Raw genomic sequence first — 72,089 nt, forward strand, 5'->3', positions numbered from 1 at the left:
GTCCGCCTGCCGATGCAGGGGACACGGGTTCGTGCCCCGGTCCGGGAAGATCCCACATGCCGCGGAGCGGCTGGGCCCGTGAGCCATGGCCGCTGGGCCTGCGCGTCCGGAGTCTGTGCTCCGCAACGGGAGAGGCCACAGCAGTGAGAGGCCCGCGTACCACAAAACAAAAACAAAAACACTGAGGTTAACCTCCATGGGTGGTGATGTCATTTATCCAATCTAAATTATATCAGTTAACGAGCAAAATGCAAGTTCGTCTGTCACTTTAAAAACATTATTGACAAACACAGAATTGATTCAAAATGTGCATACAGGAGTTTAGTACGGGGATTGTTATTTCAGTAATAACCTTTGGTGAAAGTTGGAGGACAACAAAAAGTTACAACTGTAACAATATTTCCTTTATTAATTACTTATGTGCAGAATTTCAATGAATAACATGTATAGTTTTGCAACAGTTCTTTTTTCCTACTATATATTTGATTGGATTATTGAAATGTGATCTTATGTCTGTTGAGTCTAATAATAAAATGGTTCTGGTTTCATTTCTCTTTTTTTTTTTTTTTTTTTGGTACACGGGTCTCTCACTGTCGTGGCTTCTCCCGTTACGGAGCACAGGCTCCAGACGCACAGGCTCAGCGGCCATGGCTCACGGGCCCAGCCGCTCCGTGGCATGTGGGATCTTCCCGGACCGGGGCACGAACCCGTGTCCCCTGCATCGGCAGGCGGACTCTCAACCACTGCGCCACCAGGGAAGCCCTAGGTTTTTTTTTAAGATTTCAAATATTGAGGTTTTTAGCTATAGACTTTCCTTTTATTTTTTAGTTTTTATTTCTCAACTGAAATATTCCATTTTTCAGGTATTGCAAATTAAGCTTCCTTTATGCCATGGAGCATGGTTAAAACAGCTGCTTTAAAATCCTAGTCTGCTAACTCAAAAATCTGGATCTTCTCATAGTCAGCCTCAAAAATATTGTCTTTAACTTCGAGTATGGGTCACATTCCTCTGTTTCTTCATATATTGTGCAATTTTAGATTGTATCCTATGTGCTATGAAAAGTATTTTGGTGGAGAATTTAGATTCTGTTACTTTATCCTAAAGAGACATTTTTGTTTCATTTTTAGTAGGCAACTAGTTTAGTTGTTCTCAGATTGAAAACTCAGTCTTTTGAGTATCAGGTATTAACATTAAATACAAAATGGAGACCAGACTTGAGAATTCCCTGAGAAGACTAAACCATTTAAGCCATGCAGACAAAATTAAATCTATTTCATGAACATAAGGGAAACAACTTAGGTTATTTCCTGTAAGTGCCTCTGACAATCATAAAAGAAACTTAAGTCATCTTCCTAAAAACAATATGAAATAATCACTCTTAACCAATCCCTTGCCATCTGGAAACCCCCGTTGTAATAACCAATCTCTGTAAAGGGTAAACAACTTCCTCATTTTCACGTTATAAGCCATCCTGTAATTTAATGAAGCCCTTTGAGCTTCACGTCAGTTTTTACTTTTGAAAGCTCCTGGTTTGCAAAATGTTCTTATATGCATGATAAACTCTTACTAAAGACTGTTCATTGATTTAGTGGCTTTAATTCTGCTAATTTCTGGATTTTTGACACATCAGATCTTTGCTCCATAATTTCATTTTTATGTATACAGCCAAGACTCTGCCCTTAGCTCTTGTGGTTTAGGGATAGGCCAGATATGTAGGCAGAGTTTATGCATGTAATTTGTGCCCCCAATCTCTGGCACTCCCTTTTTCCAGTTTCCTCTTTCACTGGAAAGTGGCATTTTATTGTCTATTGGCATTTTAGCTTCCGTGTATCGTGCAGGCGAGGCCTGCCTTCAGGCTAGAAGTGGTGAAGTGAGAAAATCACTAGTGCCACTTCCTTTTTCCAATGGTGAACTTCTTTCAAGTTTCTGCTACTCTTGGATCACTGTGCGGTGTCTGCCGGTAGTTGTGTGTGTGTTTGTTTATTATTTATTTTTTAAAATTTTCTCCAGAGTTAATAGCTGCTGTCTGTGAGAGGGTTGAGGCAATCACAGCTTCCTTGGCCCTTATCAAAAGTGAACTAAGTATATTTTGGAGATTAATCCCTTGTTGGTCACTTCATATAAAACAAGTCTATTCAATACTCTGTAATGACCTATATGAGAATAGAATTTAAAAAAGAGTGGATATATGTATATGTATAACTGACTCACTTTGCTGTACACCAGAAACTAGCACAACATTGTAAATCAACTGTACTCCAATAAAAAAATTAATTAAAAAAATAAATAAACTCAGGCGTGTAAATGTTGAGTCGTAGTTAGAAAGCCTTTTCCTGTACCCAGGTTGAAGAAAAGATTCTAAAGTAATCAGATAACTCTAGCACGGAGACATTTATCCTAATGCTTTCTCAAATATTTATTTTCTCCAATTCTCATTACATTTTAGTTTTTTTAAGAATTTACAATCTATGCTCTTACTTTTTCCCATATTTATTGAGATGCAATTGGCATATAACATTGTATAAGTTTAAGGTGGACATCATGATGTACTTGTTTCAGAATATGTACATATTGAGAAATGAGTACCACGGTACGGTTAGTTAACACATCCACCACCTCACATAGTGATCATTTTATTTTTGTGGTGAGAACATTTAAGATCTATCTTAGCAACTTTAAAGTATATAATACAGCGTTATTAACTATAGTCCCCATGTTGTACATTAGGTTCCCAGAACTTATAACTGAAAGTTTGTACCGTTTGATCACCTTCACCCATTTCCCCCATCCCCATTCCCCTGGCAACCACCATCTACTCTCTATTTCGATGAGTTAGACTTTTCTAGTTTCCACATATAAGTACTATCATACAGTATTTGACTTTATCTGACTTATTTCTCTTAGCATAATATCCTAAGTTTCATCCATGTCATCGAAAATGGCAGGATTCCTTCTTTCTTACGACTGAATAATTTTCATATATATATATATATATATATTTGTCACATTTTCTTTATCCATTCATCTTTTGACAGATACTTGTGTTGTTTCCATGTGTTAACTATTGTAAATAATGCTGTAATGAACATGGGGGAAGGGTGCAGATTTCTCTTCGAGACACAGATTTCTTTTCCTTCAAGGCATATGCCCAGAAGTGGAAATGCTGAGTATTATGATAGTTCTATTTTTAATATTTTGAGGACCCTGCATACTGTTTTCTATAGTGGTTGCACCAATTTACATTCCCATCAACAGTGTACACGGGTTCTCTTTCTCCACATCCTTGCCAGCCCTTTATAAGTCTTATGTTTTAGTAATAGCCATTCTAACAAGTGTGAGGTGATATCTCATTGGGTGTTTTTTTGTTTTGTTTTGTTTTGTTGTTTTTGTGGTACGCGGGCCTCTCACTGTTGTGGCCTCTCCCGTTGCGGAGCACAGGCTGTGGACGCACAGGCTCAGCGGCCATGGCTCACGGGCCCAGCCTCTCCGCAGCATGTGGGATCTTCCCGGACCGGGGCACGAACCCGTGTCCCCTGCATTGGCAGACAGACTCTCAACCACTGCGCCACCAGGGAGGCTTTCTCATTGGGTTTTGATTTCCATTTCCCTGATGATTAGTGATGCCAACTACATTTTCATGTACCAGTTGACCATTCTTCTTTGGAAAAATAACCTATTTAGACCATCTGCCCATTTTTTAAACAGATTTTTTTTTTGCTATTGAATTGTACAAGTTCCTTGTATAGTTTGGATATTAACCACTTGTCAGAGATATAGTTTGCAAATATTTTCTTCCATTCCGTAAGTTTCCCTTTCATTTGGTTGATTGTTTCTTGTGCTTTGCATAAGCTTCTTAGGTTTATGTAGTCCTGCTTGCTTATGTTTTCTTTGTTGCTTGTATTTTCAGTGTTATATTTAAAATATCATTGCCAAGCCCAATTCAAGGAGCTTTCCCTATGTTTTATGTTCCTCTTCTAAGAGTTTTAGAGTTCCACGCATTACATTTAAGTCTTTAATCCATTTCAAGTTAATTTTGGGGAGTGATGTAAAATAAAGGCCCAATTTCATTCTTTTGCATATAAATATCCAGTTTTCTCAACAATATTTATTGAAAAGATTATCTTTTCAATAGTAGCCTTGGTTCCCCTGACAAATATTAGTTGACCTTATATGCATGGATTTATTTCTGGACTCTCGATTCTGTTCCATTGTCTATGTGTATGTTTTTATGCCAGTAACAATATTGTTTTCATCCCTGTAGCTTTGTAATATACAGTTGACCCTTGAACAGCATGGGGGATAGGGGTGCTGACCCACTCACTGTCAAAAGTCCGAGTATGGCCCTCCATATTGTTGGTTTTGTGGATAAGGCTATGGTTTCAGCCAACCACAGATCCTGTAGTAATGAAATAATGTATTTTTTTAAAAAAATCCAAACATAGGTGGACCAGTTCAAGCCCATGTTGTTTAAGGGTCAGCTTTAGTTGGAAACCTGGAAATGTGATGCTGCCAGCTTTGTTCTTTCTCGAGATTGCTTTGAGTATTCAGGCTCTTTTGTGGTTCTATTTGAATTTTAGGATTTTCCCACTTCTGTGAAATATACCATTGCAATTTTGACAGGGATTTGCACGTAATCTATAAGTGGCTTTGGGTAGTATGGGTATTTTTAAAATATTAATTCTTCCAATCCATGAACATGATAAACTATATCAGTTATTTAAGTCTTATTCATTTTCTATCATAAGCATCCTGTAGTTTTCAGTGTACATATCTTTCACCACCTTAGTTAAGTTAATTCCTAAGTATTTTATTATTTTATATGCTATTGTGAAAGAATTGTTTTTCTTATTTCTTTTTCAGATATTTTATTTTTAGTGTGTAGAGATGCAACTGATACTTGTGTGTTGATTTTGTATCCTGCAATTTTACTGGATTCATTGGCCCTTTTCAAGTTGTTTTTGCTGGAGTCTTTATGTTTTTCTGTATATAACATCATGTCATCTGCAAGCAGAGATGATTTTACTCCTTTTCTGATTTAGATGCCTTGTCTCTCTTTTTCTTGCCTGATTGCTTCTGACTAGTACTGTGATGACTAGGAGTGGTGAGAGTGGGCACCCTTGTCTTCTTGTTCCTGATCTTAAAAGATTTCAGTCTTCCACCATTAAGTATGACGTTAGCTTTGGGCCTGTCATATATAGACTATTAATGTTCTTGCACATTCCTTTTACACCCAATTTTTTCAGATTTTTATCACGAAAGGAATTGAATTTTGTCAAATGCTTTTTCTGCATCTACTGAAATGATCATATGATTTTTATTCATTCTATTAATGTGGTATACCACATTTACTGATTTTTGTATGTTGAACCATCCTTGCTATCCAAGGATGAATCCCAGCTGATCATGGTATATGATCCTTTTAATGTGCCGTTGAATTCAGTTTGCTAGTATTTTGTTGTGAATTTTTCATTTGTATCCGGGAGATTGTCCTGAAGTTTTATTTTCTTGCGGTGTTCTTTTCTGGTTTTGGTATTAGGGTAATTCTGGCCTTGTAAAAGGAGTTTGGGAGCATTCCCTCCTGTTTTATTTTTTGGAGAAGTTTGAGAAAGATTGGTGTTAATTATTCTTTAAATGTTTGATAGAATTCCAGTGAAATCATCTGGTCCTAGACTTTTATTTATTGGGAGTTTTTTGGTTGCTGATTCAATCTTCTTATTATTGGTCTTTTCAGATTTTATATTTCTTCATTGATTCAGTCTTAGCAGGATACATGTTTTTAGCAATGTATCTATTTCTTTGAGGTTATCCAGTTTATTGGTATATAATTATTCACCATAGTCTCTTAGGATCCTTTGTATTTCTGTGGTATTAATTTTAATTTCTCTCCTTTTACTTCTGCTTTTATTTATCTGAGTCCTCTCTCTTTTTCTTGGTAAATGAAACCTAAAGTTTTTTCAATTTTGTTTATCTTTTTGAAGAATTAGCACTTAGTTTTGTTAATCATTTCTATTGTTTTCCTATGCTCTATTCCATTTATTTCTATACTAATCTTTATTATTTGCTTCCTTCTTCTAAATTTGGGCTTGATTTGTTCTTTTTCTAGCCCCCCTTGAAATATACTGTTAAGTTGTTTATTTGAGATTTTTTTCTTAATGTAGTCATTTATGGTTATAACCTTTCTTCATAGAACTACTTTTGCTGTATCCCATGAGTTTTTATATATTGTGTTTGTCTCAAGATATTTTTTGATATCCCTTTTGATTTTTTCTTTGAGCAGCTGGTCTTTCAGGAATGTGCAGTTTAATATCCAGGTATATGTGAATTTTCCAGCTTTCCTCCAGTTATTGATTTTTGTTGATTGGTACAGCTCTGCAGATGTGCATGGCCACTGGCTGGGATCTCTACTCATATACCACTATAAGCAGGAATGCGGTCCACCAAGATCTGAACACTGGTTGCTGTTAAGTCCCGCCCCTCTTCTCCATTTCTGATCCCCAGTTATTGAGCTCCGCATATTCCTCCAGTGATCCCCATGAGGTGAGACCGGAGTGGGCCCCCTGGAAAGTGCCCTGCAATGACAGGGAAGCTGGATATCCACCTTGGGCTTTTTTCCCCCACTGGATAGCTTGCAGGCCCAGGGCGCCCTCTTCATGCAGCAATGTGCCAGCCTTGGGGCCCAGTTATGTGGTCAGAGTGTAGCCTCTCCCCTTACCTTCTAATGCTGTCCCTTCTCAGTCTCTGGAGTCCAGAGGGCTGCTTCAGCCTCTCCCCCACCCCAGGTTCTTGGATTCTTATAATGGTATTTTGTCTACGGATCATTGCTAGTTGTTCTTCTTGTGAGAGGGACTGAAGTCGGGAATGACCTTTGTCGTCACCTGCCTTGAGGACTGACTTGCAATGCACTGTGGTTGAGTCTCTGGACACAAATCTGGGTGGTGGTCTTCCTGTCCTGAGTGGCCTGCTGCCTTGCAGGCTGAAGTTGCTCAGCATGAGAAGGAGCTGAATTCCCTGAAGCAGAGTCTTGTGGCAGCTGTGTTGGCAGAGCCAAAGCTGGAGCCGAGCCAGAATGCATGGTTCTGGTGTTGCAGCTGCCACCAAAGGCCGCCATATTCTCTTGTTGACTTTTAGTACAAAACCAATTTCATTCAATTGAGAAAAAAAACATGAATACTTTTGCTGCTAGTTGCAAAAGTTCAATCTCTTTTTAACAGCCTTATGTTAATAGCTGAAAAGTATGTTACCTGCTACAATGCCTTATAAAGTAATATTTCAGTGACTTTCAGAGATATCCTAATCACCAATAGCAAGTAACCTAGGTTCATCTTTACTGAAAAATTTGGGCAAAATGTTATTTAGTCAATAATAATCTGTGCTCAGGAGGGCATGCATACATCATGAAGCCTCTAAATGATTCAATTTGGGAGTTACTTTTTCATTCATATGAAAGATGAAAAAAAAAAAAACCTAGGAAACAAAAGTGGCAAAGTTAATGATGACACCTGGGATTCATCCTATTCCTTTGCATTGAGTGTTCCAGTTCTTTACTGATGTGAGAGAGTACTTTCAAGGATACTTGTTTAACTGGAGTCTGTTTGATTAGGTACGAGTCTCCATGCTGAATGGTCCCTAAATGCTGTGAATAGTTATCACTAGCATATCAAAAAAAAACCCAAAGTGTTTGGGAGATTTTTTCTTTCTTTTATCTGCAGGTTTCCTCTGGAAGAGGCTGGTAAGGAGTATGTCCTGGGATATGAGTTTTATTTCAAGGTTACTGAAGTATCACAAGAGTGCAGTCAAATGAGAAACTGATGAATAATATCCAGAGGGCACTGACAGCAAGGTAACGCTATAGTTTCAGGAAACTTGAGAAATGACGATAAAGAAACACTTTACATCTAGTTTGTTGTTAGTGAGAATAAAAATATATTTTGACAGACAACCAACATTTTTGTCCAAGTTTAAGTTAACTTATTTGTAACTGTCTAATTCACAATGAATACCTATCATTTTGTGGTAATAAAGTCTCATGTTCAAGAGATATGTAGTCTTTAAAACACAGATTTGTTGCCTAAAAAATACTCTTAAATGAAATACATTCAAGACCATTTAGGATATTCATGTATTTTCCTTTAATAGTAAGTACTGGGGTGACTTTCAGGGCGTTCACTACCAGTTTTGCCATTAACAATGTGCCAGTTAGAAAGATCACTCGTGTTACCTAGGTATTATTTTCTTACAGCCAGACTAGGTGATCATAAAGATTCTTTTCAACTCAAAAATTCTTTCCTTCTACTTTAAGGCTGTCTACTATTTACTCTTGTCTACTAAGTTGAAAACTCTAGTAAAGCAGCCGTAAGATATACGAATTAATAAATAATCGCACAAGAAAATAAATGAAAAAGCGAACACACATGTTCTCATCACTCAGCTTAAGAAAAGTAAATATTATTTTATGTTTATAAACCCCTGTGTGGCTCTAAGCAAGTTAGCCTTATATTCAGTGGCTAAAACTGAGCCAGAAGCCTGCGTGTTTACTCTCAGCTGCTGTCAACAGCAGGGAGACAGAATTTGCAATTTGAGTTTAGCCAGGTTAACCTTTAAAAATGAAAGGTTATGTACTCCCTGTAAATTTAATCCTAGAAGAATAGGAGGGAAAATATATTTGAAGAAGTAAAGGACAAAATTTTCCTCTATTTGGCGAAAGACATAAATTTACAGATTTAAAAAATTCATCAGTCTGAAGGAGAATAAATACAAAGAAAACAGCCTGTACTCACATCATCATCAAACTGTTGACCGTTAAGCTTAAGGAGAAAAATCTTCAAAGGAGAGATTTTTAAAGAACATTTTAAAAGTACATGGGAGAAGTGATATGAATGCAGACTTTACATCAAAAATGGTGGAAGACAGAAAACAGTGTAATAACGTTTCAAGAGTCTAGAATATTTTTAACCTAGATTTTTATGTCCAGTGAAAATATCTTTCAAAAAGTAAAGCAAAATGAAAATATTTTCCAGTGAGAGAGAGAGAGAGAGAGAGAGAGAATGCTTTGTCAGCATATCTGTACTGCAGGAAATTTTAAGGAAATCCCACAGGCTGAAGAGAAATTAGTAACAATATATATATTATGAACTGACTTGACCTAAACAACTTTAAAATATTTCACTCAACAGTGTCAGCATATTCATTTTTTCCAAGTGCACAGAGCACATTTATCAAGACAGACCATATTCTAGGCATAAAGGAATGCTCAGTAAATATAAAAGGATTGAAATCATACAAAGCATCTTCCCTAACCACAATGAAATTAAATTATAAAATAAAGGAAGATTAGAAATGAAAACTCTTAAGTATTTGAAAACTAATCACACACTTCTAAATATCCTGTGGTCAAATAATGAATAATAAAGAAAGAATCAAAAAGTCTTAAGAGCCAAGAGCACTTAACCTAGTCATGTCTGGGTCTGCTGTAGTGTAGCCCTTTTAAAAGCAGCCGACATAGAGCACCCAGAAGTAAAAAGCTAAAGGAAGCTAGGACCGTAGGAAAATCCTATCCTAAGAACAAAACACAAAATAGTAAATCAGGAGTGACAGTGGTTGTCAACTACATTCTTGATGTACTACTTCCTTTTTCATTCACAATACCTTAAAAAAAAATAAAACAACAACAAAAATGACAACCTAGCTCATTTTCTAAGTTTGGTGCTAAGTACTTACTTTGCTTATTTTTGACCACTGGATGGGCTTGGAATTGGGTTGGGTTGTTTTCCGGCCATTTTATTTTTCTAGCTATTTCCTGGAATGATCTGTATCAATTTCCTTATTAATCTTTCATTTTATCCCTCCATGATTGTCATTTCATCATTTCATAAATAGTCATTGAAAGAGGATAGGAAGAAAAAAGAAGGAAAGAAGAAATTAAATGCCTCTATTTCTAAAATTTATAAAGAAAACGTCACAAGTCTAATTATCTAAGCTTTGAATTACTTCCTCTGAAATATTTTTATATTAATGAAATAGATTTATTTGGAACTTTGTATTGGAAGTGCTGAATGAAAAAGTATTCACATTTTTAAGCTTTTAATATTTATTGCTATTTATTAGTTATGAAAGTTCTGTGAAGAGAAGCAGTATTTAAAAACCCAATTTGATCCATAATAATCAGAAGTGTGTGTGTGTGTGTGTGTGTATGTGCATAAAATGTTACTGTATAAATAGATAATATGTGTATATGTGGATATAAACATTAGATTGAATAATTTGAAACTACTGATATTTGATCACTGTTGACCTATTATAAAGACCATTTGACATAGTTCATTGGACTAGGTGGATATAAATTTTATTTAATATAAAAATAAGATCATTTTGTAGTTGTTTTGTAATCAATTAATTTTTTAAAGTATCAGGATTTTTCTAATAAGCTAGTATGCATCTTCACTGATTTTTTTTCCACCTTTAAGAAGTTTTCATGTCCTGATATTATAAATGATGCTATAATGAACATCCTTTTGTATACATCTTTCTATATATTTTTTTCTCTTTTGTTTTCCTGTGGGATAAAATGATTGAAATAGAAGTAGTGGGCCAAAAGGCAAGCTTTGCTGGTGGAAGAGGGGAATCTTGAAAATATCTGGCAAACAGCCAACTTGTTTTTTGTTTTCTTTTGTTTTGTTTTTTGGTACGCGGGCCTCTCACCGTTGTGGCCTCTCCCATTGCGGAGCACAGGCTCCGGACACGCAGGCTCAGCGGCCATGGCTCACGGGCCCATGGGGATCTTCCCGGACCGGGGCACGAACCCGTGTCCCCTGCATCGGCAGGTGGACTCTCAACCACTGCGCCACCAGGGAAGCCCCCCAACTTGTTTTTAATGAAGAATATACATGTATATTACCAAAGCAGTAGCCAATAATTTATTCTTTGGTATATTCACCAAAATGGATTTTCTTTTTATTGGTTTATAAACTGATACAATATTGATTTCTTTTTAAGTTAAATTTATATAGTTAATAATGAGATTTATGGTGTTCATATTTCTTAGTCAGTTGTATTTTTTTGACTTTCCAAATTGCTTTTTATCCAGGCAGGTGTTGTTTTCTACTCCCATGCTGTGTAAACTAAAAAATAAACAAAAGAAACACAGTTTTGACATAACTTTAGAGTTAACATAAATTTGTGTCTATTAACTTGAGAGAAGGAACCATTAGTGGGTTGAAAAAGTAAGTCCCTCACCTGTGGCTGGGTACCAGGCTGGTCACTGGTGACTGCTGATTTCTTTCCTGAAGGAGCCCAGGACATTTGCGGACGTGAAGTGACCTGTAACCAATCCCTCTTTTTCAAAATTTGAAAGTAGAGAGCCCTTGAAAGTTGGTTCAGCATGACCCTCAAAACAATTAAGTGTGCAAGAAAGGACAAGAAAATATCTGAAATAATGTTCCCCTGAGAGGGGATTTTAGGCTGGTAATCCAGGCACAACAAAAATGTCTAATGGTTTTTGCAAGGGATAGGGTAGGGGGGTGGGGGGGGGTGATTTCTGCATAATATAGACCTAATGTAGGCAGCTTTTCTAGACCCAAGAACAGTGGACCAGTAGATTGTGCTTTTGAGAATAAAATTAAGCAAAAAAAAAAAGGAAATAAAAGGTGAATTAAAATGAACTGGCCTTTTGTACACGGGTCACCAATGTGAACTGTGCAGAAACAGTATAAGCATGTGATTCTAGTCTCTGTAGAAAAGTGTCATTTGTTGAGTTGGGCAGGACTGATCTTCTACAGTGACACTTTATACCAGTGAGAAACAGGGAAAGTTTTGGTCACATGGGATTATAGTTCTTTCTTCATTTGTTTGGAAGTAGTCCTAAACCTTTTGATTAAATCCCAAGTAATTTTAGACTTTTTTTTCCCCTGTATTTCTTTTTTTTCCCCCCATTTATTTAGTAGTTGGAGGACAGGTCTTAAGTAGAAGTAATTTGGAAGCTGAGATATGAATTGTAAAATAATAGGAAAGTGACAGTATTTGTACTTTGAATTGGTGAAACAGATTATCTGCTTTATGCATGCTCTATCGCTTTTAACTTCTCTCTTTTAAAGTTGTAATCACTTTTGCTTACAGATATGTAAAATCTTTTCCACATTAAAGATATTAAATCTGTACTTGTGTATAGTAAAATCATGTTTTCTAATTGGTGCTCTTTTTTATTTTTTCCCGTTTTTTTTTTTTGTTGTTTTTTTTTTGCGGTACGCGGGCCTCTCACTGTTGTGGCCTCTCTCGTTGCGGAGCACAGGCTCTGGACGCGCAGGCTCAGCGGCCATGGCTCACGGGCCCAGCTGCTCTGCGGCACGTGGGATCCTCCCGGACCAGGGCACGAACCCGCGTGCCCTGCATCGGCAGGCGGACTCTCAACCACTGCGCCACCACGGAAGCCCAATTGATGCTCTTTTTTAATGCTGTTATTAGTTTTTTTTTTGATATACAGCAGAGCAAAGATGTACTATTTAAATACCTCTTACTGTAATAAACAATAAATCCAGTTTGCTCCTGGCGGTTTTGGCTGGTGGAGATTGACAAAAAATAGTGGGGCATATAATTAAAGATAAAAAAGAGAAACAACAGAAGTTAGAGTAAATAAAGGAAGTATGTAAGATCAGGAGCCAGTTATGCAATGCCAAATGGACATAAAATATTAGGTAAGAACAAAAAAGGCTAAAAATTAGTCTCTGAAAAGGCAATTTAATTTATGTAACTTATATAGAAGGTAATTTTTGGCCTATTATTGTCAATATCTACCAGCCAAAACCCCCCAGGAACAGAAAGAAATAAGGCACACATACTCAGTATTAGGGATGGAAAAAACATGTGTAGGGGATGAATATTTAGAGGCAACAGAATGCATTTTGAGCAAATTTAGGTCAATAAATGTGAAAAAATTAAAAAAAAACCAAACAGGGCAAATTCTTTAAAAACATAACTTGCCAAAATAGGCTTCAAAATAAATACATGAGGTAAGTAATATAAGCCTATAACCACCAGGTAACATCTTATATTTAGTTAAAGTGTTCCCACAAAGAAAACAGAATGCTCAGATGATTTACAAATGAGTTTTAACAAACATTCTTGTATTAGATCATTTCAATCCTATGCAAACTCACCTATAAAATATAAAAATAGAACATCCTCAACTTACTTTATGTGACAAGTATGTTGACTTCAAAATTAGCCAAGTTTATTATGAGAAAAATCACAATTACAAATGTTGATATAAACATCTTAAATTAATTATTAACAAACTCAATCCAGCAACAAATATAAATTTAATGAATCATTCCCAGGCTGGTTTTATCACAGCAAGCCAAGTTTGGTTTAATCTCAAAAGAAAAAAAAATTTCACAAAATACACTACCTTAACAGATAAAGGCAAAGAAACATATGATTATCACAATAAATGCAGCAAAAGCATTGAATAAATCTCATCATGCTTTGATGATAAAAATTCACTTATCAACTGGGAGTACAAGGGAATACAACGTCCTGATAAAGTGAATCTATGAAATACACACAGCATCCATTCATTTGCTCAGTGGTGAAGTGTAGAAGCACTCCATTCACATTAGGAACAGTACAAGAATATTCACATTACCAGACTCACTCAGTATTTAACAGGATGTCCCAACAAATCCAGTAAGAACATTAAAAAGTTATAAGAGTAAAAGGAAGGAAATATATTCTCATTACTTGAAGATTACAAAAGCATCTGTATAAGTATTTTGAAAAAATTTACAGGTAAATTATTAAATTAGTAAGAGGATTTATAAGTTCCCTGATACAATATAAATACACAAAAATCAATCGTATTTTCTATATACTATCATCAGAACATATAATTAAAAATAAATATCATCCACTGTAATAACAATATATAAAGTGCTTATACTTAAATCTATCAAAGAATTAAAAATATTGTATAAAAGGAGAGATATACCATGCTTATGAACAGGGATTAATGTAAAGAGGTCGATTCTCCCAAAATTGATGTAATGCATTTATCATTAACATGTATTGTTGTTTGCTTTGGGGGACTACGCAAACTAATTCTAAAATGCACATAGAAGAACAAAGCCTAAAGAAATGAAGAAAAAGAAAGGAAAAAGCCTTGCCAGATTTCAAGGCTAACAAAACGACTATAGTAATTAAGATAGTGCGGTATTGTCACTGGGTAATGGAATTTGCCAGAAGAATACAGTAGAGAACTGAGAAATCAGCTCACACAAAATATAAGGACCTGATATGTAGGGAAGGCAGCATTGAAGATTAGTGGAAAAGAAAAGGGTACTGAATCTCTTCAGTCTAGGACAGCACGTTATTTATACAGAGAAAAAAATCTCAGAATAGACATAACAATTAATATAAAGCAGATTAAATATTTAAATATAAAAGACAAAATCTGTGGCAGGGACACTCTGAAATAAGCCCGTTCTTCCATCTCCTGGGATTCATGCCCTTGTGAAGTCCCTTTCCCTTGGGTGTGGGCGTAGGGGGACCTCTGACTTGCTTCTCACCAAAGTTGACTGGGTGTCACTTCCATGATTATGGTAATGTGTTAGCAGTTTCTCTATTGATTCTCTCATCTTGGCTTTTATGAAGTTACCTGCCAATGGAGAAGCTCACATGGCAAGTGACTCAGGGTCTCCAGCCAACAGCCAGAAAAGAACTGAGGCTTTTAGTCCAGCAACCCACAAAGAACTACATCTTGCCAACAACCACATGAGCTTGGAAGTGGATGCTTCTCAGAGGAGATCCCAGGCCCAGCTACTTCATTGCAGCCACATATAAGAGCAGATGACGCAGTTCAGCCACGCCTGGATTCCTGACCCACAGAAATTGTGAGATGATGAGCATGTGCTGTTCTAAGCCATTACATTTGTGGTAATATTGTTTTGCGGCAATAGATGATGATGAGAAAATTAAAATGCTTGGAAGAAAATAGAGGAGAACATCTTCAGTGCCAAGACCTTAAGAAAGATTATTTAATAAGATGCAAAAAAGTACAAGTAATAAAGAAAAACACATATTTGTTTACATTCAAATTAAGAACACCTGCATATCAAAACATATCACAAAAGTCCTAGTAGAAAGATCATGAAAATATAAGCCAAGAAGTTATTCACGAGTATAACCAAAAAAGGATTAGTATTATTAATATACTATAAATGTCAATGAATCAATGAGAAAAAAAAAGAATGCAATGGAAAAATGTATAAAAGACATGAACATGGATTTCATTTCACAAAAGAAGAAACAAATGGAAAAAGGACTACTGTGTGTGTGTGCACGTGTGTGCATAGTGCGCATGCTGCATGCATGTGCTATGTTATTAACAGAACTTCAAAAAAAAAAAGAAACGTAATATCCTTTTACCCCACTAGACAGAAAAACATCTAAAAGTATGAAAATGTCAAGTACAGGAGAAATTTTGGAGCAACACAAACTTTTCTACAATGGCTAGAGTGTCGATTTGTACAAACAATCTGTAAAAATAATAATTTGGTACCAAGAATAGTTGAGGATGTGCTTTGAGCCCTCAATATACTAGGCTGGAGTGTGGCTGGGTGGGAAGGTTCTGGGTACAAACAAAACACAATGACAAAATTCTTGTATGTGTGCATTATACAACATCTATAAACAGTTTTATATATAATGTTTGAAACTGCAAAAATTAAAAATATTCCCAAAATCCAACAAGATGAAAGATACATAAAGTATGGTATTTCAGATAATAGCATATATTGGAACCTACCACGATGAAAATAAGTGATCTCCACCTACAAACATCAACATGCATTAGATAAAATTTTGAGCAAAGAAAAGCAAGTTGCGCAAGAATAGATGCAATATGTTACTGTTTACGTAAAGTATACAAACATGCAAAAACATACAATATGTTGATAAGGATAGAGACATATGTGGTGGAGCTATAAAGAAGAGCAAGGGGGTGGTAAACACAAAATCCAGGATAGACGTTACCTCTGGGATCGCTGGTGAGAGCAGGAGAATATGGTAATGGAAGGTCAGACATATATGCTTTGTACCATATTATAGAGTGTGTGAGTATAGGAATTCTGACTCTAAGCCCCAGCTCTGGCCACAGTTACTTATCAGTATCATAGAGGAGGGCTTCTGATAGGGTCAGCACATCTTTTCAGTGTCAACATATTGGCATAACCTATCTTGCTTATCCATAATACCTACAGTTTGATAAGTAGGGGGCAGTAGAGCTGGCATATGCAAGAATCAGCAAAATAGTGTCTTCTAATTTGCATACAGTGCACCTCAGCAGGGATGTGGACAGCAATATCCAAGGAAAACCAATGAAAGAAAGAAAAGGAATTTCTCTCTTCAGTGGTATGAACCCTACTATCATAGATCTGTGGCACCTGGTCCCAATGCAGAGGTGCATGCTGTCTTGCACTCCTTGCTGGAAGGCTGAGTTTCTGGCTGGAGGCTCTGGAGTTTGCTGCTCAGTTGTCATCTACAGGCATGGAAAAGAGAAAGCATCCAGACTTACAAAGCACCAAGCAGAAGATAAAGGACCGTAGAATTTTACCCCAACCCGAGAATATGTGTGAATGACACATGAATTAAAAGGAAATAATATTCTATAAAGATGAGATAATTTTATATTGATAAAATCATTTGTTATGTATGGTGTTAAGGTATATAATCATGATATGTGTAATTTGGATATGCTACCTCAGATGGGTCTTCACTTATTCCATCATAGCCAGTGGAGTAAATGTCATGTTCACACATAGTCTTAGACACTCCCAGCTTTTATGCATATTTCATAATAAGTAAGTGGAAAAATTAAAATAAGAAAAATACAATGATTACAATCTATAAGATCATAATTATGTATCTACTGAATGAAGGTATGAACATAAAATTATGATTAATGTTATACAAATGGCACTTGTAACATGAAATAAAATTTCAAGTAATAGCATCATACTTAAATTCAAAAAAGGCTCTATCTCGGGCTTCCCTGGTGGCGCAGTGGTTGAGAGTCCGCCTGCCGATGCAGGGGACACGGGTTCGTGCCCCGGTCCGGGAAGATCCCACATGCTGCGGAGCGGCTGGGCCTGTGAGCCATGGCCGCTGAGCCTGTGCATCCGGAGCCTGTGCTCCGCAACGGGAGAGGCCACAACAGTGAGAGGCCCGTGTACCGCAAAAAAAAAAAAAAAAAAAAAAAAGTCTCTATCTCAATAAAACTCAGAAGGAAATATGATATTCTCTGGAAAAACTCAAGAAATAATGAAGACATTGAAGTCCATGAAAATTTGAATAAATTTTTCTCTTAAAACGTGAACATGAAAAAAGCACTGTTTCCAAATTAATATATTAATTGCATAACTGTAATTTTACATGTTTGTGCAACTCAGCTGATATATGGAATACTAAAATAGGTGTCTATTTGGTCTACATACTATGTATGCTCAAATTCTCTGGAAACATTTTAATATTTTCTTACTGGGAAAATGGTGCGTCACATTACATATGGGTTTGATATATAATGAATTGGAGATGATCACAAAGAGGAAACAAGTATCTTCTATTAATTTTCACGTGTGATTTTATTTAATCCTTATATCAACTCTGGGGGAGTTTTATAGATGGGGAAATGGAGATTTAAAATTAAGAAAATTGCCCAACACGTCACAGCTGGTCATTATTTACTGACCTAGGGATTTGTATTCAGTTTTATCTAATTTCAAAGTTCATATAATATATAAAAGTGTTGTGAATATAACATTTTTAATAGAAATCTCCCTCTTCAAATTAATCAAGGAAATGGGAGAAAGATGCAAACAAACCTTGTGAAAAACCCACCAGTGCAATCTGCTGTTTATACACAGAAAACCTTCCACCTCTTATCATAATGGAATCCTGCCAAGTTCTTATGTGTGGATATAAGCAAATACCTTTTTACTCATGCGTTCAATAATGGGAATTTTGAGAGTTTTATAATTAATGTGGGGTGAAAGATAAAGTATAACTGAATATATGTACATTTCATTTTGGTAAATCTCGAGAGAAATAACACGAGTTCCTTGGCGCATGAAAGCCCACCGCAAGCGTGCTGTGCTCTAGTTAGCACTGAATTAGCCAGGGCACCCACGTTAATGTCTGGAGTAAAAATGAAGAGCAAAAATCACCTATTTTGTTTGTGTAGGGTTAACTTTTATTAACTGCATTATTTATATGCAGTTGTCTTTTCATGGGTATTTTATGGAAGCAATTTCATCACTTCTTGGTTGTATTGTGTTCTTATTTTAAAATCCCAAGAACTTTAAACAAATCTACAACAAAATTAATCTTTTGAAACAAGCAAAGGAATAACAATACATAATTAAAACAATAAATAAATACTAATAAAATTGGGCAGTAATATTTCATTGTAGTATAACAGAGGTTGGGAGCATCATTTGCATTATGCAATGAATAAGGTAAGAAGTGCCTTCAGCATTGTTCATAGAAGCATGTCAGATTTTAATGCAGAGATTAGAGATTTTATGTTGTTCATTTACTAAATGAGAAAAGTGACAGTGATGGGAGCTGAATTAACTTCCAAAAGAAGAAATGGAGAGCATCATGGGTGTCACATGTGCGTGAACATTTGCTTCCTTAAATCATTAGGAGCAAGGTATATACCCATGTTTGGAAATAGAGAGGAAGACAATATATGGGAAAACACCACATTATCTAGGACGTTGGAAAACCTGAGACACTTATAGGTGGAATTCGTCAGTGTTAAGACACTTGAAAGAAACATTTCATCTCAAGAGTCACAGCAATACAGAAGTAGTTTAAAGAAAACAGAAAGAGCAATTGCAATGTACTGTAGAAAAGATTTGCTCAGATTACAATTTATCCTTTTTTTCTCAAGTTTTAGCTATAATAATAAGGTTTCAAAGAGATTCTTAAATAGTTTATACCATAATGAACACAATTGTTATAGGAATGATTCTCCTTGTGCACCTTACTTTGTGTTCAGATTTAGGTTCAGAGTTCCTTCCATTCTTTGCTCCTTTGTTCCTTCTTTCCTTCCCTCCCTCCTTCCCTTCCTTCCTTTTTGGTATTATTTACATGGTAGGGAACAGAACAGGTAGGAATTTTTTCCCAAAACGAATTCTTTTAAAATATATTTGATTGACCGTCAGCTCCATAGGTTTTGTTCACTGCTGGATTCTCAGGATCGGTTAGCTGTGCCTGGTAATGTGAATCTGGAGGTGCTGAGAGGGGAGGGAAAGGAAAAGAGATGCTACTGGCCAGATGGAGCCTGGATGAAATACACTGAGGTATCCTCCTTCGTACTGTTATTACTAGCAGTGATCTGCATGCAGCCCAGTCACACCGCACTCACACATCCTTTTCTCTTCAGGGCATCCCTTGATATTCAATTAATTATGGACCACATTTCTTTGTGATAAATGTGCTGGGGTAGTTAAGTGAGGGGGTGGGGGAATTGAGAAAGAGCAAGTGTCAGCGGTTTTGTTCTGTTTGCGCTTCTCTTTTGCAAGGGCTACTCGTTGATGGGACATCCTGTGACAACTATAGAGTCAAACCTAATGAGGAAAAGCACAGGTGGTGATCTCTGTCCAAATTTACTGAAACTCCATAACTACTCCCTTTCCTCGTAACCACTTTTTCAGAGATAAATCCTGTCTACTACAGAGTAGATAACACTTTGCGGTGTCTTTCCTCGGGTGGTAATGGCTACCCGGCATGCCCTTCCTCTCCTTCTCTTCTTGATGAATTCTGGAGAGACCATCAGTTCTTTGGGGCAGGGTCAGAGTCAACCAGTTTTTGTGTTCTCCCCTCATGCTAATCAATATCTTGACAGTAGATACCCCAGAATTACTGTGAATAAGTGAATTGATAACGGAATTGTAAACCTGCTCCAAATTCCTTCACAAAAACATACTCCCTAGAGAGAGAATATGGGCTTCAGATTAATCTGTAAAATGAATACCAGTGAGTTGTTGTGAAGATTGTAATGATATACATGAAAACCTTACGGTTCTGTGCAGCACATACTAAGAGACTAATTCATGATAGATCCTTATCTTTCTTAAAAAAAAAGTCTTCACTCTGCCAACCCTGTGCACCACCTACTAGAATATCTCAAGGGGCCTGCAGGGACCTTCCTTTTAGAGATCTCCTGCTTGAATAGATACCCCACCTGTGGCAGGAGGGGCAAATGTGGAGCACAGGTGCATAGTACGGGATGTTCTTGCCACTTAGTAAGTTGGGATGATGTACATAGAAGAGTGAAATGGACTGAGGGCAAGTCAAAGACAGGACTTGGAATTAAGATAAGGGAGTAGAGGCACGGCTCACCCATCACTAAGGGTGCTAGTGGCCGAAATTGTGGGACTGCATTTTCCAACTCAGCTCCATACAAAATCCTAACACAGTTACCTGTCCTAAAGTCCTAAAGAAAAGGGCTGTTACAAATTATCCCAACCATAGCCAAGTTGCTTTTAGCTTTTTATTTGTTTATTAATAGAGGAGTTGTGTTATACATATAGCTTGAATAAACTTCATAAATGATCTTCAGTACAGGTTTTCTTTGCTGCATAACTGGACAGGTGTGAAAGAAAAATGAAAATAAAAAACAAAAGCAAAACCCCCATGGTGTGGAAGGCTTAGCCGAACCTATCTTTGGAAATAGAATTAAACATGTTACTTGGACTAAACACAAGCTCATGTAAATTATAGCTAAAGCAGCTACAAGTTAACTAGAGAATGTGAGAATCTACTGTTTGATGTTCCTACCATCCTTTGTGCAAAAAAAAAAAAATTCAGTTTAGTTCTTAAAATATTATTTGGATTTTTCTGCCAACATGAAGGGAAATAGAGATATTAGTCAAGTACTGAAAACACTGCCTTAGCAGCTATTTTGACATACTTTGGTTTACATTTAAATAAGCAGTAGGCAGCCCGCATATTAAATTCCTTGATCTGTCTTAGATTAGGCTCCCTTTCCTCTGTAAGTGGTGTTATAACATACTGCCTTCTATTCACATTTTTTGCTAAATTAGTGATTTTTTGTAATTATGATCAGAGTTAAGTCAATCAAACAGATTCTAAAACCACTGTTAATGTTTACTTATAGATAACTGAATGTGATAGACTTTATATCAAGAACATCTAGGATCTATGATGCACCAAACTCTGCTGATAAATGACACCAATCAAAAGTCAGTGGCAGACAGAAGGGGTGGCATTTCCACAAAAGGGAAAAAAATTAAACATAACTAGTGTGTGTGTGGAGAGAGGTTCTTCTTCAAATATGAAGATATTTGTGCCAGATCCCATGCCATGGCTGGGTACTGGACATAAATAATTATCCCATTCTTGCCAGGCCACTTACAGTGCTAAGTCTTCTGTTTGTCCAAAACGCCAGCCAATCAAATGTCTAATATTGCGGGTTTAGGCTGAGTGTGTATGAGTTGTTGTGCCACCTGCCTAAAACTCGTGCCTTTCTGGGTTTCTAAAGATTAAATTTAAGTATAATCATAGATTTATTTTCTTTCTCCTGAACAGATTCTCCCATTTCCTTCCTTTCTGGAATTGTCATTACAGTAAATTCATCTCTGGATATGGCCTATTTCATCCTAAGTGAGTAATTTGCATTATTTCAAACTTTTGAAAACTAGATCAACATTACCACTACATTTATGTTACTTTTGTCAGCAAAACGGACACATTCTTTCAAAATTTCAACATTTCAATGATATTATTTTAATAGAAGCTTTAATTCCAGTTGGGCCTAAGTTTGGGGAAGTTAATGAGGAAAGGAATTGATTTTATGGAAAAGACATTTTTTAAAGTGTTTCCTTTGGAAGTGTCACACAGTGATAATCGTTGCTTTAATTATTTTCAAGACGATCAGAAGAAAAATAAGTGTAGAGTCTATTCACATTTCTTCCCAGGATAACACCCTAGGAATGTAGGACTTAGACGTTCTGAGATTATAATTGAGATTATAAGGCAGGGGCTCCCAAGCATGAACAAATGGACGCATATGCAACGGCTGGGGCGTCCCTCACCCGTGTAAAACATTGCTCAGAAATAGAACCTGTGAATAGAAGTCTTCTCCTCCAGCTAAGTTTCCCGTGGGGTGGGAGTGGATGAGTGGACAAGGAAATTCACCTTGACCTTGCTATGTTGTAAAAGTTAAGATACACTGTGAAGATCATCTTAAGTGTGTTCCTTTCTTTAGATATACATAAGATATTCCCATATTGTTCCCGTATCCATTCACAGAACTGCTCTTTCTTTTCCATTTTCTCCCCTCCAGCTGCTCCATATACTCACCCTGGCTCTCTTCTGCCTGTGGGCATGTTTCTGTACAAAGTTAAAGGAAAGGCAGTGGTACAGTTTCTGTCTTCTCTGCTGTTACTTGCACACGTTTGTAATTCTTACCTTGATCAGGCCTAATATTACTTGCAACCCAGAGCCTTTTTATTTGATCTGATTTAAGATCACACATCCTGGGAATTGAAAGCAAACACCGAGACTCTGACCAATAATGGAAACAGTGTTATCATCCATGTAGAAATGTTACATGCTTGTTGATAACCCTGAGATAGGACGAATAATCTTCCTTGAGAATAATAGTGTGGATTCAGGTCTTCAGTTGCCCTCTCAACCTGTATTAATAGGATTTTCATTCATTTTGACACTGTAAAGAGAAAGCAGGGAAAGCTACGAGAGGAAGCAGATGGGGTCGGGGGTGGGGGGTGGGGGGGAGTGGTCAGTCTGCTTTCACACTGTAATGGAAGAAAAATGACAGCCCAGTTAGCTTTAGCTGGAATGTAACATATCCACAGCTTTATCACCCTGGAGGCACATTTTGACATAATAACAAACTACTGAGAAAGAACCACTTTTACCTAGGTCAGAATGACAGACTCCCAAGTGTTAGAGCATGGGCGATGGGGAGGGCGTGTGGAAACTACAGCCTGAAGCATTAGGAAGAAGGCTGCAGTCTGTACAGAGATTTTCATCAAGTCTCCACACTGCCTAATAGTTTTCATCCAATACCTTGTAATTACTCCTCTGGCTTCTAATGGCATAGCATTTTGATTTCAGAGCCTACCAAAATAAGATGAACCATACTTTATGACGACTATATTTATAATAAGATGCAGATGGTAAAGGAAACAGATGCCTCTGACATCATCTCCCATTCGCCTTCAACTTTTGCCGACACTGGCAGTCTGTGGACTCATTCAAAGGGATGCAGGATAAGTCAGGCAGTTTTCCAATTCTGTTTCCAGTCTAAAAAAACACTGGCAGCAGTGGCACTGCTTTCTTTGAGTCATACAGTGATAATTCCACAAGGAGAAATCTGATTCTAAGGCTGTGTCAGGCTTTGATGCAAAACGAATCATCAGGACAGAAAAAAAAAAAAAATTCCCACAAATATCAGGAGTTTAGCCATTAGTAACTACTGACTGTTTTGCGTGACAGCGACAGAAAGAAAAGGGTGGGAGTGGTGATGGTGAACAGCTACAGCTTCAAGGGAGCAAGAAAGAGAGCGTTTTAAAAAGACAAGCAGGTCTAAAATACCGTATCGGTCCTTGGCAGCCACCGTTCCAAGACTGATTCTTTATTACTTCTAAATAAAAAACTTTGAGGATTTTCAGGTCATTGTTTCTGACCTCAAAAAAAAAAAAATCCATTCTGTATTTCCATCTATATTTTCCAGAAGGGATCCTATAATTCTGATAGGAGTTTTCTCCATTTCCCCAGTGATATCAGTGAACATTATACACAGTAAAGGGATATGTGTGTGTGTGTGTGTGTGTGTGTGTGTGTGTGTGTGCATGCAAGATAAATGCATTAGGACACCTTCTGAAAAAGATAAGGAATTTTTGCAGTCCATCTTGAAAGCAACAGACGCTTGGGTATAGCAGCAACTGCAAGGCCTTTAGCAGTGTGTGAGGTTCGAGATAGATCAGCACAGTTACAGATGAAGGAGTGAGTTAGACAAAAACCTTTAAAATCTTCCTATCTCCCCTGACCACTGTAATATAACTTCATCTACACCTCTGAAGCAGAAACATTTTAGCAGAAAAAATTCAGAAACAAAGGCAAGGAAAAGTGGTGACATAAAAATGAATTCTGCTAGGCCAAACAGGGTGCTTATTTTTAAATAATCTCTCTGTGCAAGTAGCAAACTGATCACTCACTCACACACACACACACACACACACACATACATACACACATACAGTACAAGAATATACTAACTCTTCTAATTCATATCCACAAATTGGGTTGGAAATTATTAGTGCAAATTTCTGCTGACCTGCAGCATTTAGTCCATAAACTTTGGATATCCTAGACGATCCATCAGTGTCCAGCAGATGTTTTCAATCAGTTTAATTTCATCTCTAGGCAAGTTCTGTTTCCAAACATTAGTATTAGTTGGTGATATTTCCCCTTCATAGGGAAGATAGAAAAGGTTCGTGGAGGTGGCAAACAATATTTGGTTTAAACTAGCAGGAGACAAAGGAATTCCAAGAAAGGCAAAAATCCTTTCAGTGGTTTTCTGAGGAAAATGCACAATATCTTCAAACTTGATCATCTGGTAGCTGGTAGGCAGCAGGTCTGTGTTTATCCTCAAGGCTGCTGCAGTGTTTGCTAGCCACACGTGAGCCAGCAGAGACACTGCGTGTGGCTTGGACTTTGATAATTCTTTCCTCAATGATTCATACTCGGAAGCATAGCCCGAATTTAAGTTACATTTGCCTTTACCTCCCTCTATTTTAAACAATTTAGCTAAGTGCTCTGGTACATTCTTCAAAGAGTAAAGACTTGGTTTACTACTGTACAGCATCGAATAAATCCACGCCCGAGGGTCCCTCACCACATACAAGGCCCTCATCGAAGCTCCTAAAACTTCGTGGAAGAAATGCAGCTTTAAGGTCCAGCTCCCACTGTTCAGGCTGAGCACGGGCCGCGCGCTGGGGTAATGGACCAGGTGTCTCCTCAGAGCCCGAATGTATTCAGCGTCTCTATCAAAGGCGCCTTTCATTCTGCTTCTTTGTTCTGGCAAAGACTCTCTCCTTTTCAGCTTCCTTTTTTTGTCCTTATTCGTGGTAAAATATTGGGCCAGTTTACCCCTGCCGGGTTCGTGCAGATGGATGTTTTGCAAATGGAGTTTTGTGTCTTGGACCAAGGACTGCAACCAGCCTCGGAGTAAACGGAAATGCACACCGTGGACATCCGACGCCTTCCATTCACAGGCATCCACAAAGGAGTCGATCTCAAAGTCAGTTTCAGGGATGTCAATGTAGGCTGTGGGAACCCTGATGTAGAGAAAGTCACTGCTGTTGAAGAAGAGTTGTTTGAGAATTTCAGCTCCTGAGCCAGGAAGTGAGGTAATGACGATGTCAGGAAGATCGATGAGGTGCCCTTGGGGAGACACAGGCTTTGGGCTCGCTTCGGCCTCCGGCCTCGCCCACTTTGCACAGATGGGCTGAGTGCAAGTGCTCCACACATCCACCAGCTCAACGAACCACAAGGCAATAACAAGGGTGAGGATCCACCGCATTAGCTTTCTAAAAGAAAGGTAAAACCGCCACTGAAAAGTTAAGATCACCAAGCTGATGCACAAAATCAACCCAACTGCTACATTAAATTTAAATCCAAAGGGAAAAATCACTCTGTCACGTCTTACGGGCTTCACTATGGCTTGAGTGCCCAAACCAAATCGGGTTATTTGGACCTGATCAGCCACACTGGCAAAGCCGCCAAATCCCAGGTAATCGAACCTTGTTTTCAAGTTGTGGTAGTCAGTTACAATGGAAACAACGTGTTCAGTATTATTGACATTGAGAGAAATCTGAAGTCCAGAATTGGAATTATCAATAAATCTGCAGCTGGAAACATTGACATATGGCCCATAAAAGACATATACGATTCTTGTGATTGTGGATTCCATCTGAAATGTAACATTAACAAATTGAGTCCACCGTTTCTTAAATTCAGCTGCTTGCTCTGCTTCCTGTATACTAGCAATGGGGCTACTGCCACGATGATCAAACCAAAACATTTTGTAATGTGCATCCCACACATCCATCATGGCGCCGTTATACCTGTTCATGAACCTATATGGGATGTACTTAAAGTCAATATCCAGATTATGGAAGAAGGCACTGACAGATTTTATTGGGGAATCTTCTTGCCTCTCGACGTGATCAACAACTAGCAGAGTCTGAGAGTTTAAGAGAAGCAAAGCCCGATACACACTTTTCAGCTTCATTGCTGAGGAATAAGCTGACACTGCTTCCCCGCTCACAAATACCATGTCCCCATGTTGAGAGGCAGTAATGATTTCCCCCGCTGCATCACCAACCTCCTCGCCGGTCCACTTAAGCCACTGTGCACATTCTCCCAGCTGCCCTTCCCAGGGCTTATTACATTGGCTTGTGGGTGATGGCGCAAACACCAGTACGTTGTTAAGGTGGCTCAACTTGGGTCCATAGAGAGCTTCGGAAACAAATACCTGCCCATTGGGGGCAAAAGTGAATGAGTTCTGATCTGGATGTTCATGTCCTGGGTTAAAGCTTCTCCACCCATCAATCCAGGAGTATGGCTGGAAGTGAACTATGTCATAGACAGCTCGCCCTCCTAGCTTCCCAGATTTAAAAGACACAAAGGTATTGGTCTGTGTGTTTGGCAACCCAGCCCCATAAGTGACAACACCCCAGTTAGGGAACGTGTGCATTTTTGCAGTACCATATTCTGCAGGAGGCCGTGGGGTGAGCTGGGGATCATACCAGATGTATTCAGTGTGAAGAGTACTCCACCTCTGGGCAGTGGAGGGGACCATTGGTCCATCTTTAGGCCGGTGCCTTCTGATTTGCTGAGCTAACCAATTTCCAGCTCCATTCTTTAAGACGAACTTATCCAAAAAAACTAACTGGCTCTCGGGACCATAAAACCAATTATAATTGGAATCTGCTATACCCACAGTTCTTTGGAAGCCTGGCAAGAGGGTGGCGTAATAGAACCAAAAGTGCATTTTTAACCAGTTATTATCCAAGTTGTTGATATTAAAATGGCGCTGGGCCAGAAAAACGTACTGTGTGACTGACTTAGCCGTGTAGCTTCCATAGGCAACACCTTCATCCAAAGTACCATCGACAATATGATTCAACAGAAACATCATCTTTTCCATCACATCTACTACAACCTGTTTCCATAGATTTACTTTAGATCCTTTATCCACCCCAGTCACCAACGCCCCGGTGAGTAACGCTATCATATTAGTAGCTTGGTGGTTATGAAGAAGTTGTTTGCCCCATGAGCGGACCTTGGAATACTCATACATTTCCTCAGTAATAACCCATATTTTTTCTAGGTATTTTTGCCTTCGATGATCATCTAATAAGTTATATAAAAAGTCAAAGGCAGTGGCAAAACCTGTTAAGGAATGGCCAACTGGAACCTCATCCCCTGGTGCATTCTCCACCAGCCAGTCTTTGTAGCCCACCATCCTGTCCATATATTCCAAAACAAATTCAAAGGCAACTTTGTCTTCCGGGCATAACAAACAGTACAGTGCTAAAGGGGGCAGATTGTTACCATAAATTTCATTCCACTTGGCAGCAAAATCAGCATGCTTGGGTGGAGGTAGGTAGTATGTCGGGTTGGACAGCATAACCATCACTGCACTTCTGATAGCTCTAAAAAGATGCAAATGGCTTGTGCGAGACTTTTGCCTCATTGCTTGGATCTCTCCAGCATCAAAATATAAATGTGGATGAAGCATACTTTTCTTCAGCTTTTGGTTGGGTCTGAAATCTTGCACTTTCTGTGTCTTAAGCTGATCTATGTCATCTGGGAAAACTGCCCAGTCAGAGTAATTGCTCACAGATTCTTCAAAAGTAGAGAAAGCAAACATCACTAACAGTAAAAATAAGAAATGTCCTGTAAACATTAACGCCATGATCCATCGGGGAGCTCCTTTCCTTAGGCATACATGTCAAACACAGTGCTCAATGTGTTTCCCATCTGCTGAGTATAAAACATACATTTAAGGCCTTGATAAAACACAGACTGTAAATCGGATATGCTGTGAAATCCAGCTGACATTCGGCTCATTCAAAGCAAGTACAGTTGCCAAAAAGAGAAAACTTACACTGTGGATCTGTTTGCCTGATGCAGTGTTGCTTCCAATAAAACTTCAAGGAATGTTAAAACCTCTAATTTTCCAATATCACACAGTGAACAGGGGTGGAGATAGTCAAAAATACCATGAATTCACAATTTACTTCCTTGACATAAATCTACCTAACACAAAGAGTCAAAAAACACACATTGTAAAAAAAAGAAAAAGAAAAAGCACTCCAAAATCCACGTTAAGAAGTCATTCCTGGAGCAGGAAACCATCATCATACGTGTCTGATGCCTTTGCCTGTGTGTGCTCAGAGAAGCTGACAAAGTACTGCAATTCTTGGAGCTGACTGGGTTGTTACTCCTCTCAGCTTTTTACACTTTTTGCTTTGAGAATTTTTTCTTCCTCCATTTTTGGGGCAAAAACATCCTCAACAAGTATTCAAAGTCCTACTTGGTTTTAAAACAAGATTCCTGTCCTCATTTCAGATCTGTCTTTTTTCAGGCTTACTTACTCATCAGCCTATTATGACCCAGAGAAAGCATTTTCCCATCTTCTTTTATCAGCTTCATCGGTACAGCTATGAAAATCTAATCTCTTCAACCACCTAGGTACTTCTCTTCCAATCATGAAGTAACCACCAACTGGGAAAGGAAACTCCCCTTTCACCAACAGTGACGTGTCTTTTCTGTTCCTTTTTCATGACATACTCCTTTCTGGGGGAAAAACAAAACAGAAATTCTCTGAGGCTACAAGTATGCTGGGAGTGGACATAAACAGAAGATTTAAATGGTCTAACGTCTCCTGATAGAAATTTTAGAATCACAATAAGATCTGTTATTAACTACAATCTAGGTTAGACCAAATGGTTCTTTTTTCTTATACTTTTCAACGCATATATTAGGATAACAATGGTGGCAGAAGACAAGCGGCTACAAGATGTAACTTTCCTAAGAGTATTTATTTTAACTGTGGCTTGCTTTAGTCATTTAAAATGTTTTTATTCAAATGCAGTTAACAGAAGATGAGTCCTGCTGTCATTCTTGTTTTGATCACAGAAGACTCAGAGACAAAAAGCAAAAGTTTAAAGGACCATTATGATTCCGGTTGAGGGTTTAACGTTCAAGGGCTCAGAAGGTGTCTTTGCCAGGGGAACTAGTAAGAGCAGTCACTTTTCTCGAAGGAGAAATCATGACAGTGTGTGGGAGCGAGGAACAGCGAGCGGTCCTGCACCAGTCTCTCTCCCGTAGCCCGGTTTTCCATCCTTACAAGAAGCCGCCAGAGGGAGCTCAGACCCACACTCAAGGAGCAGCTTCGCGGCTGCCCGTCTTCGGTTCTGAAGAACCTAACCAAGTTTCAGTCTTGGACAAGTCTCCTCTCTGCAGGAAACATGAACGCTAGGAGTTCCCTGATCCGCTCCGCCTGTTGCATTTTTTCATTCGCTTCCTACGAACATGCCAACTCCATCCTCTGCTCCTCACCCCCGACCTCTGGCTGTGGTTTGGGGATAAGAGACCCCTCAAGGGCCAAGTCCGCTTACCTTGGCAGGTCCGGACGGGGTCTCCCGGCAGCGGTGGGCCCGGAGGAGACGGAAGCGGAGAGTTGGAGAAAACTGCTCTGCGCTGGGAGCCGGGCCGCGCGGCCCCCCGCAGGGCTCCTGGCGCCCCCGGCGCGGCGCCCCCCAACACTGCAACAGGCTGCGGCCCCGCGCTCGCGCCCCGGCCGGCGCCGCGCGGACACGCCCGCCCTCGGGGAACGCCGGACGCCCCCCCGGGCAGCCCCGGACCGCGGAAGGCAGATCCGCGCGCCCCGGGCGCGCTCGTGGACGCCGTGTCCAGAGGGGCGCTGGCGTGTCCAGAACGCGATGCCGCCGCAGCCGCCGCTCCTCGGTGCCAGCTCCGGCCGCGCGGCCCAGGGAGGGCGAGAGAAGGCTAGGCGGGCCGGGGGCGGGGCGGGAACGACGGGGGCGGGATCAGGGGCGGGGCCTCGGGGCTTCGGGGCTGGGGGAGAGTGACAACAGGAGGCTCAGGCTGGGAGGAGGGGGCGGGGCTGGAAGGAGGAGGGGGCGGGGCCGGGGGAGGGGCCGATCGCCCCCGGGATCAGAACCCAAGGGGCTCGGGGCGCGTGTGTTTCCGGCTGCTGTGGCGGCCTCGCGCTACCGCACGGATAGAGCCCGAGGAGGGGGAAATTTGGGAGTGCGAGCGTCTGAAGACGGCTCCCTGCCGGCCGAGTCCCGCTTCTCTTACCCCTTCGGTTGTGGGGAGAAGGCCAATCTAACAGGGCTAGGAGTGGGAGGAAGATAGAGGAGGTTCTGGGCCTGATTACAAACGATGGGGGAAGCGGGGGCGGGCGGGGTGACGCTGTGGGATGTCATGGATCACACTTGAGGAACAGCAAGGGCTGAGAAGGGGAAGAATGTGAGGCAGCCTGGCTGAGGTTGCTGTCAGTCAGAAATGCAAAATCAATATACCGGATTAATGTGAGACTGACTTCAGGAGCACAGACACTGAAGATCAGGGGGAAACAAAAAAGACTAATCAGCTTTATTGATCGGAATAATTTCTCCGGCAGTATAAAGATGGAAAGGTACGGGACAAACAGGTGGAAGGAACCTCTCTTATTAAAGAAGTGAAACCTGGAATTCAGTGAAGACCCACAGGCAGCGAAGACTGTGTGGCTCAGTTATGTGGCACGTGTGCGCAGTTCCAGACATTGGAAATCGTAGAGCAGCTGTGATTCCTGTGGTACTGGACATATGGAACTTCTCGCAGACATCTGAGATTACACTTGGGCAGGAGTCAACCTAAGGTCTACCCTCTGCTATCACGAATAACTTAGTAAGGACAGGAATACAGTGAAATATCAGTTGTTGCAAATAAACAAACCCCTCCCCAGTTGGGGATTGATGACGCCTTCACTTTCGTCCTACTCCATCCCATTTTGGGAAAATGGACAGATATGTGTATTAAAAAGTAAGTGTCTTGCTTGGATCACTTCCTAGCAGAATAAATTTCAAAATAATTTACCTTGGGCGGAAATGTGACCTCTACCTTCTCATCAGTCTTCTATTTTATCCCCTTCGAAACCCAACCCCAGTCCAAATGGCCAGTCTTGCTTTTACTTTGCTGCTTCCATAACTGTGCTTATCCCGTTCCTTCCTGCATAGCATCCTCCACCCAACACCCCCATTTACTAGGTGAAATTGTTTTTGACTCTTGATGTTCTCTTATCATACTTGTCTCAGCTCAGATGCTTAAATTCTTCTGTAAATACACCCTAGATTTTTCCCTAACCAGAATGAACTACTTCAGCACTCTATGATTTATATCTATATTCAGCCTCAGCTCATTTGTTTTACGCTTAATATTTTCCCTGGCTCACTCCTGTGCTCTATTCAAAGCTCCTTCAGGTCATGGGCATTCACTCAGCGCCCACCCCGATAAGGGCTGTACCTGTGTTTGAAATGAGTTGAACCTTCAACAGTTGGGCTTACGTAGAGCATTGTCTCCTCCACTGAGATTCATTCTGAAACAAGGATCCTCCTTCAAACTCCAGAGGCAAAACTTCCTGTAAACATCTGGACTGTCCCCCTATGTGACCCACGATGGAGAAAGATGACCCATGGCTTCCAGCCTCACTTACGGGAGAAAGTAGATTTGGAGGAAAGAGGAGCCCAAATGCACAGATTCTTATAATTTTCTGCAAAGAGGAGCTTTGGAAACCGACTAGGAATTCGTGTTAGTAAATACAGTGAGTAAACATTCAGACCATTTCTCAGAACAAAATGTGTGCATGGGACTCTTTCATTCTGTGGATGCAGAGTGCCTCACAACATGAGGGCAAAGTGAACCATAGAGAATTATTATGAGCACTGACATCTGCCAGGGGAATATTTCAACTTTCATCCAATCGTTTTCTTTTTTCTTTTTTTTCGGAGTTAACATCAGTATGATCATTTTTACTGTACAGACGAATGCATTCAGGTACAGACATTGTGGCTTTCAGGTCTGCCCCATGCATCTGCGCTGAAGCTGTGGGATGCAGCGAACCTCTCAGCATTTCTAGATGAGCTTTCAGGCTAATTCACTTTGAACTGGCATCGTGTCCAAGTTGTGAGTCCATTGAAATAAAACAGGAGCTATGGCTGAACAATTCAAGTCATTGGCAGAAAGGGTGGTAGGTAAATGACACTATGAAAAATGAAGAGCGTCTTGTTTCTGTGAACTAAAAATGGATAGCTCCAATTATTGCTCCTTCCACACATGAAGATGGTACAAAGTTAGTTAATTATAAATATTGCATCCAGCCGTAGAAGGGATGAGCTGTATGTTATGTTATTGCGCATTAAAAATCTTTATGAGTGTGGCAAGAGATACATATACCAACAGCTGATAAATTCAGGATCCTGGAGCAGTATCTTATTTTAATGTAAGTGAAGACCCATACAGTCTATTGCTCTAGGGATTTCCTGCTATATCCTGCTATATAAAAAGATCTTAAATCTACATGAGATATTACTTGTGATTTCAAAGCACTTAATGAAAATCTGTGTTTTTTTAAATTTGAATATCTTTCAACCCTACCCCCAGCCACCCTGCTTACAGCAGAGATAATGCTTTCTCGACTAGATTCCCCAAGGCAGGAGGCTTCCTTTCCTCCTCCCTTCCTCTTTCTTTCTCTACTTCTTTCTTTTCTGATCTTCTCTTTATACTTATTTTCTGTTTTTAAATTCTTCAACACCTAGCTCAGAGCCCAGCAGTTTGTGATGAGTGTGTATTGACTGTTGAACATGAATTACCACCCTCATTTTAAGGCAGAAGATGAAGAAGTTATAAACCTCTGAACCTCTGGTTGCTGAGTTCTGAGCAGAATCAGAAGCTCCTGCTCTTCCAACGGTGCTGAGGAACTTGCCACCGCACAACTGGCGTCGGAGCTACATCTTGGGGGTGAGTTAATTCAAATGAAATTTCAGAGGGAAGTCGGCCAACATTTTAAGGAGAATTTCTGCAAGAATTTTATGTCTTCGGATAGGTAAAAATTCAAGTTCAGAGCCTTAGAACATAAGGTAAATATTACTGATACATTGCCTTATAGAAGGATAAAGTGCAAGCAATAAAACGAGGCAAGACACTACAATAAGTCCCCTTGACTGAAATCACATTTGTCCATGATCTGTTATTCTGATTGACTCTTAAGAACTGGGGCAGGGATGTCTGAGAACTAATTGCTGTGCATTCAGCAACTGACTGTGCACGGATCTCCGAGGCACAGGCTTGTGTGGAGCTCGGGCATTTGAACCTGGGGAAGACTTAGTTATTCTTCCCTTAGCATATCTCTACCTGGACATGGTTTTGTCTGTGAGAGCTCAGATGCAGATTTCTTGAACCACTTATCAAGGCCAGAGGTATATTATACTGATCTATGAGCACGGTTAGGACTAGTTTTGCCCCAGAGTTTGGCGAGATACCAGCTCTGATGGTACAGAAACAGACACCAAACTTGAGCTGCAAATGTTATTGCACAATTGGCCAGCAGTAATAGGCAACACCAATAATAAAGACAAAAGCACAGATTTAAAGCAGGCAGTAGAATCTGAAAATACTCTTTCTGCAATTGCTTTGAGTACAGAACATCTCAAAATGACAGGGATTTTGCCTGCAGAGTTGCTAATGAAGATGTGGCTGAGATTGTTCCCTGAGTTTGTTTATCCAGCTGTACAAGAGTCTGTATGCCAGTAACTGGATTTATGCAAATTTAAAAATACCAAAGCCACCTTCTGAGGAAAGAAGTTTCCCCATAAGTCCACTAAAACCTTGTATTTATAAATGAGAGGCTTTATTGCTACCACATCTGCTTACATATAGTTGTGCTTTTACTATGAAAGAAAATTTTAAACTAGGTGAAACTTACAAGGGGAGCACATGATGGGGTCCTTCCTCTCTCCCTCCCCCCTGTCTGTACCATTGGTCTCTATGGGGGCAGTTTTGCCCCTCAGGACCTTTGGCAATGTCTGGAGAAGTTTTTGATTGTCACACTCAGGGATAAGGAGCTGCTGGCATCTAGAGAGTAGAGGCCAGGAGCCCTGTTCAACATCTGACAATGCACGGGACCACCCCGCCCCTAACCCCAAACAAAGAGTTTTCCAGCCCAGAATGTCAATACTCTTGAGTTTGAGAAACCCTGCCCTAGCTCAGTGACTCTAAAAATTGATTATGTGCAAATGGTCGGTAGTTGTTCAAATCAAGACTTGAATTATTGCCTGCGTTTTCAATCAGCTCTTTGTCACTGGTTCCTGAGCCAGATGTCACCTAATTCGTTCACACATGGCTTTTTGTTTAGCAGGTACTGGGTCCGTTTGTCTTCTCTTGACCAAAGACACCACTAAACCCAGCTGTTCCACCTCAAATGAAAGCCTGGGCTAGGCTTCCAGGCACAACTGGCAGTAAATCGATGCCTTCAAAGCAATAAGGGAAAGAAGTGACTTCAGGGTTATCAGAAATCCCCTTCCGATGTTAAAAATTCATACCCTTCACGCACACATACCACACGCACACATGCACTCCTCAAACATTTTTTTAATTATCTGAATTTTTTTCTTTGGGACAGTGCTTATCAAATTAAAATTCTTGGACCCCCCAGTATCAGAAAGACCAAGGTGTTGTTAAAAATGCCACTTTCTGAAATCTGTCCAAGCCCTATGGATTAAGAATCCCTGAGTATCCAGTCTGGTAGCCCACACCTTTAAAATGCTCCTGGGAGGCACGCCAAGTTTTGAGTTACTGTTCTAGGACAAGGATTCTTTTCTTCCCCACACACCTGTGCATGTGTCTCTGCCGGTTTGTTTGGGTATGTGACCGAAACATCCCAAGGCTGACAGGACCACAGGGACTAACCAGGGATAGAAGTCGGTGTTGTAGAATAACCCAGAGACATGTGGGTAACTATTTCACAGCTAGTTTAATTATTTTACATGCTAATTGTTTATTCACATCTGAAAGAGTGAGGTAAACAGGATTGCTAAGACAGGAGAGAAAAATTAAGACAATCTGGGAACAGTGGAGCTTGTATTGTACATTATTGGGGCAAATTGATTGACTGGAAGGTAGCAGAGAAGTTTGTCCTGGGTCCTTGAGTGGCCAAGGTGCAGTTCTTTAAGGATTCCCCAGAAAGCAGTGAGAGTTTAGCCGTGAGCAGATGTGACGAGCTGTCCTTGTCTGATGTCAGCCAGTATCTTCCACTCAGTGCTGTCACCTGAGTCAGATTCAGCCTGCACGATGTCCTCGCTGGAAAGCCACTAGGAAGTAAGGTCCCTCTCTCCTTCCATCCAAGGCCAGGCAGGAGGCGTTTCTCTTTGCTTCTGAGCATTTGCTTCATTTTTCTGCTTTTCTGAGGATCAGCTCTACCAGATCCTTCATGGGGATCTGACTAAACCTGGCTGCCCCTCAGCAAACAAGTTTATACCATCTTGATCCTATCAGCAGGCAGAAATAATTACTCCTTTTTGAACTCCAAATTCGAAGTCTCAGGAGAGAAAAGATGACTGCACAACACGGCCAGGGTTCTATCACAGTGCACACAAGAGATGGAAAGCAGTTCAGGGTCATGTCGTTCAAACATTGCTCCAGGGGCTGACACTAGTGGGTTTAGGGTATCAGTCATCACAAGAGAACAGAACTGGCTCATATCTAAAAAGTATCTGCCAGGAAATAACCCACCAGAGGGCCACGCTACCCTTAGAGGCATGTGGAAAGGAGGGGACTTGAGGGCGAGTCGTGGAGGTGGTGGAGGTGGAGGTGGAGGTGGGGATGAGACAGGGGAAGGCAGGGCGGGAGGTTGGCATTTGTTGTTCAAAATTGCCCACACGTTGTATAACGCAAGCTGACTCCTCTTCCTTATCCGTCTTTGAAAATTATGGCTTTGACAGAGTTTATTAAATTTGCGTGGTTTTAAGAATCACCTGGAAGCTGCTTGTTAAAAATGTACAATGTGAGATCTGGGGCCCTACTCTAGAATCATGAGGGTATGGTAGGGAAGGGGATCCAAAGAATTCATATTTGTAAATGCCATTTTGATCATGCAAAACTGGCAAATTACCCTTAAAGAGCTAACCCATATAAAATATTGCCAGGTTCTTACAAGAGAACATAAATTGGTTTCAGATTTAGAGAGCAGTGTTTGATAGGCAGAGAGGGGAGGAAAACTAAGGTATGTTTGAGAGAAGCTTTAAAGCTGTGTGGTCCAATATAGTAGCTGCTAGCCACGTGTGGTTAGTTAAATTAAAATTAAAGTTAAATGAAATTAAAAATTCACTTCCTTAATTGTACTATCCACATTTCCAGTGTGCAATAGCCACTTGCGATTAGTAGCTGCAATATTGAACAGCACAGATCCAGAACACTTCCTTTGCTGCAGAAGGTTCTAATGGATAATGACACAGAGGAGGAGTCACGGAGGGAGAAAGATGGTGTAAAACTTATGTTGGTGTCCCCATCATAGGCCTATGCAGAGTTCATACGTAAGTGTCATAATGTTGATGATGTTGACATACTCAGGCTGATGATAATAATGACACTTACTGAGCACGTGTTACTTGCAAAAGCCTCTATTGTAATCCTCCAAACAACCTGAACACTTACTGTGGTACCAAACTGTCTCACTAGGTGACATATGTGGGTAACTGTTGATTGTTGTCATGTGGAATTTAGGACTCCATATAGCCAGATGATCTGATTTTGCAAGGAAAGCCAGAAACCTAGATTTTTATGTGAAACAACTTGATTTTTTAAATGGCTTAATTTTTTTTGACAATGCAGTGAAGACCAAACAAAATATGTCTGTGAGATGGATTCAGTTCATGTAATGCAAGGTTTTGACTTTTTAGAAGCTGGATGCACTGAAAATTAATTTCCTGATTTAACTATGTTCGCCCCAGCAATGCAACTTCCACTTTAATGCTGGAGAGAATACTACCATTCTTTATCTGAAGTTATCTACTCCTACAACCCCTCTCAGTCTGAAACAGTCCAGGACTGATGACATATTCAAATAATCTTATTTATATCTGCAGAAATATGTTAAACTTTTTTTCTTCCATTTATTCAATAAATAGTCACTAAGTGCTCAATAAGACATTCTGCTAGGAACTGTTTGGGAAACCTTTATGAGAAAAAAAAATCCTAGCCAAATGGAGCTTATTGAATCTTATGGACAGAAAAGGCATAATGGAAAGTCATGATAGCTGTGAATTGCTACTTCGTTTTCTGTATTTTAATCACTACTTCATGAGATTTAAATACCTTTTGAAGGAGCCTCTATGTCTTGCTGTCCATTATTTTGGATAGCACATTTAAATTGACAAGGATGGAAGATTAGTAATGACTCAGGAACTGGGAAAATGGATAAAACCCTTAATTTTGTAAGAAATCTCTAGGCTGTTTGCATTTTTTCAGAGCTGCACCCCTTCTGTTATAATACCTGGAGTCCAGCCAGGCACAAAGCTCGCTGGCTGACTACTGCAGAAAGGAATCCTGGAACCTCTCTTGCTGACCTGTTTCCCGACTTTCCAGCACAGCTAGCCAGGGACTTCCTATAGGCAATGAGGGAATTCAAAAACAATGAATGTGGTAGTTCAGCTATTTATCTGGGGACCACTGGGGATGAGACTGAGCCATTTTCCTGCAGCTGGCCACGGAGGAGGCTCAGTATGAAAGAACAGGGCCATGCAGTTGGCATATGTCTCATTCTGGGCTAAAGCTTTCTATCATAGGATTCAGTCAGACCCAAAATGCAAGATGAACATCATCTCTTTCGTTGTTACTTATAATAAATAGAAAAGAGATGGACAGATCATGTTTTCCAAAGGTGCTTGATGATAAGAATGACCAAAGGCACTTAATAATTCCCTGTGCTGGAAATGCAGATTCAGGGTCAGGGATGGAATCAGGAATGCGGTGTTCTTAGTGGGTACATTAAGTGACTGTTACCACCAGAGAAGTTAGGACGTACTGGAATGGAAGGATAAAGAAGGGTTCTCTCCCTGTAATGGTATTATTCCCAGTCATCTATTGTGTATCAGCTTTCATCAGTTTATGGTTACATGCCTAGACTTTGGAGTGAGATGGTCCTGAGTTTGAATCCAAGCTGTGAGGCTATACTGTCAGTTGCTATGAGACATTAGGTCACTTATGTAACTTTTCTGAATATAGATATCCTCATCTGTAAAGATGGGGTTACACTATTACTAACTTCATTGTGGAGAGTTGAGAATTTTAAATGAGAAGAGGCAGGTAAAGTCCTTAGTACAGAGTCTGGGGAATGTTCACTGGGCACTCTTTACAGTTAAAAAGCAATTTTACATACTTTGTGTCATTTGATCCTTTTACCAATCATGTGAATGATACATGATTAACTCAATTTTGTATACAAAAACTGAGGAAGAGAAATTCAGGATAGAAAACATTATATCTATATATGTTTGGGCTAGTGTGGCAAAAATAGTACACTGGTGTCTAGCAACTTGCTTTCTGAATTTGTCTAACTTTAAAGACTGAGAATATTTTTAGGAAACATTTCATTCATTTCCCTCACTTTACAGGTGAAGGATCTAAGACTAGTGAAGTAAACTAATTTGTTCAGAGTGAGAGAGAGAGACAGACCTAAAACTGGTACCAGAATCAGGTTTTTAAAGTACATCTTGCAAACCTGTCATTGCATTGTTGAGGATGTGATTTATCTTTAAGCAAATCCAGTGATACATATTTTAGATCTGCTTCTTTGACATTAAAAAACATAACTCCTAAATCACTATTCTATATGCATCTTAAAATAGAGCATATTTTCAAGGGATTACCTAGTGTACAGTTGTACCAAAATTCTTTCAGAAACCTTTTAAATACATAGGTTCCTATGTCCACCAGAGATCCTTTTTGAATCATAATCTTGATGGGGAATGAGAATTTGCATATTTAAGTTTACTAATTAAAGTTTGAGTACTAGCTAATTAAACTATTAATTCCTTGAGATCAGAAATTGCGTATTTTCCTTCTTCTGTATTCCCATCAGTTCCAGCCAGAATTTTAGGCAAACACTCTGCACTCAGTTAACTCCTATTGAATTGAACTGTGATAGAATCAAATTATGGTAAAATGTTTGGATTATATAAAAATCTGTGAGGCACATGTATGGATGAATCATTTCCAAAGATATCATTTATAAAATTTGACCTGAATTAGAAACATAATTCTCTTGCCGGATATATTGTTTGTCTGGAGAGTATATGTGTGTGTGTATGTGCGTGTGTGTATATATATATATATATATATATATATATATACTCTTTCTTTCCTATATATATGAAAGAAAGAGAGAGAGATTGGAGAAAATTAGCCTTCAGACAAATGAAATCGAGTTTAATGGAGAGGGGGAAAAAACCAAAATATCATGCCAATTTTGAGGAATGTTAGCTTGGATATTAGTTATCTATTGCTGCATAACAAGATATCTCAAAACTTGCCAGCCAAAAATACACAAATGTTTATTTTCTCCCAGTTTCTGAGGATTAACAGCTGGCAGCTGGCCAGGGTCTCTCAGGAGACTGTAGTCAGGAGGTCTGTGTTTTAACCACATTACCTTGGCTGAGGTATGGTGAGGCCAGACTCGGATCAAGAGAGAGAAACTGGAAAGAGCTTCAAGTTTTCCTTACTCTCAGCACCCTGGGGAGAACCTAGCAGGCCCCGCAGGGCCATTTGGAGGAGCAGCGGGCGGGTCACAGGGAGGGGAAGCAGGAACTGTGGGCGCGAGCCTTCAGTGTAGCTTCTGGGGGAAGGGACGGCCGAGGCAGGGGTAGCTGGTTTGGGATTGTCCAGTTTAAATCATTTCGGCAGGTGCTGGGCTGAGGAACTGTCTCTGGTTGTCTGGGACCTGGCCCTGGGATGATTCAGGTGGGTGCAAAGTGGTCCTGAGCGTGAGACCCTGATAAGGCAGGTAGTTGGAATGTGGACTTAAGCTGCTGCTTAAGGGGAACTGACTGGCTTCTAGCCAAGACCTCAAAACGAGACAAGACAGCATTTTAAAAGACTATGTTACAGTTTGTCAGAGCGTCAGTCTTCTGAGGGCTTGAATGGGGCTGAAGGGTCTGCTTTTAAGAAGGTTCACCCACATGGCTGTGGACATGAAGCTTCAGTTCCTCACTGAGGATACCAGGAGGTCTCGGTTCCATTACATGGGTGGTTCCAAACATCGTGTGACTGTCTTCACAACATGGCAGCCAAAGTCCCCCAGGATTGGTGAGTCCAGAATGAGAGATGCGAGGAGAAAGGTACACTCCTTTTATGACCTAGTCTCAGAAGTCATGCCCCATCATTTCCACCTTACCCTGTCGAAAGAAACAAGAATTTTAGTACAGCTCGTACATTTTAAACCGCACAGCTCCATTGGCAGAGTTCTTTCCAAAAAAAGTGATAAGAACATTTTCTCTCAGATTCCTAAGGCAATGCTGACTGGGGGAAGAAAAAATGTTCAATTTATTTTGTATGTATTTTGGTCAGTATTTTGATTCCATTACATTTTGGTATAAAAAAGTCATGGTTGCCGAAAACAAAGGTCATTTCTTTCCATAATTTTCATTTGTGATCAGAAGGTAAACTCTCGAATAACATTATGGATTGTCATATCAAAACAGCAGCTTAAAAAAAAAGCCATATGTAAAATGATTTGCCCAAGAAAAACGTGAATATGTCATGTTTATTTGTTCATTTATTCAACAAGTATTAATAGAGTTCCTCTTATGTGCCCAGCTCTAGAGTAAGCATTGGCTAATAGAGTTCCTCTTATGTGCCCAGCTCTAGAGTAAGCATTGGCTAATAGAGTTCCTCTTATATGCCCAGCTCTAGAGTAAGCATTGGCTAATAGAGTTCCTCTTATGTGCCCAGCTCTAGAGTAAGCATTGGCTATACAACAGGGAAAAGAGATCTGTGCTTCCGGTTCTCACAGAGTTTCTGTCCTAGTGCAGGAGGAAAAGTTCTGTTGAAATATTCTGACTAATGTTTGTATAATTAAAAACTGAATTGCAGTGAAAAATGTACATGATGCTATGAAAGTGGATGAAGAATGCAGAAGGATTGTTAGGGAAGGCTTCCTGGAGAAACTGGCCATTAATCCTTGAGCTGTTGTCTGAACAATGAGCTGGGAAGGTGATGAGGAAATCGATTGAACTTTACAGCATATATTCTATAAGTTAAATAATCTCAATGAACAAAGAGGCCCTGAGGGTTTACTCTCTCAGACAAATGATAGGACCCTTTTAAAGATCTTCAGTGTTTTACTCTCCTGTACCACGCATAACCTATTTATAAATCTAAAGATTTTACTGGACAAATACCATGGCCTCTTTCAATATATGTTATCAGAACTTCTCACTTGGCTTCCTGAGCATCCTGGGGTGCATCCTTCCCTGATGGCCACAAGGAAAATTTGGGGGATCTTAGTTATACTTACATATTCATGAAAACTTGTCGTTTCTTTGGTTAGTGTACTTAGGTGTGGTGGTCTGGTCCCCACTGTGAACAGTCACCTGTCCCTTCCCTGCACTGCAACTATTGTACATTAAATATCTTTTTTTAAATAACACTGAACCCAGGACTTCACTGGTGGTCTGGTGGTTAAGACTCCGCCCTCCCAATGCAGGGGCCCAGGTTCAGTTCCTGGTCAGGGAACTAGATCTTGCATGCCTCAACTAGAAGATCCTGCGCGCCGCAACCATGACCCAGTGCAGCCAAATAAATAAGTAAATATTTAAAACAATAATAACACTGAACCCATGGAGTGTTTCCACAGCAGTGACTGGGGAGAGGGTCACATTTCTTGTGCATGGAATAGCAAGTGCAAATACCTCTAGTGGGAGTGGGGTGGGCATGTAAGGGAAACAAAAAGAATTGTTTACCTGGAAAGGAGAAAGCTTAGGGTAATGTGATGTGAAAGAAGAAGGAAATGTATGAAGTAGATAAGCCAAATACGATCTAATATATAGGGTAATACTCAATCCCATTTTGCCCAAGGCAGTCCTATTTACATTAGCTCTCCCAGCATCATGGTAAATAGTACGGCCCATCAATCTTGAGAGCCTCCGGGGTTGTGATGTATTTTATGGTCACACCATTTGAGTTAAAGATTTTGGTCTTTATCTTAATAATGATAGGAAGCCATTAAGAGTTTTGACCATAGAATAAAAGGAATAACAGATTTGTGTTTTTCTGATATCTGTCTGGCTATAGTGAGAAGAATGAGTTAGCAACGCAGAGTGTACAGGGAGACCGTCTACTGCTGTAGTTCTGGCAAGACGTGGCAGCTTAGACTGTATTGGTAGCAGTGAAGATGGACGGAGTGGCCTGATTCAAGAAATGGGCCATCTCTCTGCATTGCAGTCCTTCTGTACACCTCTGGTCAACTGACTTTTTTCTTTTTCCATGACATTGAGTATAAGCCTTTTTTTTTTTTTGTGGTAAGCGGGCCTCTCACCGCTGTGGCCTCTCCCGTCGCGGAGCACGGGCTCCGGACGCGCAGGCTCAGCGGCCATGGCCGGGCCCAGCCGCTCCGCGTCATGTGGGATCTTCCCGGACCGGGGCACGAACCCATGTCCCCTGCATCGGCAGGCAGACTCTCAACCACTGCGCCACCAGGGAAGCCCTACAAGCCTTTTTAATTCGCTTACAAGCTAGGACTCCACCACCACTTCCGAACACCTTTCTCTTTACTCTCGGCTGAAGAAATCGTTCCCTTTTCATTGGAAACTAAAACCAATAAACAGAATCTCTCTCATCGTCCAGCTATAAGATCTGCAAATTTGCCTACAGACACACAAAAGCTCTCTTCTTCTCAGATTACACCATGGATGGTATCGCTCCTTGTACTGAAAGCCAATAAAGCCTCTGATTTAGATCCTGGAAATTATCCTCTCTCCTCTGCACAGCACTCAATGTCTCGGTTTCCTCACCTCTCACTCCCTTTTGTAACCCATTCTATTCTGCTTCCTTCCCTTGCGTTTCCTGAAAGTGTTCTAAGGACAGCAGTGGCATCTGGAGATCTTTTCCAGGTCTCACCTTACTTGTCCTCTGGGCAGCAGATGATGTTGCCTCTTCTTGAAACCGTCACTTACACTGGCAACTTTCCCAGTTTTTTCCTCTACGTCTTTGCAGTCATTACATGTTGGAGGACCTCAAGGCTCCTGGACCATCTTCTTACTCTGTCCTCCCCATCTCTACAATCTTATACACGTCCATATCTCTAATAGCTATTCATAGATTGTTAATTTCTCATAACTATATATCCAGGTCAAGGAAATCAAATAGTACCGCCTGAAGGTCTTACAAGTGAAACAAACATTCACAAAGCCAAGCTCAACTTTGTGATTTGCTCCTATGCTAAACCTGACCATCTTCCTCACTGGTGTTTTAAGGAGTGTCATGTACATATAGTCACATAAGTCAGGATACCAGTCATCATTTACCCCTCCATCTCCCTTAATTTATCTTTTACCGAGTGATGTCTGTTTGATCCCCTGAATACCTAAAATAATGATGGTTTCTCTATTCTCTTATTTTCTACAGTAGCAATGAGTTGCGTGGGTACATTCACAGAGAAAGCAGATTATAAAATCAACCCAAGGTTAGGTTTTGCCTTGAACACAGTACAAGAAGACTGGTATTTATGGCAGTGCTGCTGAGATGATGCATGAGTCATTAATCTAGCTGCATCCAGAAGGAACGATGGACGTGGCAAGCTTCTATATTGAAGTTGAGATGTGACTGACAAATGGCCTTTAGAGAAGTAGCTCTACAAGTGAGCTGGAGGAAGAGGGGTTTTCAGGAAGGAAGAGTCTTTCCTTTTCTTCTTCTTTTTTTTTTTTTCGTTGTTATTGGGGCTTTTTGTTTTTGTTTGCATTCACATTTTTTATTCATTCTAGCTAGGTTCAGTGCTAAAGGCTGACCAGTGAATCAAACCAATAAAACCCCTGCCCCTAGGGAGACATATTGTACCTTGGAGGGGCGCAATAAACACTTAAACAAATAAACCTATAATGTTATGTAGTAATAAATGCTAAGAAGAAAATAAAGCAGATTGAGGAGTAACAGAAGCACTGGAGTGCTAATTTAGAGCTATCACCCCTCTCTGAGGAGTGATATTTGAGAAGAGACCAGAAGAAGGGATGGAAAAAGGATAGAAAATTACAGACCAATGGGTCAGCTGGTGTACAGGCCTGGGGACAGGTTGCTGAGGCAGACCAAAGATCAGCCAGGATGTGGGGTATGGGGATTTGAAGACACAACCAAGCACCGGACACAGTCTGTGGCCCCTGGTGTGGCCCGTGGATTGTGTTCTCTGTGTGATGGGAGTCCATGAGAGTATTTTGAGAAGAGACTGGAAAGATGTGAGCAGTGTTTCAAAGGAGTTTCTCTGACACCCCTTGGGAGAATTGGCTTTGGTGGAATAAGAATGACATCAGCAGAACCATAGCAGGATGTAGAAATTCATAATTTAGTACGATGAGAAGGTCTGGAATGTGACCATAGGTGGAGATAAAAGGGTTCGTTTATTGGAACAGCTGAGAGGCCACGGAAGGTTCATCATATGGATGTTTGCAGGAAACAGGCTAGAATATCCCACAGATGAGGAAGAATCACTGTGATGTTCTTAGTGACAATACAGAGGGGTGAAATGTCATAGAGGTGAGCAGCGTGATTTTAGATAATCCTAGAGCCAATTATAGCTCTTACATGAAGTTGTACCAAGAGATCAGGTGTATCTCAGTAATAGCATCTGAGAACTAAACAAAAAAGAGGAGACACTTAACATGATGAATAATGTTGAAATGTGATGAAGTCTGCCTACTTAGAACACCTGCCTCCCTGCTAGAAAGAGGAAGAGAGAGGATGTTAGGACCATTTATTTAGATGCTTAGAGCTGAGGCACAGGTTAAAAGTAATCCCAGTTGTGTTACTATTTTGTCAAGTACACTTACTAAATTTTTAAATCATATAGTACATTTAAATTAGACTAGCTTTTATGTTTCTCCTTTTCCTTTAAAAGGGGGAAAATAATCTTTATGTAGAAGGATCTTTGATAAAAGATGTTGCAAATACTAGAAAAATTTTAGACTCAACGTCAAAAAATTAATTCAACTCTTTTTTCTAAAAAAGAGATAAATATTTAGGTTTAATAACTGCTTTTGTTTTGTAATTCATGCTATTTAAAAAATGAAGTTCAGTCTCATGTAGATTAGCATTTTATTGTTTCCCTTAAAATTAATTTTAATGCTATCCTTAACATCATTTTAAGTCAGCATTTTTACTGTTCACTCACAGATTTTTTTTCCCTATTACGCACAGATTTAATATTACTCTTCTGTCATTCATTAATAGTCTGTCTAAAGAGATAGGCATAACAATTCGACAGAAAATATGACCACCAAAGTTTTCTGCCCTTGTGGAAAGGATGTCACCTTGGCCTGCAGTAAATTATCCTTAGAGGCTTTGCCAGAACCTGGTACCCAGAGTTACGAGAGGTGTCTGGCTCCTGCCTTAGAGCACGTGCTGATGAGAATCTCCCCATGCTGAGGTCAACAGGGTGGAACAAAAGGTCCTGCATGAATCCTAAATTTTGAAATTATTTTTCACATATCTCTTGTTTATGTGCTCCTTTTGGCAACTTGAAAAACTTCTCTTATTCTTTCTGAAAGAGTAAAGAACAGTTATCACAGCAAGAACTTTAACAGGGGATTATTTCTTTTGAACTTTGCTGTTACAGAGTTTCCAACATCTCATGAAAAACAATGCACTTCTTAGAATGAAGGTGTATTCTTATCCTGCTGCCTTTGAACTGTTCTTCTGTGTTATATAGTAATTTAGAATCAGAAATTAAAAACTTCTTATATACATAATTTAAAAAGTCATGGGGTATTTAAAAATGGATCCAAATGATCACTTTTTTCCCATTCATTTAGTTAATTTCTATTATTCTTTCCAGATGCCATTATCTTTGCATTTCATACTTGTGCTATGAATAGTATTGTTCAATGTGCATTTAATTTGGACTCATTTTTGCTTCTCGAGTACATATTATTTTTTAAAGCATGAAACCCAGTGTAGTTCAATAGCTTCAAATATTTCATTTTTTATAATTGCTGTTTAAGTTTTTAAAACCTTTTAAATTATATAATCAAATGACTACAGCAAAGGAAAAAAACATGATTTCCTCATTTTCTACACATATATTCTTCTTTTTCCATATAAAAGACTTGTTAATCTGTAATCGAACTGAATCACATGATCTTTATATTGTCAAATTAATTACATCACTTGCCCTTGTGAGGATCTAAGAGTTTTGGATATAGTGGAATTAAATAGATTGAAAAAAGTCAAGTGAATTAGAAACAAATCAAATAATTCATCAGAGACCTTAAAGAAAACTACACACACACACACACACACACACACACACACACACATATATTAAACAAAACTCTTTACTTGTAAGACTATGAGCATATTCTACAACCATACAGATTATTTGGAAGCGAAAGGAAAGAGCTTGGTGTAAATAGATTTAATTTTTTAAAGTGCCTCTGTATAATTCCACTGTTTGGTTGGCATTATATGACTCTTGCTTTCAAAACCTTGCACATATAGTGAACTTAATGGTCTAAAATTAAAATAGTTTAAAATTAAATTTATAGTGAATCATACAAATGTTATATTTTACCTAATCAAACATAAAATTAAACTTCTATAAATATTTTGTATTCAATCTATTGTTAAATAATATGAGGATGTTTTAAAAATAAATAGTTTTATATCACTATTACTGAGCATCTTTTACTATACAGAAAAAGTTGGCTTATTCAAGTTACCTCAAATGCTAGGACCTTAGGGTATATATAAAAATACAGAAGTATAGAAAGTATTTTGTGAGCATCACAGGAAACTAGAATTTTGTTTAAGGTCCCATGAAGATCTGGAATTTAAATATATTGACAATTCTGATCTCCATTTACTGGCTTTCTGCCATTATTTTTCGATGATTCTGCTTCTATGGCACTTGACATTAGCAGCTCACTCAGTCCTCTATATTTGGCTCCTACTAAATGAACTCCCCAACCACTGTATTTCACTGAGTTATTCTGTATGGGGACCCCTATAGCCAGTGCTCTCATCCAAGTCCTATTTTAACTATGCTGGCCAGTCAGCTGTGACTGAGTGGACAGAGTTCTGTGGTCAAAATGGTGATGACTTGTTTGAGGACCCCTTGAAAGGGGTCTGTATATGCAAGCTTCTTGCATGACTGTGTTATAGAGTAGCCCTAGCGCTTTTGCTGATTCTTGATTCCCAGAATTTAGAACAGGAAGGGACTTTAGTGGTAATATAAGCTAACCTCTTATTTTGTACTGGGGAAATGATCACGGTTCCACTTGCTGATCTTACCATCTTTGCAGAATTCAGAAATTCTAAACTATCATTATTTCAGAGGCTGCCTTTGCAATGTAAAGAATGAAAAGGGATTATAAGAAATAGAGAACTTCAGGAGTAATAGCAACAGTAAACTTTTAACTAAGCAATTGTTAGCGATTAAGGAGAATCAGTACCTATGATATAAACACCACACCACAGTTAGACTTTGGGGTAAGGAGAGCAGCAAAGGAAGGAAGGACCCAGACCCCTGGATACTCTTGGATTCAGCTCAAGGAAAGTGTGCTTCTGGACAAAGCACTGGACTCACTCAAAATGCCATCTACAGCCTTGCCCAGTTAATACTGCAGGGATAACAGGTCAATCTATTATAGAAAAGTGTTCCTTTGGAGCTATTTGAATTACAAAGGGAGGTCATGCTAATTATTATGGTTTATGGTATTCTAGAATCATTGTGATGTTGGTAATATTTTTTATAGTAGAGCCATTTCTAAGCAAGGCAAATTCATTTGCTGAGTGAGATTAAAGAAGGAATGGGAAAGGAGACAAACTGCTATCTGATTTACATAGCAGCATTTCTTTCTTTTTTTATAATGCCAGAACATTTGAAAACAGAAAAAAGTGAAGAACACATAGGCAGTTTTGCAAGAACAGTGTCAAGTTGTGTTTTTGTTTTTTTTTTTTTCTCCACCAAACTGACCAGATGTTTTTGTATTCTGGAGAAACTACCTCTATAACAATATCTATCCAGTCAGATTAGTTCAAACAGAACTATAGTCCATGCAGATGTCTAACATGGTGGCAAAAGGGCATGGGACTGAGTTGATTTAACAAATATTTATTGCATGACTAAGATGTTCTAAACAATGCAGTATATTTGTTATCACTAGAGTTAGAGAAGAGATTCCTAAAATGAGTAAGTCATGGTTACCATCCTTGAAAAAGTCACTGTTTATTCAAGGAAGAAAAATGTAAGCAAATAATTACATTTGTGGAAATAGTGCTATGTTACCAAGCTAGACCCAAAGTGCTGAGTTAACCACTGAGTTTTGGGATTGAATATAGTTATTTTAAATGGGGAAGAAGGATGCAAAGATAGTAAATTCAAACACTGAAATTAACGGTAGCTTTTCAGAACTTATAAGCATGGTAATGTAGTCTATCAAATGATAAATTAATTGATAGAATCTATAATTCCTGCCAGAGAAATTTAGGAAACCCAGCCCCAAACTGAAAATCATTCTTAAGGAAAGAATATGGATCAGCCAAAAATATATATAAATAAAAGAAAACATAATTAAAAATTATTATTTGGGGACAGAAAGAAATTATATATGTATGACTTACTCATTCACTCACTCATATTTTATTTACTCACTCATATTTCACTTATTTTATTTATGCATGACATTCATTCACTCATATTTCATTTTATTTCATTTCATTTATTATTTCATTCATATATTTCATTTATATATGACTTATTCATTCACTCACTCATATTTCACTTATTTAATGTTGACAAAATACTTTAGAGACTTCATTTACTTTTAGGGGTCAAATAATTAAATGTTCTAAGTGATAAGAACACATACTCTATAAAATTGTATTATTTTGCAAATTCTCTGCTGGCCAGTCTGAACAGGCAATATTTGATCAGTGGGCTGACAATTTTTATCCTCAGATACAGAATCAAAAGGTTAAATAATATAAATGTTATAAAAATATAAATCTAACAAAAGTCCACATGCAAATATTCTACTTGGTTTTATCAATGACAATAAAGGCTAGGAAGGCATTGATATTGGCTAGTACAAGGACTTTTAGAAAAAGTTGAAATCGAAAGTGTTTACATGTTAACAATGATGTCACATTGTGTTGAAAAATACCATGCGGAATAGTAGATAAAGGTATGAGATTAAATACCAATGCCTAATTTCCTCCCTCTTGATACTTTATGCAAGTTTAGAAATGAAAATGTTTTGCAACACAAGATCAGGGGAACTAGAGACAAGATAAGAACAACAAAATTTTGAAGTAAGAGTAAGGGTTTCAACACGAGGAGATTTGTTGTTTAAGATGCTGATTCACTGTGTAAGAAAGTTAGTTGAAACCTGGACACATACAGACTGAAAGTGAGGGGATGGAAAAAGATATTCCATGCAAATGGAAATCAAAAGAAAGCTGGAGTAGCAATATTCATATCAGATAAAATAGACTTTAAAATAAAGAATGTTACAAGAGACAAGGAAGGACACTACATAATGATCAAGGGATCAATCCAAGAAGAAGATATAACAATTATAAATATATATGCACCCAACATAGGAGCACCTCAACACATAAGGCAATGGCTAACAGCTATAAAAGAGGAAATCAACAGTAACACAATAATAGTGGGGGATTTTAACACCTCACTTAAACCAATGGACAGATAATCCAGACAAAAAATTACTAAGGAAACAAAAGCTTTAAATGACAATATAGACCAGATAGATTTAATTGATATTTATAGGACATTCCATCAAAAAACATCAGATTACACTTTCTTCTCAAGTGTGCATGGAACATTCTCCAGGATAGATCACATCTTGGGTCACAAATCAAGCCTCGGTAAATTTAAGAAAAATTGAAATCATATCAAGCATCTTTTCCAACCACAATGCTAAGAGATTAGAAATCAATTACAGGGAAAAGAAACATAAAAAACACAAACACATGGAGGCTAAACAATACATTACTAAATAACCAAGAGATCACTGAAGAAATCAAAGAGGAAATCAAAAAATACCTAGAGACAAATTACAATGAAAACACGATGATCCAAAACCTATGGGATGCAGCAAAAGCAGTTCTAAGAAGGAAGTTTATAGCAAACAAGCCTACCTAAAGAAACTAGAAAAATCTCAAATAAACACTCTAAACTTACACCTAAATGAACTAGACAAAGAAGAACAGACAAAACCCAAAGTTAGAAGAAGGAAAGAAATCATAAAGATCAGAGCAGAAATAAATGAAATAGAAATAAAGAAAACAATTGCAAAGATCAATAAAACTAAAAGCTGGTTCTTTGAGAAGATAAACAAAATGGATAAACCTTTAGCAAGACTCATCAAGAGAAAAAGGGAGAGGACTCAAATCAAAAAATTAGAAATGAAAAAGGAGAAGTTACAACAGACAATGCAGAAATACACAACATCATAAGAGACTACTACAAGCAACTCTATACCAATAAAATGGACAATCTGGAAGAAATGGACAAATTCTTAGAAATGCACAACCTGCCAAGACTGAATCAGGAAGAAATAGAAAATATGAACAGACCAATCACAAATAATGAAATTGAAACTGTGATTAAAAATCTTCCAACAAACAGAAGTACAGGACTAGGTGGCTTCACATGTGAATTCTATCAAACATTTAGAGAAGACTTAACACCCGTCCTTCGCAAACTCTTCCAAAAAATGGCAGAGGAAGGAAGACTCCCAGACTCATTCTATTCAGGCCACCATCACGCTGATACCCAAACAGGACAAAGGTACTACAAAAAAAGAAAATTACAGACCAATATCACTGATGAATATAGATGCAAAAATCCTCAACAAAACACTAGCAAACAGAATCCAACAACACATTAAAAGGATCATACACCATGATCAAGTGGGGTTTATTCCAGGATGCAAGGATTCTTCAATATATGCAAATCAATCAACATGATACACCATATTAACAAATTGAAGGAGAAAAACCATATGATCATCTCAATAGATGCAGAGAAAGCTTTCGACAAAATTGAACACCGATTTATGATAAAAACCCTGCAGAAAGTAGGCATAGAGGGAACTTTCCTCAACATAATAAAGGCCATATATGACAAACCCACAGCCAACATCATCCTCAATAGTGAAAAACTGAAAGCATTTCCACTAATATCAGGAACAAGACAAGGTTGCCAACTCTCACCACTCTTATTCAACATAGTTTTGGAAGTTTTAGCCACAGCAATCAGAGAAGAAAAGGTGATAAAAGGAATCCAAATCGGAAAAGAAGAAGTAAAGCTGTCACTGTTTGCAGATGACATGATACTATACATACAGAATCCTAAAGATGCTACCAGAAAACTACTAAAGCTAATCAATGAATTTGGTAAAGTTGCAGGATACAAAATTAATGCACGGAAATCTCTGGCATTCCTATACACTAATGATGACAAATCTGAAAGTGAAATCAAGAAAATACTCCCATTTACCACTGCAACAAAAAGAATAAAATATCTAGGAATAAACTTACCTAAGGAGACAAAAGAGCTGTATGCAGAAAATTATAAGACACTGATGAAAGAAATTAAAGATGATACAAATAGATGGAGAGATATACCATGTTCTTGGATTGGAAGAATCAACATTGTGAAAATGCAATCTACATATTCAATGCAATCTCTATCAAACTACCAGTGGCATTTTTCACAGAACTAGAACAAAAAATTTCACAATTTCAATAGAAACACAAAAGGCCCCGAATAGCCAAAGCAATCTTGAGAACGAAAAACGGATCTGGAGGAATCAGGCTCCCTGACTTCAGACTATACTACAAAGCTACAGTAATCAAGACAGTATGGTACTGGCACACGAACAGGAATATAAATCAATGGAGCAGGATAGAAAGCCCAGAGATAAACCCATGCACATATGGTCACCTTATCTTTGATAAAGGAGGCTAGAATATACAGTGGAAAAAAGACAGCCTCTTCAATAATTGGTGCTGGGAAAACTGGACAGCTACATGTAAAAGAATGAGATTAGAACACTCCCTAACACCATACACAAAAATAAGCTCAAAATGGAGTAAAGACCTAAATGTAAGGCCAGAGACTATCAAACTCTTAGAGGAAAACATAGGCAGAACACTCTATGACATAAATCACAGCAGGATCCTTTTTGACCCTCCTCCTAGAGAAATGGAAATAAAAACAAAAATAAATAAATGGGACCTAATGAAACTTAAAAGCTTTTTCACAGCAAAGGAAACCATAAATAAGATGAAAAGACAACCCTCAGAAAGGGAGAAAATATTTGCAAATGAATCAACGGACAAAGGATTAATCTCCAAAATTTACAAACAGCACAGGCAGCTCAATATCAAAAAAGCAACGCAATCCAAAAATGGGCAGAAGACCTAAACAGACATTTCTCCAAAGAAGATATACAGATTGCTAACAAACACATGAAAGAATGCTCAACATCATTAATCATTAGAGAAATGCAAATCAAAACTACAATGAGGTATGATCTCACACCAGTCAGAATGGCCATCATCAAAAAATCTACAAACAATAAACGCTGGAGAGGGTGTGGAGAAAAGGGAACTCTCTTGCACTGTTGGTGGGAATGTAAATTGATACAGCCTCTATGGAGAACAGTATGGAGGTACCTTAAAAAACTACAGATAGAACTACCATATGACCCAGCAATCCCACTACTGGGCATATACCCTGAGAAAACCATAATTCAAAAAGAGTCATGTACCAAAATGTTCATTGCAGCTCTATTTACAATAGCCAGGACATGGAAGCAACCTAAGTGTCCATCAACAGATGAATGGATAAAGAAGATGTGGCACATATATACAATGGAATATTACTCTTCCATAAAAAGAAACAAAATTGAGTTATTTGTAGTGAGGTGGATGGACCTAGAGTCTGTCATACAGAGTGAAGTAAGTCAGAAAGAGAAAAACAAATATGGTATGCTAACACATATATATGGAATGTAAAAAAAAAAAAAAGGTCATGAAGAACCTTGGTGCAAGACAGGAGTAAAGACGCAGACCTAGTAGAGAATGGACTTGAGTATATGGGGATGGGGAAGGGTAAGCTGGGACAAAGTGAGAGAGTGGCATGGACATATATACACTTCCAAACATAAAATAGATAGCTAGTGGGAAGCAGCCGCATAGCACAGAGAGATCAGCTCGGTGCTTTGTGACCGCCTGGAGGGGTGGGATAGGGAAGGTGGGAAGGAGGGAGACACAAGAGGGAAGAGATATGGGGACATATGTATATGTATAACTGATTCACTTAGTTATAAAGCAGAAACTAACACACCATTGTAAAGCAATTATACTCTAATAAAGATATTAAAAAATTGAAAAATAAAAAAAATAAGATGACCCACATTTGAAGTTATAGGACTTGAAGTACTGAATCACTTGATAAAAGCACCCAGATAATTTCATGGAAACTGAATATTCTAATTTTTTTCCAAGGTGATCCTCACTAACTTTGACTAAATTGATTCATTAATTTAAACTATCTGACTGTTGAATGGAACAGGTTTTGGCTTAAGTAGTTCTAATCGTTCAGTCATGCAAACCAGACAGTATAATTTAGGTTTTACATAGTAGCTTGTATTGTCCATAGTATCCTGTATTGTATCTTGAATTGTCCATTATAACTATTACTCAGTCTGTTACACTAATGATTGTTTTCTTGTGTTTCAGTGTTGGAAAATGGCTTTTATATCGGTTTAGCACATTTTCAATGAGTTAAATGAATCGAATAAGAAAACATGACCAGTTTTTAATTATATGACAAATTTAACTTGAAAACTCTGTTTGGAAATCAGATTTTCCAGTTTTGTACATAAAATACATACTTTTATTATATATAAAATTATTCAATGAGCTGTGGTTTATAGGGACAAAGTTCACTATTACAATCATAATTATTAAATTATAAATATCAAAATTAAGAGGAATTGTACCACTTAAGCAAGGTATACATTTTATATCATTTGAATAGAAAATGGAGATTGCAAGAAATTAATCTTATGTATCTCAATAAGAATGAAGGCATTGACCTAGTAGAAAATATTTTTTTCACAACAATTTGACCTGCCATACTCTTATCTGAAAAAAATAAATCAGTTTTGAGAATTTAAAAACTTGATAGCTGAAACTGATTATCAGTTTCAACATGCTTGTTGATACACTAATGCCTTGAGTAAGGAAATGGCATGTTCCTTATGTCAATTTGGTAACTATTTTGCTCCTGTAGAAAGTGGCTATGCCATAGGGACTTCCCTGGTGGTCCAGTGGTTAAGACTCCACTTTCCAATGCAGGGGTTGCAGGTTCGATCCCTGCTCGTGGAACTAAGATCCCACATGCCTAGCGGCCAAAAAACCAAAATATAAAACAAAGCAATATTGTAATAAATTCAATAAAGACTTTAAAAGTGGTCCACACCAGAAAGGAAGAAAGAAAGAAAGAGAGAGAGAGAAAGAAAGAAAGAAAGAAAGACAGAAAGAAAGAAAGAAAGAAAGAAAGAAAAACAAAATGTCTGTGGCATAAGTGAGTGTGCAGGGACTCTGGTTTTCTCAGCATCCTACAGAATCTCATACTGATCCACTGCATTATATTATCTTGACCTGGAGTGTGTGAAGCCTGAAATTTCAGGAACCTATCAGGATCTACCCTCCAAAGTTAAAGACCAAATACAAATCCTTATAATCCTTATCACATATAATGATGTGTAAAAATAGGTGGGTCTGGGTCGCATTGAATCTTGGAGAAACATATCACCCTTTGGGTGTACTACTCCAAGCCACCCATCAAGGTATTAGTAGTAAGACTCATCTATGAAGGAGACCAAGAGAGAGAAGACCCTAGATTATCCACCTGTAATGCAAGCATCTTGGATCCTCGGTCCACTCACACCAGCAGACCCAGTGCTGCTTGGAGTATCTGTAGCTGCTTGGGATGCTATATGGAACCTGTGGCAAAACAATAGGGTTGCTGCTACAAAGTGAGGGTAGGAAGGAGTGTGCCTTGAAGTCAGGGGATCCTAAGGATGCCTCTCAATTTTGCCATGTTCAATGCTAACAGTTAATATAAGACTATAGTTAACCTTGGACAGGCAGGACAACCATGCATTTAGACAGACTAGGGGTAATGAGTCCAGGAAGTGGATACATGGAGTGGTTCGTGGAAGAATTAAATTATAAATAACAACCATGATATCCTGACCAACCCACTGGAGACATGAATAGTACATTCTCCTCATTTGTTCTCATTTCTTTACTGTGTCATATATATGCAATAAGTAATTTCTTCTTCACTCTCTTCCCCTAATTATATGTAGGGCATTTGTGGAGTGGTTAAATTTTCATATTTTTCTCATGTTACTGAACCTCAAAGTGCTAACATGATTGAACTAGATAAGGAAGAAATAATTATTAGAGATTCTAATAATTATTGAAGCTGATCCAGAGGTTGATGAGATGTGGGACCTTTCATCAGAAAGTGAACTTGTTGGGCTTCCCTGGTGGTGCAGTGGTTGAGAGTCCGCCTGCCGATGCAGGGGACACGGGTTCGTTCCCCGGTCCGGGAAGATCCCACATGCCGCAGAGCGGTTGGGCCCGTGAGCCATGGCCGCTGAGCCTGCGCGTCTGGAGCCTGTGCTCCGCAACGGGAGAGGCCACAACAGTGAGAGGCCCGCGTACTGCAAAAAAAAAAAAAAAGTGAACTTGTTTTCATTTTTATAAGGAAAATATATTTTCCTGGGATGGGGAAGTGTAACCTATTACTCTCATTTTTTTGAGTATAGGAGAGTGTTTGTCTATATTGGGGAGTTTTAAGTTTGGGCTAGTTAAAGTCTGTTGGAATCCTTCTTTGTATTTTGAGGTTTCCATACATCTCCTGCAGAGAATCTAATATACTACGTTTCCCAGTTTCCCTTACCACCAGAGTTTATACATGTGACTTGGGTTTTGCCAAACTAACATTCCATTAGGAAACTCAGATTTGCTAATACGTTATTGAGGAAATAGGACTTGAAGGATCTCTCTGGTCTGAGTGGTCTCAGGGAGCAAGCTCACATCACGATGGTGGATGGCAACACTGCCTTCATGTGCTTCCTTCCATAGATTCTGCGTTCATTGTCTCTTCCAGATAGGATTCCTCAAGGATAAGAGAAGCTAAGCTTAATTTCTTTTCCACAGTTACCTTCTAACTACTCTGTGTAGTCCCTGCTACTCAAAGCAAACTTTCCAGAACCATGCTCAAAGTTATTTAAAAGTAAAAAATTTTAAAAACTCACAAGGAAAAAAAAACTCAGATATTTAAAAGGTGCAAACATCATGGTATTTTGCAGTGCAAGGGGAAGAAACTGGCCACATATGACCTCGTGTGAGTTCTTTAACCTCCTTCAACAGTTCTCTCAACCGTGAAGATAAATGGAGCTGTTAATAAATACTTAAAGTCATTATGTATGGCAGAGCCCAAATAGAGGTGCTTAGCAATGATCTTGGCAAACAGCTCATCTTCTGTAAATGTTAGTTCCCTTATCTTACCTTTAGAATCAGTTAAGAGATTTTACATCCGTTCCAGAGATTAATTGACATAAATAATAGGACAGCAGAAAAAGTACATGAGTAAAAAAGAGCATGAGATGCAACATTTCTTCTGACCACACAAAAAAAGGGGAAAAGACTACAGTATAACAGAGTCTTGATTTTCCTGTCAATGAACTGTACCATTTTGGGCAAGTCATATACTTCACAGGCCCCTACTTTCCTCTTCTGAGAAGTGAAGCATTTGGGTCATCTGATGCCCAAGTCTCTTTCAGCTTTATGAAATTATATTGATGAATAGTAAAGATAAATTTCTCTATAGTAACTTGGATTTATTTCTTAGAATATGGAGGTATAATTTAATTCTTATATTTGCCTTGTATTCCTTAAAACCGGATTTTTGTTTTTACAAGATTTTAAAAATCAAATTTACATAATGTAGCTTAGAAGTCGGTATCCATCTAGTCTGTGTTATTCTGAGCTGGCCTGAATTTTTTAAAAGATTCCTCATTTTTCCTGCTTTTTATGGAGAGTAATATCACCATATGGTCATTTTGTAATGATTTTTTCAGGTTTCTTGCACAGTGAAATCATTAGAAATATGCTGAAAATTACTGTTCTTTCCTCACACACTCAAGTAACTATTCCTTTGGCAAGTATTTTATGAATAACTCCCAAGTATTCACCCTGCTTTAGAATTGAGGGACAGCCTTGCTTTCTTCTTCATTAAGTAAAAGAAAGCTTACAGACGTTAAGTACCTCAACTTCTTGTCTCACCTTTTTAACAATGCTATGAGCATCTGCGCTACCTTTATGTAATTTCCTCTGGTCTCGGAGACTCTTCCTTTCAAGATAAACCTTCATCTGCCCTCCTGCTTAATCACATCTCCTCTGGGACTTCATTCATTATTTCCTCTCTCTCTAGTGGGGCGTAGTTGTGAGTTTGTTAAGAGCCCAGATTCAAAGTCAGCCCCTCTCACTACTAGCTGTTTGGACTTGAGCATATTATTTAGAATTCTGTGCCTCTGTTTCCTCAGCTATAAAATATGATAAAAATATAACTTCCCTGTTACGACGTTTGGTGAGCTTTAAATGAGATACTTGTAAAGTACTTAGAAGGAGGCTTCAGTACGTGTTGGTTATCATTTTCTCTTTCACCTCTCTCTCTCATGTCAGCTGAACATATTATGCACAGTCTCTTGCACCATAAAAATTATATCTTTTTGCTTTTTGTTTTTTATTTGGATGCTGCCTTAAATTGCTCCGTTCATTCCCATCTAAGTAATGAAGAATTTACATTTGCTGGCTTCACCCAATCACAAAGTCCTAGTGATTTCACGACCTATTTCTCAAACAAATCTCCTCCTCTCTATATTACTGCCCTAGTTAATGTTTTTTATCATCTCTCACCTGTTCCAAGCCAAGAGCCTCATACCTGCTTTCAAATAGAAGTGCAATTTTATCCGAAAAAAATATATAATTCAGTGAAAGAATAAAGTCACAAGAAAATGAAGATATGGCCTTACACATCTACAATGTTAGCATTAGTTAAATGAATTACAGGTTTGATGACCTTCTATTACTAGGTAATTCTGAAAAAAGAAAAGAAAAACCATGATGACAGATTCAATCAAGTGCTGGTAAATTGTTTCTTTATTGAGTCAGGAGGCAAACATGGATCGTCTGATATTACCCTTTATTGGAGGACACATCATTTCCAAACATTTTAATGCAATTTGCCCTTAGAATTAGCAACATTTATTTTGTTTTTATTTTCCTTTACTCCATAATGTTTTATTTATTTAAGAAACAGACCATTTATTTGGTAACAGGATGTGCTTTCTTTTGTGACTATTCACCATAGCATATAGCAGTGAAGACAAAAAAATGGCGATCATTCACCAGAGGAAGATTAATCAATGGATTAATAAACTATGATCCTATTAATAATTCTGTCGTAAAGAATAATTTTTATTGATTTTAAAGGTAAAACTCCACATCTTTAATAATATTAATGGCTGCTTCAGTGTGAGACATATTGTTAGTTTTTCAGGTCTTGCATTTTATATAAGTGTCTTATTAGAATCATTTTATTTTTATTTATTGGTTCACAAAAAAATTCCTAAAATTGATGATCTGTATCCATTGCCTCTATTTTCCTCCACCCATGCATTAAGCCTTTGAAATATGAATTTATCTCCAACACTTTAGTAAAACGGCTCTGTTGTATTAAGTTATTTAAATTCTTCTGTCTTTCTTGGGTAATATGAAGCCACTTTTTCTTGATCTTGTCCTATCTCTCCTCTTATTGCATTTTGATTTCTTGATGTTGGCTTATTTTCTCCCTCATGTTCTCAAAATCAGGGTCTAAGAGGAGACTAACCAATTCTTTTCTAACACAAAATTCAACATTGCTAAAATTTAGTACATCATGCATCCTAGCAAATGCCGTATCTTTCCAATTTTTCAATAAAGAAAGTTAAGACTTGGAACTGCACATTACCGCAAAATGGATATAAGATGATTAAATAATAAATTCCAAGTAGTTTCAGGCCAAGATGGAAAGGGAATGAGCCATTTGGATATGTAGGAGTGCAAGGACTTTGGCTGCATGCAGAGTCAAGGTCGGCCCCATTTTGTAAGCTGTTCCTGACAAAAAATCAGGAACCATAAAATCATCCCACCAACAAAGTACCACAAAAGACAATTATAAGGGAACTGAAGCGAGGACAATAAACCATGTGCAGAAACAAATCGAGGCACTCAGGGATGTGACAGACTGCTGAGGGAGGTGCAGAGCAGAGGTCGGAAGCACACTGCAAGTACAAAGAAGCTATTCCTTGTCATGAGGAACTGGCAGCGGTCACTGACAGCATGAGGACTCCACTTAAATTGTGCTTTAGAGGAGAGAAGCACTTAGAACGTAAAAGTACAGCTAATGCCAACTGTAAAGCTCATATGCCAATTACAGCCAAGGACATTGAGAATTTTCGGTAATTAATAACAAATATTCTTTTCATTCAGTATTCTCAGTTGGAAGCTACAGAATCTACTCTAGCAAGATTGAAAAGCAAATTTGTAGTAAAGGAAATTAGAGAATAAACAGAATTATCCAAGAGGGGCAAAAAATCAGGCTTGGTGCTACTGGGTCTAGAATAATAGAGCAAGAGCTATGCTAAATCACATAGTGAGACTGTTCTAGTAAAAACACCATCCCTACCGCTTGGCATCGACAAGGCTGCTGATTGAACAGAAGCTCTGACACAGCCCCCAGAGAACCAGCCATCACACCACTGTGCTTGCCCAAAGATCAGTCTGCCTATTTGTGGCCATTCACGTCATGCTTCCCCCTCCCACATCCAGTTCTCGTTTGAGTTCATCTATTTGGTATAACCTAGATAACAGACCCTCTCACCACCAGTTGGAAATTTAGGATTTGGATATCTACTTTGGGAGGGTCGGACACACACTACATGAAACTATCAAAGTATTGAGTGGAGCTTCAAAAAATGCTGGACATTCAAGCACAACAGATGGCCACCTAATTCCTGACACATGGAAATGACCATTCTCCTGAAAGGTGTCCATAAAGGCACCCCAAGTGGACAGAAGGCAACCTACCTGTGGGTGATGAGAGAAGTTGAAATAAACTAGACTAGGGGTCCTTGACTTTAGTGTGCATGGAAATAATCCGGAGAGTTTGTTAAAACACAGATTGCTCAGCCCCAAACATAGGTTTTGATTCAGGCCTGGGCTGGGACGGGAGATTCTCCAGTTTTAACAGACTCCCAGGCAATCTTGATAATGATAATCCCAGGACCACACCCTGTGAACCACTGGCCTATGAGGCCATAAACTTTTCCTTCAGTAACAGCTGGTTAAAATTTTCACAAATTCAGTCTTGATGCTGAAATGAAAGTCAGTAGCAAAGGCACAATTTATGTTATTAATAATTTTATATTTTCAAAATAAATATACTTAAATTAACTGTGTATTTTTTAAAGACAATTTTTTGGAGCAGTTTTAGTTTCACAGTTAAATTGAGAAGACAGTACAGAGCTTTCTCATGTACCCACTGCCCCCAACATGCATGGCCTCCCTCATTATATATATATCTCTCACCAGAGTGACACATTTGTTACAGTTGACAAACTTACATTGACACATCATTATCACCCAAAGCTTACCTTAGGGTTCACTCTTAATGTATGTTCTATGGGTTTGGACAAATGTATAATGTATACATTTCACTGCCTTAAAAATCTGTACTCCACCAATTCATCCTCCTTCCAACCCCACTCTAATAACCAATGATCTTTTACTGTCTCCATAGTTTTGGCTTTTCCCGAATGTCATATAGGAGTCATACAGTGTTTAGCATTTTTGGATTGCTTTCTTTCACTTAGTAATGTGCATTTAAGGTTCCTCCATGTCTTTTCATTTCTTGATAGCTCATTTCCTTTTAGTGTTGTATAATATTCTATTATCTGGATGTACCGCAGTTTATTTTTCCATTCACAGACTGAAGAACATCTAGGTTGCTTTTAAAATTTGGCAGTTATGAATAAAGCTACTATAAAGATCCATGTGCAGGTTTTTGGGTGGACCTATGTTTTCAGTTTCTTTGAGTAAATAACAAGGATTGTGATTTCTGGATCATATACTAAGAGTGTGTTTGATTTTGTAAGGATCCACCAAGCTGTCTTCCAAAGTGGCTGCACCAATCTGCATTCCCACCAGCAACGAATGAGAGTTCCTGTTGCTCCACATCCTTGCCAGCGTTTGGTGTGGTCATTGTTCCAGATTTTGGCCTTTCTAATAGATATGTGGAGGCACCTGATGGTTGTTTTAATTGCATTTTATTGACGACATATGATGTGGAGCATATATTATTTTTTATTTAAACCTGTTATTATCTATTTAAATTCTGGGGTTAGAGGGTTCCTTCAAGGAATACTAAAGGTATATATCTAAACTGCATGTTTTCAATCTGATGGTAGCTCTCAGAATTCAAGAGCATAGCAAAAGCAGGCCAGCTGTGTATTCCTACTGGGTACATTACATGTCACAGTATGAAACTTTGAAATAATTTGTTATTTAGTGTAGATTTTAGTAAGTCATAAGAGAAAAAATTGGAGCCAGCACGCCCAAGTGTTAATTTTAAAGATCTTATGAATTTTGGAAACCATGTTATTGAGGGAGCAGGAATATTTAAAGACAGTGTACCAGATGGAAATGAATATGCTCTATTTTCATTTGTATATTTTGTAAATAAAAGCTGATATATCTGAGGTTCCCTCATGAAAATGAAACGTTTCTATTGACACACAATTTGCCTAATAGACACAGAAATTTGTATCTAGGGACTAAAATGAGGGTATGATATAATGGAAAATATCCTCAGTAGTTAACTACTATTTTTATTATTTTTTTCTTCCCTCTAGTTTATCAGTTCAGAAAGCAAAAAACAAAACAAACCATTATGGTGAGGATTGGTGCCTATGTTTTGGTTGATATTGTCACATATAATTATAATTACACTTTCTATGGTCCTAAACAGTAATAACACTTCAAAATCACATATGACTATATGCCAATGAATATATTTCTTCTTTTTTCGTAGACATTATTTTTCTGCCTTTAATTTCTCTGAGTCGAGTGCAATTATTTCAAAGCCAAGAAATCCCTCATTAAAAAAAAATTCCTCAGTAAATTTTGAGGTTTAAAAGTTTTTTTTTTCACAAAGTTTGAGAGAAAAATGCCATTTTTCAAAGCATAAAATTCTTGATCAAATATAGTTCTAACTGGATACATTCATGTTCTCTGTTAGGTACATAGGCATATTGAATTATGCATTCATATTACCTATAGTGCTGAATTTCTGCACCTTGAGAGAACAGTTAGCCCGTGGTGATAATAATTACACAACAGATGGCTCTTCCTGAAGCAGAACAACACATATCATGTGATTTAACCATGAAGAAAATGAAGAGAGGAGTTATAAAAATAAATGGAGATAGGCATCTGATTAAGTGACAGTGCTTAGCAATATGTTGAATCAGACACAGGCATACATTTATTTTTTCCCCCATAAATTCGGCTGATTTTCATAGCTCCATCCTAGGTAAGGATTTAAACAAACCTATCGGGCTTCCCTGGTGGCGCAGTGGTTGAGAGTCTGCCTGCCGATGCAGGGGACACGGGTTCGTGCCCCGGTCCGGGAAGATCCCACATGCCGCGGAGCGGCTAGGCCCGTGAGCCATGGCCACTGAGCCTGCGCGTCCGGAGCCTGTGCTCCGCAACGGGAGAGGCCACAACAGGGAGAGGCCCACGTACCGCAAAAAAAAAACAAAAAAAAAACAAAAAAAACCCTATTCTGATTGTATCTATCATCATGTACAATCTGTCTTTGTGAACATTAAATATTTTTTAATCTGCTTTTGCCATAGTTTTTAAAATATGATCTTAGGTATTTTAGGTTACTGAAGCATGAACAATACCTTTTTAATGGAGGGGACTCAAAAGATGTTTGTTTTGTTTATCTGGAAAAGTCAAATGCCCTCTCTTTAACAGCGTTATTTGGATATAATTCATATACCATAAAATTCACTTTTTAAATGTGCAATTCATTGGTTTTTAGTGGATTTATATTTACCGTGTTTGTGCAACTATCACTACCATCTGTCGTTTCAACACCCCAAACCACGTAGCCATCCATAGCCACTCCTCACGGCCGCACGTACATTCAACACCCCTCCCCTCCCAGCCTGAGACATTGTAGTCATATACTTCCCGGCTCTACAAATCTGCCTATTTGGATACAGGGCAAAAATGGAATGATACAATGTGAGCTCTTTTTTGACTAAGTTCTTTCACTTAGCATAATAGTTTCAAGGCTCATCCATGTTATAGCGTGTCAATACCTCATTTATTTTTATGGCCTAATAATACTCCATTGTATGGATAAACCAAATTTTGTCTCTCTATTCCTTAGTTGATGGATAGCTTTGGCTATTATGAATAGTACTACTGTGAACATTCGCGTACAAGCTTTTGTGCGGACATAGGTTTTCAATTATCTTGGGTATATAGCTGGGAGTAGAATTGCTGGATATTATGGTAACTCCAATTTAAAATTCTGAGGAAATGCCAAAAATTTTTTTTTCCAGAAGTTTCTGCACCATTTTATATTCTCACCAGCAATGCATGAGAGTTTCAATGTCTCCATATCTTCACCAACACTTGTTATAGACTATTTTTTTTTAAACTTTAGTCATCCTAGTGGGTGTGAAGTGGTATCTCCTTGGGGTTTTAACTTGCTTTTTTTTTTTTTTTTTTGCGGTACACGGGCCTCTCACTGTTGTGGCCTCTCCCATTGTGGAGCACAGGCTCTGGACGCGCAGGCTCAGCGGCCATAGCTCACGGGCCCAGCCGTTCCGCTGCATGTAGGATCTTCCCAGAACGGGGCACGAACCCATATCCCCTGCATCGGCAGGTGGACTCTCAACCACTGCGCCACCAGGGAAGCCCTTAACTTGCATTTTTTTAATGAGTAATGATATTGAGCATCTTTTCACGTGCTTATTGTATATCGCACTTATGCATTGTATATTGTGCTTATTTGTATAACTTCTTTGGACAACTGTCTCTTCAAATGCTTTGCCCAGTTTTTAATTGGGTTATTGGTCTTTCTAGTGATGAATTGTAAGAATTCTTTATATATTCTATATACAAAACTCTTAGGTGTATGATTGCAATTACTTTCTCTCATTATGTGTGCTGTGTGCACCTTCTTGATCGTATTCTTTGAAGCAAAAGGTTTTAATTTTGATGAAGCCAAATTACTTTTTTCTTTTGTTGCTTTTGCCTTTTGTTTTTGTTGCTAAGAAAGTATTGTCTAACTCAGAGCCACAAAGATTTACTCCTCTGTTTTCTTCTAAGAATTGTATAATTTTAACTCTTCAGTTAGCTTAAGTCAGTGATCCATTTTGAGTTAATTTTTATGTACATATGAGGTAGCGATCAAACTTGATTCTTTTGCTTGAGGCTATCTCATTATCTCAGCACCATTTGCTAAAAGGCTATTCACATTCCCTGTTGAATTGACAGTTGCTTCACGATAGATGGATGTTATGAGGTTCTTATACAAAAGTTTATATGTAGAGAGTAGTGAGAACAGAAACTAAGCAGAAAATAATGCAGGTGTGCACAACCTTGGCCTTTTTGTTCCCAGATCCAGTTGTTTCCTCTCACCTATTTCTTTTGGGCTTCCCAGGCTTCCATGCCTTATTATAGTCAAAGACAACAACAGAGACCATAAGATGGGAGAAAGGGATGAACTCCATCCTGGGCAGCATCTCTGGCAGCAGTTAAATCTCCTTCATGTTCCAGGTCTTGATGTACACAAGTGCCCTGATTTCCACTTCTTCTTGGTTCTGGTAACACTGGAACCACTCCCTTACTTCCAGTAATAGTTTTGTCTTTCCAGCTCAGGGACAGCAGCAGCTTCTTGCTTTAGTTAATATCTAGGTAAACTTCTTTTCCCTAATTTGGAGTTTTAGCTCTTCCATGACCTATGTAAGCAATACCTTGTATTGAAATCCTTCTGCTTGAAAATGTAGAGTAGTTATCTTTTCTTGTTTATACCCTAATCATGCTGCATCTGCCAGAATAGAAACCAAGGGGCTAAGCTCAGAAGACAAGTTTTCTTACATGTCTTATCTGATTTCTTATCCCACTTGTGTCCCTTATCAAGATGGAGCCAAAGAAATTTTATCTGAGGCTCAATCCAACCTACAGAATGTGGTACTGATTCCATCCAGAGTGTAGGAATTAGATGAAATCTACCTTAAGACCAAGGAAATGTACTTCTGTGTCAAGTCCTAGTTCAATTTCAGCTTCGCCTTTGCTTCTTTCATGTTCCTGATACAAGCCCTCCCCAACCCACAGAGCATCTCCCACACATTGTCCCAATTTGTACACCAGTTCCAATACCGAACTGCTTTTTATACCTATTGCCTGTCCCTAGACCTAGACCTTCATGAATTTTTTATGTTAACATAACATCTTAAAGTTACTGGTACTTCTAATTCAACTCAAATTAATTTAACTTAATTTAATTCAATTTAATTTAATACACATTTTAAGCCATTTAACATATGCCAGGCTTTGTCTTTAGCTCTGGGAGGTGAACATTTACTGCTCGTGAAGGACCCACAGAGAGGTAAACAAAGCAAAAATTACAAAAATATTATGTACTATGACAGACATAGATCTAAGATCTTAATGATATAGAAAATTTCAACAAAGTGAAAGCTACTTGTCTCTCTTTTTTAACTTCTTTATTGGAGTATAATTGCTTTACATTGTTGTGTTAATTTCTGCTGTATAACAAAGTGAATCAGCTATACATATACATATATCCCCATATCCCCTCCCTCTTGCATCTCCCTCCCACCCTCCCTATACCACCCCTCTTTGCAGCACTACTTACAATAGCCAGGACATGGAAGCAACCTAAGTGTCCACTGACAGATTAATGGATAAAGAAGATGTGGCACATATATACAATGGAATATTACTCTTCCATAAAAAGGAACAAAATTGAGTTATTTGTAGTGAGGTGGATGGACCTAGAGTCTGTCATACAGAGTGAAGTAAGTCAGAAAGAGACAAATACCATATGCTAACACATATATATGGAATCTAAAAAAAAATGGTTCTGAAGAACCTAGGGGCAGGACAGGAAGCTACTTGTCTCTTAATAAATCATTATCATTATGGATTTTTATCTTCCAATCTAGAAAAACTTCCATCCTTTGTAGTTGGGTAACACTTCAAACCCTGCAAACCTATTCTCTCTCCCTCTCTCTGCCTCTGTCTGTCTCTCTCTCTCTCAGAGAGATTGCTAAGGCCAGCCTTACTTAAGGATGAAATTTAGTACAATGGAACTAGGTTTGTGATTCTAAAAATCTAAAAGCAAGCCCACTTTTAGCACCTGCATTCATTTTATTCAGCACAGACCTTGCTGTTTAGTAATTATAAAAATACACAGTTGAAGATCACAGCCCTCCCAAGTCTGCTTCATTTGACAGTTTTACTGAAGTGTCTGTTTTTTGAAAACAAATATTGTATTGAATGACTATCTCATGCATATGATGTATTCTTTTTAATCACTGTTGAATTTCAGCTTCCTCCTCTAGGGATGAATCGTCTCAGTTTAACAGAACTTTTTTTGACTTACCATGGTGTATATGTTATCAACTTTGATATGCACATTTTCACATCAAAATGTGCCAGTTTTAAAACTTAAGTTGCAAGTATATTATTCAATATACATTGAATAATATATATATGTAATATAATGTATATATAATGCATATATAATATGTATAATATGTATGTGAGTTTGTACAAAAAATAGCCACTTCACATGTCAACTATCCAACTTTTGTCACTTCATTACACATTTAATATTAGGTATGCAAAATGATTTTCTTCACTTTACCAATTTAATATTTTTACTCCTCCTCTAAATTACTTTTAACTTTAATTTTAATTTTTGATTTCTATGTTATCTTAGAAACAAAAATAAAAACTAGAATTCATTCACTGTAAAATTATTTAGGTTAATATTTTTGTTTAAAAATTATGAAAGGGAATAGTAGTGATTGTTATAATTATTATCATAAAAATCTGTGATCACGATTTGAGATTAGAGTTCAAATTATAAAATTAAAGCTTTTATGTCAGGCTATAAATTTTAATAGAGGATCACCATTATTTTATTTTTTCTTTAGATACTTTAAATGCTTTATAATTTATGTTAATTACAGTTTTTAATACTAGTAGATATATCCTTCCCTCCTTTCTTCTTTCCTTCCTTTTTCAGTGATTTTTTATTGTAGATAACAGTAGGCAGCCTCAAAAACAATCATTAGGGCTTCCCTGGTGGCGCAGTGGTTGAGAGTCCGCCTGCCGATGCAGGGGATATGGGTTCGTGCCCTGGTCCGGGAAGATCCCACATGCCGCGGAGCGGCTAGGCCCGTGAGCCATGGCCGCTGAGCCTGTGCGTCCGGAGCCTGTGCTCCACAACGGGAGAGGCCACAACAGTGAGAGGCCCGCGTACCGGAAAAAAAAAAACAAAAAACAATCACTAACATTGACTTTTTTATCATTCTTAGAAACCTCTTTATTACAAGTTCTCTTCTGTACTTCTCTGCATGTATTACAGAAAGGGTATAACTCCATTGACTGATGTGACACTGTTCTCAATGCAGTAAGCAAGTAGCACTTTTAGAAACATCTTTATTACAAGTGTCTTTAAACACTTCTCTACATGCATTGCAGAATGAGTATAACAACTGACTTACTATGCAATACTCATTCCAAACTGTGCCTCTGGAAATATATTAGAAAAAAAGTAATTTAGAAAAATAAAGTTTGTTATTTTCCCAACAATCTACCCTGCTAAGATTTAGGGAAGCTGTTATTTCTTCCAAAGGTAGAACTCTTTGAAACATTTAAACATACTTGATTTTATGCATTTAAATATAACCATTAAAAATATAAGCAAAGGACACAGCAACAAGTCTTGCAAGTGTCTTCCTCCCTGGAATCTAAGTATAACAATAAGAATACATTTGGAAAGTTCACTACTTTCTTTTTTTTTTAATGGACCAAATGATCATTTCACATTTGAATTCTAGTTGACTAGAAATGCATTCAACTGTTCCTTTGGTGACTAATAAGCTCAGAAGAGATCAGGAAATAACTGTTTTAAATGTGCTAGTGGATGTTTCATTTAACTCAGTAGGAGGTTTATAAACCATTAATTGTATGATTCATTCAAGTCTTACAAGTTGCTCAAAGATTTCAAAGATGTGTTAACTCTGCATTTAAGCTGTATCTGATCCCACCTCTGCCACATAATTGGCTACTTTCTTTCATCAAATTATGTCATTTTTTTGGTTCTCAATTCCCTCACCTTAAATGAAAGATTAGGCAACAAATTTCATTTTTTAAATTTTGCATCCTTTTGGATTCCGCTAGAATCAGCTGTGCTAATAAATTACTGGCTAAGTAAAGAAATCCATGGAACAGAGCCCCTTTAAGCTAGAGGGTTCTAAGTAATGCCTTTGTACATTGACATACTGAGAGAAATCTGTGCTCCCTGTCATTTCTCCTCCCACCATATTCTTCAGACCACACTTTCCCCATTGTGGGGTATCTCTGTCAATGAGCAGCATTTCTCCTTTTGTTACTTTTAACTGGAATTATTTGATTTTTCACACTTAAGTTTCAAATGACAATTCTGAGTAGAAACATTTACTTATGTATCTCTCTACTTAGAAAAGTTATAATTATCCTTTGAGCTATTCAGTCTTTCAGGAGTATTTACTAATCATCAAATATGTCTGAGGTCCAGGAGACAAAATTCCAAAATCCAATAGCAATAGTTTTTGCGGTTACGGAGCTTAAAGCCTAATATTTGTGTGATTAATTAAACCATTAATTATACAATAGATTATTTAAGTGCAGTCATCAGTAACGCTATGACTGAGCTGTATGGTACTTTGAGGCTATGTAACCTACTCCGTGGAGGTTAGGGGCTAGAGGAGAGATGTCCCCAAGGAACAATAAATGAACTAAATTCTAAAGGAAGAAAAATTAACCAGAGAAAGAGGAGGGAAAGTTACTTCAAAAGAGGAAGTGGAGGCCAGAAGGTCAAGGGCTTAGAGGTGCCTTTTTGTGGTTAGAGCAGAGAGAGTGAGGACAGTTTTGAATATCATGCAGTCTGGGGCCAGGTCCTTGAGGGCCTGGTAGAACATGTTCAGTATTTGGGTCTTTAAGAGCAAAGGAAGCAGTTAAGTAGGGAGTTACTTGATAGGACTTGAATTTGCAAAAGCTCAGCCTCACTGAGCTAGAATGAATGTGTGAGTTTTCCACTGTCTAGTGGCGAGATAATGGTAACTTGACTAGAATAGTGGTAGTTTACTTGGATGAATGCAGATTAATTCTAGGAATAATTAGGAATTAAATTTTATAGGACTTGGTATTAGAGTAGGTATCAGAAGTGACTAAGGGAGGGATGTGAGAGACAACCTCCCCAGTTCCCACCTTGATGAATGCTGTTAATTATGACAGGGCTTGGAGAGGGGGACCAGAGCAATACTAAATTAGTCCTCACCCTGTGCTTCTTCAGGGAATGAGTGCCCGTCCACTGGTGATTATTTAAATCTAATTTTGTTAAGGTTGTACCTTTGTGAACATTCAGATTATGATCATATACTTGTGCACTACATGATGCCTTGCAGTTTGTCATAGTTAAACAAATACTTGTCAATTATATCAGAGAGATGGTTGGAAGTAAGAGTAAAGAATTCTAGCTTTGGAATCTGATATCTATGCCAGTGACTTCCTACAGGTAACACAAACTAGTAAGTGGTCTAAATGGAATTTAAATATATTTTTCTACTTAATGGCAAGCAGGGCATGGACATTTTTCTGTATTTTCTTCTACAGGGTGGAAACTAACTTTTTCTAGATTTTGTGAGGCTACATGTTATTTTCATCTGTATCAGCAAATATCTTTTGCTTGGCATTTTCTCTCTCTTTCCAGAGCTGCCTATTGGGCTCTGTGGTAGGCTGAATAATAACCCCACAGATGCTCACATCCTAATCCTTGGAACCTGTGAATGTGTTACCTTACATGGTAAAAGGGACTTTGCAAATGTGGTTAAGTTAAAGATCTTGAGATCATGGGATTCATCTGGTTTATCAGGTACACTCAATATAATCAGAAGTCTCCTTATAAGAGCAAAAAAGTCAGTCAGTCAGTAGTTGAAGATGTGACATGATAACAGAAGTAAAAGTTCAGAGTGACGCAAGGAAGGGGCCACAAGCTTAAGGAATGGAGGTGGCCTCTAGAAGCTGAAAGAGACTTGAATGCTTTCTCCCCTAGAGACCTCCAGGAGGAACCAGCCTTACTGACTATCATAAGACTGACTTTAGCCCCATAGGATATTTAAGACTTCTGCTCTACAGATCTGTAAAAGAATACATTTGCATTGTTTTTTTTCATTTAAATTTTATTGGAGTATAGTTGATTTCATTTGCATTTTTTTCATTTAAATTTTATTGGAGTATAGTTGATTTCATTTGTATTTTTTTAATTTAAATTTTATTGGAGTATAGTTGATTTCATTTGCTTTTTTTTAATTTAAATTTTATTGGAGTATAGTTGATTTCATTTGCATTGGTTTTTTAATTTTATTGGAGTATAGTTGATTTCATTTGCACTTTTTTTCATTTAAATTTTATTGGAGTATAGTTGATTTCATTTGCATTGTTTATTTTAATTTAAATTTTATTGGAGTATAGTTGATTTCATTTGTATTTTTTTAATTTAAATTTTATTAGAGATAGTTGATTCATTTGCATTTTTTAATTTAAATTTTATTGGAGCATAGTTGATTTCATTTGCATTTTTTAACTTAAATTTTATTGGCGTATAGTTGATTTCATTTGCATTTTTTTAATTTAAATTTTATTGGGGTATAGTTGATTTCATTTGTATTTTTTTAATTTAAATTTTATTTGAGTATAGTTGATTTCATTTGTATTTTTTAATTTAAATTTTATTATAGTTGATTTCATTTGCATTTTTTTAATTTAAATTTTATTGGAGTATAGTTGATTTCATTTGCACTGTTTTAAGATGCTATGTTTGTAGTAATATTTTTACAGCAAACACAGGAAAATAACGTGGACTCTTTTACATCTCTAACTTGTTAGGACACGAACCTGACTGTGTAAAGCTAAATTTAGCACCTGCACCTTCCTACAGCAGCACCATAAATTAATAACCTTCCCAACTTTCCCAGTGATAATCTTTAGCATTACCAATGGCGCTATTCTCTCAGAGTTATGTTTGTGTTTTCTCTTTCACCTGTATTTCTAATGACAAATTCCTGAGATTCCTTTTGTTCAAAGTTGTTAGTACTCATCACTTCATATTCTCTACTGCAAAATTTCGGAAACAGACAACACAAATATAAATACATTTGCCAAAATGCCCTTCTCATTTTTT

General features: G+C 38.2%; 1 protein-coding gene across 2 annotated transcripts; it reads right to left on the bottom strand.

The window, feature by feature from the left end:
• Nucleotides 1–9,975: 9,975 nt before the first annotated feature.
• Nucleotides 9,976–30,088, bottom strand: DSEL (dermatan sulfate epimerase like). 2 transcript variants are annotated; one of them, XM_022584309.3, is made up of 3 exons: nucleotides 29,734–30,088; nucleotides 24,378–28,909; nucleotides 9,976–16,526 (listed from the first exon to the last, which is right to left on the bottom strand). In XM_022584309.3, the coding sequence occupies exon 2, from the start codon at nucleotides 28,023–28,025 to the stop codon at nucleotides 24,387–24,389; it is 3,639 nt and encodes a 1,212-aa protein (XP_022440017.1). In that variant the 5' UTR covers nucleotides 28,026–28,909; nucleotides 29,734–30,088; the 3' UTR covers nucleotides 9,976–16,526; nucleotides 24,378–24,386. The 2 variants fall into 2 exon arrangements, with proteins under 2 accessions (XP_022440017.1, XP_089751425.1); XM_089895299.1 differs by having other exon boundaries at nucleotides 9,977–28,909.
• Between the last annotated feature and the right edge of the window lie 42,001 nt (nucleotides 30,089–72,089).

Source organism: Delphinapterus leucas, chromosome 14 (assembly GCF_059928025.1).
Source record: "Delphinapterus leucas isolate spDelLeu-1000000601 "Yukka" chromosome 14, BTC_Dleu_Yukka2, whole genome shotgun sequence".
In the NCBI taxonomy this organism is placed as follows: Eukaryota; Metazoa; Chordata; class Mammalia; order Artiodactyla; family Monodontidae; genus Delphinapterus; species Delphinapterus leucas.

What these genes read in the sequence shown, in the direction of transcription:
- DSEL (XM_022584309.3), bottom strand. Translation starts at nt 28,025, where the DNA reads ATGGCGTTAATGTTTACAGGACATTTCTTATTTTTACTGTTAGTGATG.